Source organism: Dendrobates tinctorius, unplaced genomic scaffold (assembly GCF_039654945.1).
Source record: "Dendrobates tinctorius isolate UK_male_01 unplaced genomic scaffold, ASM3965494v1 ptg000351l, whole genome shotgun sequence".
Classification (NCBI taxonomy): domain Eukaryota; kingdom Metazoa; phylum Chordata; class Amphibia; order Anura; family Dendrobatidae; genus Dendrobates; species Dendrobates tinctorius.
The window spans coordinates 1,166,658-1,238,746 of NW_027362017.1; the positions used below are offsets into that span (position 1 = coordinate 1,166,658).

General features: G+C 46.6%; 1 protein-coding gene across 1 annotated transcript; it reads right to left on the minus strand.

Moving 5' to 3' along the window:
• Nucleotides 1–2,972: 2,972 nt before the first annotated feature.
• On the minus strand, nucleotides 2,973–27,946 carry LOC141075412 (uncharacterized). Its single transcript, XM_073562445.1, has 5 exons — nucleotides 27,741–27,946; nucleotides 10,900–11,038; nucleotides 9,035–9,114; nucleotides 8,573–8,830; nucleotides 2,973–8,400 (listed from the first exon to the last, which is right to left on the minus strand). Exons 1-5 carry the CDS (start codon nucleotides 27,799–27,801, stop codon nucleotides 8,105–8,107), a joined length of 834 nt encoding a protein of 277 aa, XP_073418546.1. The 5' UTR covers nucleotides 27,802–27,946; the 3' UTR covers nucleotides 2,973–8,104.
• Nucleotides 27,947–72,089: the final 44,143 nt, after the last annotated feature.

Genomic DNA, 72,089 nt, shown 5'->3' on the forward strand with positions numbered 1-72,089 from the left:
CAACCAGGGATCAGGAAACATCATTTAGAATATTCAGACTGCTGAACCACCATGATTCAGGCCCATTGCCTGGAATATTCAGACTACTAGGAACTGGAAAACATCACCTGACCCTGAAATATTTATACCACTGAGTTACCAGGGATCAGGAAACGTCACCTGAAATATTCAAACTACTAGACAACCAGGGATTGGAAAATATTACCTGGAATATTCAGACCACTGGACCACCAGGAATAAGGAAACATTATCAAGAATATTCAGATCACTGGACCACCAGGGTTCAGGAAACATCACGTGGAATATTCAGATCACTGGACCACCAGGAATAAGGAAACATTACCAAGAATATTCAGATCACTGGACCACCAGGGTTCAGGAAACATCACGTGGAATATTCAGATCACTGGACCACCAGGGACCTGGAATATTCAGACTTCTGGACCACCAGAAATTAGGAAACATTACCAAGAATATTCAGAACACTGGACAACCAGGGATCAGGAAACATCATTTAGAATATTCAGACTGCTGAACCACCACCATTCAGGACCATTGCCTGGAATATTCAGACTACTAGGAACTGGAAAACATCACCTGACCCTGAAATATTTATACCACTGAGTTACCAGGGATCAGGAAACGTCACCTGAAATATTCAAACTACTAGACAACCAGGGATTGGAAAATATTACCTGGTATATTCAGACCACTGGACCACCAGGAATAAGGAAACATTACCAAGAATATTCAGACCACTGGACAACCAGGGATCAGGAAATGTCACCTTGAATATTCAGACTAATAGACAAGAAGGGATTGGAAAACAGCACCTGCAATATTCAGACCACTTGGCCACTAGGGACCTGGAATATTCAGACTTTTGGACAACCAGGAATAAGGAAACATGACCTGAAATATTCAGACCACTGGACCACCGGAGTTCAGGAAACAGCCTGAGAAATAATCTCACAACTCTTGACCACAAAGAGTTTAGTAAACCTGACCAGGAATATTTTCCAACCACTGGACCACCAGAGACCACATCTTATATCTTCTGGGGCATTTAGACCACTAGACCGCCAAGGATCAGAAGCAATCACCAATTACCGGACCATTAGAGATAGAGAAACATCACAAAAAGTGTTCTTAAACTACTGGAGATTAGTAAATGTCACCAGGAATATTCTCAGATCCCTGGACCACCAGGGATAAGTAGATATCGCCATGAATAATCTACAACCACTGGGCGAACTTGGATCAAAAAACATCCTTAGAAATATTATCCGACCACCAGATCACTAAGGGATCAAGAAACATTGCTTGAATTTACGGGCCCACCAGGGATAAGTAAACATCACCAGAAATATTCTACAACCACTGGGCCTGCTGAGATCAGGGAATATCACTTGGAAATATGTTTCGAACCAATAGATCACAGCAAAAACATCACCAGGAATATTTTCCATCACTGGGCCATAAGCGGTCACTTAATTTACTACTTGGGGCATTCAGACCACTGGACCAACAGGAACGATAACCAGAAATAATATTAGACCATTGGCCCATCAGGGATCAGTATACACCACCAGAAATAGTCTTCAACCACTGGACCTCATGGGATTGTGTCATATCACCTGGAACATTTCGACCACTAGACCACCAGGGACAAGGAAACACAAACCATTAGATCACAATATATATTTATCTTTATGGGTTAGACATAACTAAACAGTATTAAAAAGATTAATCACACAAAACTTGATTCCAGGGAGAGGAGGATGGAGAATATGGATAAACGCCCAAAGTGTAGAACATGTGATAAAAATAAAGCCGTACCTTTGGGACACTTTTACATAAATGCATTTATTTGGGGCTAGAAATCATTTTTTCAGATGCGTTGCATTCAACATTTTGCATGGTTTGCCTCCTACAGTCTCCGTTTTGAACTGTTTATTCTTTGTTTTAAAATGAGTTAACTGAAAATCTGTCAGTGAGCCCGCTATATCTTTCCAACTTGAAGTTTCTAACTCTTATTTGTCTTTTTCTGAGCTCCTCTCAGGTGATTTATAACTGCAGACCACATCAATGTGCAGGAAAACAAAGAGCCTGGAAAAAAAATCAAAAGGTTGTAAAACCTTTAACCTCTTCCACGACCTATAACGTATATGTAAGTTCTTGGTTTGTGTCCCGGCGTCGGCGTCCCTGTCACATGATCGTGGGGCGCCGATGGGTTGGCATCACAGCCGGGGGGCTGCCAGGAAGGCCAGCTTTCATAGCAGCCCTGCTCTGTGTAGCACAGTTGATCGGATGATCGCAGCTTCTAGACTCCTAAGGGGACTATGGAAGAAAAAAAAAAAAGTTTTTTAAAAATATTTTTTAAAAAAATATAGAAGTTCACATTGTCCCCTTTTGGCTCATTCAACATAAAAACAAAAAATAAAAAAAAACACATTTGGTATCCCCGCGCTCAGTATCGCCAGATTTATCAATGTATAAAAATAATTAATCCGATCGGCAAATGACGTAGCGAGAAAAAAAATCAAAATGCCAGAATTAAATTTTTTTTTTGTTGGTCGCCGCAGTGCTGCAATAACGGGTGATAAAAAGATCATATCTGGAATATTAAGACCACTAGACCACCAGGGATCATAAAACCTCACCGAGGATATTCAGACTACTAAACTAAATGATGGAATTATATAGGATGAAGCCCTTATACTTGGTGGCGAGACAGAATCCTACATACGTGGGGAACAGATCCAACAGCTCAAAGCCACGATCCCCCCCACGCCCATCATCACCCCATTATACTGCAGTGAAACCCATCCACAGTATTGCGAGTTGCATTTTTTTTACTCTCAATTCCACATCCTGTTTTTTTTCTTTGTGGGTCCATCTTCCCTTTTTCGTTATGTCAATGGTCTCCAATCTGTGGCTTTACGGCTATTGCGAAACTACAACTCCCAGCATTGCGAATTAGAAGTTTAAATTTTAATGTAAAACAGAAAAAAAAAAAAACAACAACAAATGACATTAGCCAAGTTTCCTGTGAATCACATTTCCTTCTTAAAACAGAAGATATGTACAATGGGGTGGAGAGTCATAGATTCCTTTCCTGCCCTTTTGGCTCCCAGACCCAACATGGTGCCGGCCCCTTCCTCCACCATAAATGTATCTGGACGCGGTCATCACAAGTATATTACACAGCATCAGAACCCCGACATGTATATTACACAGCATCAGAACCCCGACATGTATATTACACAGCATCAGAACCCCGACATGTATATTACACAGCATCAGAACCCCGACATGTATATTACACAGCATCAGAACCCCGACATGTATATTACACAGCATCAGAACCCCGACATGTATATTACACAGCATCAGAACCCCGACAAGTATATTACACAGCATCAGAACCCCGACATGTATATTACACAGCATCAGAACCCCGACATGTATATTACACAGCATCAGAACCCAGACATGTATATTACACAGCATCAGAACCCCGACATGTGTATTACACAGCATCAGAACCCCGACAAGTATATTACACAGCATCAGAACCCCGACATGTATATTACACAGCATCAGAACCCCGACATGTATATTACACAGCATCAGAACCCCGACAAGTATATTACACAGCATCAGAACCCAGACATGTATATTACACAGCATCAGAACCCAGACATGTATATTACACAGCATCAGAACCCCGACATGTATATTACACAGCATCAGAACCCCGACAAGTGTATTACACAGCATCAGAACCCCGACATGTGTATTACACAGCATCAGAACCCCGACAAGTATATTACACAGCATCAGAACCCAGACATGTATATTACACAGCATCAGAACCCAGACATGTATATTACCCAGCATCAGAACCCTGACAAGTATATTACCCAGCATCAGAACCCTGACAAGTATATTACACAGCATCAGAACCCCGACATGTATATTACACAGCATCAGAACCCTGACAAGTATATTACACAGCATCAGAACCCAGACATGTATATTACACAGCATCAGAACCCAGACATGTATATTACACAGCATCAGAACCCCGACAAGTATATTACACAGCATCAGAACCCCGACATGTATATTACACAGCATCAGAACCCCGACATGTATATTACACAGCATCAGAACCCTGACAAGTATATTACACAGCATCAGAACCCTGACAAGTATATTACACAGCATCAGAACCCTGACAAGTATATTACACAGCATCAGAACCCCGACAAGTATATTACACAGCATCAGAACCCTGACAACATATGAACAAGTAGAAAAAAATACAAATGTCTTAAGTCATTATCTACATTACCTGATGTATTACAAAATCCCAAAAATAAGAAAAATACACCATATATAAAAAAAAATCTACATGAAAACCATCAACAAGTAGGTAAACTATTGTGAAGGAGTCATTTTTCATGATAAGGTAAATAGATATGAGGCCACAATGATGAAAGCTTGGATAAGTTGAATTGTAGGGCCAGGACGATGTTTGGGTTTAGAATCAGGACTATAGGGACGCAGCAAATTTTTTATTTTTTTGCGCCTTTGTTTTTCCCTCTCTTTAAACTTTTTTTTTTTTTTCTGGTTTTGAATGACGCCATTTTATCATTTAATGCCCTGAAAAAACAAAACAAAAAAAAAAAACTAAAAATGTGGTGAAAAAAAATGCAATTCCCACCATTCTTTTTTGCATTTTTTGGGGAGGATGGAGGATGCGTGATTAGTTTTTGCGGCGTTTTTTCTGATTTAAAAAAAAAAGAAATCTACCTAGTAATTGGATTCGGCAGGTCAGAGCAATTATGCCGATACAAAACTTTTTTTTTAAATTTTCTTTATTTTTTATGGTTAAAAAAAATGCCATTTGTTTTGCGTTTACCTTAAGGGTTAAATAATTTTATATTTTGATAGATTGGACATTAATCGCAATACAATATTTATTTCTTTGCTGTTTGGAAAGGGGGATTCAAATTTTTTCATTTTTTTAATATTCAATTTTTTATTTTTCAGTCTTACTAGGGGATTTCCTTTGGACATCAGTATTGCAGTATATGGTGAAAATCACGTTCTCCTATGAAGCCCTGCCTTTCTGTAGACTTCATGGGAGTACCAAGATGGCAGCCATAGGGGGTCACCAGTACACCCCCAGCTGCCCATATAACCATTGTGGCCTATGAGCACGGAACAGAAGGACCACAAGATTTCATCACTTAAATGCCTGGTTAAACAGCAGTGATCAGCTCTAGCTCTGGTCGCTGCAGCTGGAGACAGATGTCAGCTGCATAACACAGCCGGCGCTCGCCCGGTATGGAGCAGGATCCGCTCCAGAGCCCGCTCCATACACCTGCATGACATAATAGTACTTTATGGAAGAAGAAGGGGTAAAGGGACAGAACCCGCACACGGACAGGTCACCACGGGGCAACATTAGGATCACAAAGTACTAATTTACAAAAAGAAAAGATCCATCAACAGCAACTTGATGATGGTTTCCATGTAGAAAAATCTCAAACAGTGCAGGAGACAAAATATAAAATAAGTTACAACAGTTAAAAAAGTGACTGCGAGATATCAAAGTCCCGTATGTAATAATTACTGACCACGGTAGTCGGGAGTTTCACTTTAACACTTAAAATACTATAAAAAAAAAAAAGCTGATCCCATAATTTTTGCAGCCGACCGCGCTCAGATGATCATAAAGTGACATTCGTCGGCTGAAAATCCTTTCAGAAACTGAGAAGTTCATTCTTTATTTTTTCGAGAAGTGACTGTTTCGTTCTGACAGCGACTAAGATGTCATCATCATGACACAAGACCAGTCCTATGTGACCAAATATCCCCACGATAGGAGAAGAACAGTCAGTGACATGGTCCAATGTTCAGCTCCTTCATGTCCACACTGAGATGTTGGAAACCATCACAAACTTCACTGAGAAAAGAATGGGTCATCCTATGACCTGGACTGGTCCATCTCTGCACAAGGTGACCATCCAGCTTCTCGGGACTGTAGGGGACACCTTGGACTTTATGGCTTAAGGTAGAACTTTTATTCTTCTAGACTTGAACATGAGGTCAAAACTTGGCATGGCATCCTCCATGACCAAAAGTCTTTAACACCTAGATTACTGGACAATCGGCCATCTTCTTTGGGCAATCTCTAAAAGTTCCAGCTATGAAGAATTCTACTGTCACAAAATGGGTGGTAGACACCAAATCAACGATGCATGTGGGGTTTCCGCATTTTTCTACCTGGAAGTAGGACGTCCTAAATTAGTAACCACAGCTGCAGTTCCTGAGTAGAGTTGTGTTTGTTGATGCCATTTTTAGAGGTTTTTCAAATGTTAATTTGTCTGAAAGAGAACAGAATTGGGTCTATGAAGCTTACTGGCAAGCAGAAATTGTGTCGATTTTGGTTTCCTTGAGATTGTGCTGAGAATTACAGCTGTGGTAGAGGCAGAGAGAGCTGCTTCCTTATGTGTCTGGATGAAGAGCCGATCATGTGGCTGATGTAGGAACCTCACTGACCGTCAAAACTTTGTTTTACAACCCCTCCTAAGATTCCTATTAATAAAGTTGAAAATAACTTGACTAGATGTCATGGTGCCCATGCCTGGTTTTCTTTATGTCTTGTAGACATTTCCCACCATGATATAGACAGGGAGAGCTGCTTCACTGGGTGTCTGCACACAGTTCTTCATATAGCTTCTGTAGAAACCTTGCACTGCAAAATGCTTGTCATGGTTTTGTATCTACAACTCCTCATCCCTGACCCATCCTATGAAGAAAGATACAAATTGTTGGCCGGAAGAACTTGAGCTCAAGTTTGGTTTACTTAAAATTGTGCTGAGACTTGCTGCTATGGTAGAGGGAAATATCATAGCTTCACTGAGTGTCTAGACAGAGTTGTTCATGTGGCCTTATGGTGCTTGGCAAGATTTTATTTCCACATCCTCTCCTAACTGACCCATGATGGCAAATGAAAGATCGAAAGCAATTGAGCTCAAGTTTGGTTTGCTAAAACTTCCTGCTGTGGTAGAGGCTGAGAGAGCTTATTTATTGAATATCTGGACTGTTGGATCAACGTCAAAGTGCTGGTCAAGATTTGGTGTCTACTGCTCCTCTTATTTTTCCCAGCCCTGCCTTTCCTATGAATAAATGTATAATTCATTGGCTGGAAGTAATGGAGAGCTCAAGTTGTGTTTGCTGAGATTTCCTGCTGTGGTAGAGGTTGAAAGAGCTTCTTTATGGAATATCTGAATGGCTTCAAGGTCCTGGTCAAGATAGGTTGTCTACCACCCCTTTTATTTGTTCCATTCTTATTCTATGAATAGAGTTGCAATTGACAGGCCGGAATCAACTAGTGCTCAAATTTTGTTTGCCGAGAATTCTTGCTGTAGTAGAGGCAGTAAGAGCTTCTTCACTGAATACCTGGATTGCTGTAGAAGCCTCACAGTGCTGGTCAAGATTTGGTGTCTATCATCCTTCCTAACTTTCATGTGAATAGAATTGAAATCGATTGGCCAGAATGTAATGGAGTTCAAGCTTGGTTTGCTGAGACTTCCTTCCATGGTAGAGGCAGAAAGTACTTCATTGATTATTTAGACTGCTGTGGAAAACTCAACAAGTCAAGTTTTGGTGTTCATCATCCCTCCTAACTTCCTTATGAAATGAGGTGCAATTGAGTGTCCAGGAGAAATGGAGGTCAAGTTTTGTTTGCGGAGCATCCCTGCTGTGGTAGAGGCAGAAAGAGCTGAATATCTGGACTCCTGTAGAAACCTCAAAGTGCTGGTCAAGATTTTGTATCCACAACCCCTCCTAATTGACCCAAGAATAAAGTTGCAATTGATTGGCTGAAAATCATGAAGCTCAAGTTTGGCGTGCTGAGAACTCCTGCTGCGGTAGAGGCAGAAACTGCTTCTTTAATTGAATATCTGGACTGCTGTAGAAATCTCACAGTGCTGGTCAAGATTGGACGATTCCTAAGTTCCCGAAGGAAAAAAAATTGCAAAAACCACAAACGCAAGCAACTTTGAATAAGATAAAGTCAGCGCATTCAGTTCTGGACCTCATAAGAAATACTGTCTTGTAGACAAATCTTCTCTTCTAGGACACAAGATGCCTGAATAATTTCACCTCCTGGTTCCTGCTCTTCTACGAGTGGTTGCCGGTACACCATGTTTAAATCTGTGTTATGTGTTGTTGTACATTTGGTAACCTTCCCCTTCCGGCAAACAAAGTATGTCGCGATGGCCGTCATCACCAGGACTATCAATATCAATGAGATAATGGCTATTGTCATTTGTTTCGTTTTGCTCTTCTCGTCTTCTTTTTCTGCTGACTGTTTAATACCTGTGAGGGAAGAGGAGGAAATATGAACATGGTGCATTGGATGGAGACAGGATTATATCCAAAGAAAAAAAAGTTGGCCAAGTTTTGAGAACCTGAAGAAACACCACCTATCAACCCTTGCCAAGACAATACTTTTCCCTCACTCTACCCCCTATCAATGTCCGCTCCGTACCATGTTGTGAGTCATTATTCTGATCCGAGTCTGGTGAGGCGGAGGTGGGATCTATGATGGTCTCTAGGGTTTTCTGCGTGGTATCAGGATTTTTATTAGCAGATTCTGAAGACATCTCTGTTCCTCCTTTCCAAGTCTGTGTGGACTGTCCTGGAAACAGAGCTCCTTTGGTTGTAGATGTGGTTTTTTGGGTGGTTGAGGGCAACTTTTCGTTTGAGCCTTTGGGAATTTCTGGCTTGTTTAGACAAGGTTGTCTACCTGCAAAGAGGAGAACAAGATCATTAGGAGAGACCAAACCTTTATCGATCTATGATCACACAACTGAAAGTAATAAAGTTCTAGACTGGACAAGTAATTATATCCTTGGAGGTGACAGAACTTCCTCAGGGACAATCTTGGCCCAACAGTGATGATTCGCTCCTCTACATCCATAGTCTTATTGCAGCAGATGAAGAATCTCACCCTGGTTAATGCACTTGGTGACATTATCCACCCATGATTGTCCTTTTTCTCCACAGAAGATTGCTTTTGGTAGCACAAATCTGAAATGTGAGAAAAATAGACAAGAAAGCGATGAGAAGACAAAGATAGAGCCAAGAATGAGGCAGAGACTCGAGGTGTACCCCGCTCACTGGCAGAATACAGTTGTGTGAAAAGTGTTTGCCCCCTTCCTGATTTCCTTTTATTTTGCATGTTTCTCAGACTTAGATGTTTCAGATCACAAAACAATATGTAAATATTAGACAACGATAACTGAATTAATCACAATATGCAGTTTTCATATGAAGGTCTTTATTATTATGGTAAAAAGAGATCCAAACCTACAGGGCCCCGTGTGAAAAAGTTATTGCCCCCTAAACCTAATAGCTGGTTTGGCCACACTTAGCAGCAACAACTGCAATCAAGCGTTTGCAATAACTGGCAATGAGTCTTTTACAACGCTTTGGAGGAATCTTGGCCACTCATCTTTGCAGAATTGTTGTAGTTCAGCCACGTTAGAGGGTTTCCGAGCATGTACCACCTTTTTAAGGTCATGTCGCATCATCTCAATCGTATTTAGGTCAGGAACTTGACTAGGCCACTCCAGAGTCTTAATTTTGTTTTTTAAAGCCAGAGTTGGATTTTCTGGTGTGTTTTGGACCATAGTCCTGCTGCATAACCCAAGTGCAGTTCAGCTTGAGGTCACAAACAAAGGGCCGAACATTCTCCTTCAGGTTTTTTTTTTTGGTAGACAGCAGAATTCATGGTTCCATTTACCACAGCAAGCCTTCAAAGTCCTAAAGCAGCAAAATAGTCCCAGAACATCACACTACCACCACCATATTTTACAGTTTGTATTGTGTTCTTTTCTGAAATGTTGTGCTACTTTAATACCAGGTGTAACGGAACATATACCTAACAAAAAGTTAAACTTTTGTCTCGTCAGTCCACAGAGTATTCTCACAAAAGTCTTGGGGACCATAAAGATGTTTTCTGCAAAACTGAGACGAGCCTTTATTTTATTATTGCTCAAAAGTGGTTTTCGTCTTGAATTCTGCCATCCAGTCCATTTTTGCCCAGTCTCTTTCTTATGATGGAGTCATGAACATTGACCTAAACTGAAGCAATTGAGGCCTTCAGTTTTTGAATGTTGCTGTGGGGTCTTTTGTGACCTCTTGGATGAGTAGATGCTGCGCTCTTGGAGTTGTTTTTGTTGGCCGGCCCCTGCTGGGAAGGTTTGCCACTGTTTCATGTTTTCGCCATTTGTGGATACTGGCTCTCACTGTGGTTTGCTGGAGTCCCAAAGCCTGAGAAATGGCTTGATAACCTTTTCCAGATTGATAGATCTCAACTACTTTATTTCTCATTTGTTCCCTAATTTCTTTGGATCGCGGCATGATGTCTAGCTTTTGAGGATCTTTTGGTCTACATCACTTTGTCAGGCAGGTTCTATTTAAGTGATTTCTTGATTCAGAACTGGTGTGGCAGTAATCAGGCCTGTGTGTGGCTAGAGAATTTGAACTCAGATTCAAAACGATGTGATAAACCACAGTTAATTTATATTTTAAGAAGGAGGGGGCAATCACTTTTTTACACAGTGCTCTGTAGGTTTGGATTTCTTTTTCCCTGTATAATAAAGACCTTCATTTAAAAACTGCATTTTGTGGTTACTTGTCTGATATTTAAAAAATGTTTCAGATCACCAAACAAATGTGTGTGACAAACATGCAAAAGAATAGGAAATCAGGAAGGGGGCAAACAGTTTTTCACACAACCATATATAGGATGACTATCACATCGGAGGTTCCTGAGGATGGAGCCCCTGTATACATAGACCTCTCTCTTACCTGACGATATTGTTAGGACAGGATTCATATTTGGCATTTTCAACCAGATTTTGGTAAAATCGATCATTCATATTGGCATCCTTGAGAAATCTTTTACAGTCTTGACAATATTTGAAGGTATTGCCTACTTGTGAGACCCCTAAGAGATGAAAGACAATCGATCAGAATGATGAAGTCAATCCGAGCGTCCTGCTCTCTACATTCTCCCCAGGTACAGATCAGCCACAAAGTCCTGATTTTGGACCACAAGTCTTATACGTGTGGTCAAAATGGTTGGCACCCCTCGTTTAATAGAAAAACCCACAGTGGTCACAGAAATAAGTTGAATCTGACAAAAGAAATAATAAATCAAAAAATCTATGAAAATGAACAAATAGAAGTCAGACATTGCTTTTCAGCCATGCTTCCATAGAATGGAAAACTGTATGAAAAATATGGTCACTTTTTGTAAAAATCGCCGCCTCGTGTTAGGGAATGTCTGCCGTTCCCCATCTGTCGCTCTTAGGGATAATTTAAGGCGCGGTGTCGGTGCACACATTCCTCCACATGATAACACATTGCAAAGTCCAGACCTTTACGTTCTCCCTTTCGGATGGCTAATGATTAATCCATCGCTCCACCAGTTGGATAACAATACGTCCCTGCAGAATTCTCTATGAGTCACGGAAATTCCCAATGAGACAATAATAATCGGACACACGCCTTCACAAAGAAAATCGGACCTTTCTAAAGGCATGTTCCACTTTTCGCAATTAGTTGGGGTCTGTAAATTTGGCCAATCCACCCAAATGTCATCCCGCCTCTCCTGAATATTCGTAAAGAGGCCCCGTCTGCAGGATATTTCACCCCTAGGTTGGAGCGGTTTTTTTTAGTTTAGGGATGGTGGTCTCTGAGAAAGCCAATGGTTTGCTAAAATGAATGAATCCTACAAAAAGAGGAACAGGTAAAAAAGAAAAGCATTCTGTAGTAGACATATGTTGCGAGGTTACATAGAATACACCTCCCTCGAGGACCTGTCCTACCCTGGAGTATGAAGAAGGCTTATTGATGTGAATGTACAGAGTGCAATGCTTCATTTCTCCTGTGGTAGGGTCGGTGGGCCGGGCTGGGGGGTGGTCCCTCTGTGTACCGCGCAGTGACGTACAGACACAAGATAGAGGCACGTTTCGGGTGCAACAGGTCCAAGTTTATTCTCTCGCCGTCCGCCAGACGGCCTCACAGCACACCGCACTTCTCTTCACAGCTCTCCGGTTATAGAACACATTTTCTTGTGCATATCATACATCAGAACAACTCTATAATATCACACGTACCCCATTTTCTTACATTTTCTTTCTATTGCTTGTTAAAACCAACATATAATAAACATAAACATAACAGATTTTCTCCTCCCCCTTCCTTTAACATGGACACTTCCTCTCTCCTTACATCCCCGCTTTGCCAGGCTTAACCCCTACACTACCAAGGGTGGTTTGCACGTTAACTCCCGGGCCAATTTTTACAATTCTGACCACTGTCCCTTTATGAGGTTATAACTCTGAAACGCTTCCATGGATCCCGGTGATTCTGACATTGTTTTCTTGTGACATATTGTACTTCATGTTAGTGGTAAAATTTCATTCATATAACTTGCATTTATTTGTGAGAAAAACAGAAATTTGGCGAAAATTTTGAAAATTCCGCAATTTTCCAACTTTGAATTTTATGCGCTTAAATCACAGAGATATGGCACACAAAAAAGTTAATAAGTAACATTTCCCACATGTTTACTTTACATCAGCACAATTTTGGAACCAAAATTTTTATTTGTTAGTAAGATATAAGGGTTAAAAGTTGACCAGCGATCTCTCATTTTTGCAACACCATTTTATTTTTAGGACCACATCACATTTGAAGTCACTTTGAGGGGTCTATATGATAGAAAATACCCAAAAGTGACACCATTCTAAAGACTGCACTCCTCAAGGTGCACAAAACCACATTCAAGGAGTTTATTAACCCTTCAGGTGCGTCACAGGAATTTTTTGAATATTTAAAAAAAATTAACATTTAACTTTTTTTCACAAAAAAAATTACTTCAGGTTCAATTTTTTTTATTTTACCAAGTGTAACAGGAGAAATTGGGCAGCAAAAGTTATTGTGCAATTTGTCCTGAGCACACTGATACCTGATATCTGGGGGGGAACCACTGTTTTGGCGCATGGCAGAGCTCAGAAGGGAAGGAGCGCCGTTTGACTTTTTCAATGCAAAATTGGCTGGAATTCTGATCGGACGCCATGTCGCGTTTGGAGAGCCCCTGATGTACCTAAACAGTGGAAACCCCCCACAAGTGACCCCATTTTTGAAACTAGACCCCCTAAGGAACTTATCAAGATATGTGGTGAGAACTTTCAACCCACAAGGGCTTCACAGAAGTTTATAATGTACAGCGGTACAATTAAAAAATCATATTTTTTCCACAAAATGATCTTTTCACCCCCAATTTTTATTTTCCCAAGGGTAACAGGACCCTAAAAGTTATTGTGCAATTTGTCCTGAGTACGCTGATACCCCATATGTGGGTGTAAATGACTATTTGGGCACATGGCAGAGCTCGGAAGGCAAGCAGCGCCATTTGACTTTTTTGGCTGGAATTGAGATCGGACACCATGTCGCGTTTGGAAAGCCCCTGATGTACCAAAACAGTGGAAACCCCCCACAAATGACACCATTTTGGAAACTAGACCCCCCAAGGAACTTATCTAGATGTGTGGTGAGAACTTTGAACCCCCAAGTGCCCAGGCGTGAAAATAACAAAAATTTTTTTTTCCACAAAAATGATATTTTTGCCCCAAAATTTTAATTTTCCTAAGGGCAACAGGAGAAATAGGACCCCAAAAGTTGTTTTGCAAATTGTCCTGAGTAGGCTGATACCCCATATGAGGGGGTAAAACACTGTTTGGGCGCATGGCAGAGCTTGGAAGGGAAGGAGCACCATTTGACTTTTTCAACGCAGAATTGGCTGGAATTGAGATCAGACGCCATGTTGCGTTTGGAGAGCACCTGATGTGCCCAAACAGTGGAAACCCCCAATTCTAACCCCCACACACCCCTAAACCTAACCCTAGCCCTAACCCTAACCCTAATGGGAAAATGGAAATAAATACATTTTTTAATTATATTATTTTTCCCTAACTAAGGGGGTGATAACGGGGGGTTTGATTTACTATTTATGGCGGTTTTTATGTTTGGCAGCTGTCGCACGCTAAAAGACGCTTTTTATTGTAAAAATAGTTTTTGCATCACCACATATTGAGAGCTATAATTTTTCCATATTTTGACCCACCGAGTCATGTGAGGTCTTATTTTTTGCGGGACGAGTTGATGCTTTTATTGGTACCATTTTCGGGCACGTGACATTTTTTGATCGCTTTTTATTTCGTTTTTTGGGACGCAGAATGAACATAAACCAGCGTTTGATGAATTTCTTTTGGGTCAGTACGCTTACAGCGATACCTCATTTAGGTCGTTTTTTTATGTTTTGTCGGTTTTATGCAATGAAAACAATTTTATATAAAAAATAATTATTTTTGCATCACTTATTCTGCGAGCTATAACTTTTTTATTTTTTCGCTGCTGATGCTGTATGGTGGCTCGTTTTTTTGCGGGACAAGATGACGTTTTCAGCGGTACCATGGATATTTATATGCGTCTTTTTGATCGCGCGTTATTGCACTTTTTGTTCGGCGGTAGGATAATAAATCATTATTTTTTGCTTCGTTTTTTATTTTTATTTTTTAAGGGGTTCGCTTAAGGGGTTAACTATTGAGACAGTTTTATAGGGCGGGTCGTTACGGACGCGGCGATACCAAATATGTGTACTTTTATTGTTTTTTTTTTTTTATTTCCAAAAAATGAATTTATTGGGGAATATTTTTTTTTTTTTTTGAATTTATTTAGCGATTTTTTTTTTAAATTATTTTTACACTTTTTTTTATTTTTTTTTTACTTTATTACATAGTCCCAGGGGGGACATAACTGTCCTGTGACAGATCGCTGATCTGTCACATCACAGATCACTGTGACAGATCAGCGATCTGTCACAGGCAGTGTGCAGGTTTCCTCCTTGCTTTGCAGGCACTTAGGCTGGTTTCACATTAGCGCTTTTTAAGCGCACGCACGGCCGGGGGTAGCTCCGCCCCCGAGCCGGCTCTCTGCCCGGCGTGCCCGCCCCTTGCTTGTAGCGCCGCCTCCTAGCGCACAGCGGCGCCTGCGATCGGCGCACCCTATCTTTAGCATAGGGTGCGCAGATCGTGCGCAGGCCGTGCGCTAGTTGCGCTTTGACCTGCGCTGCGCACTTTTGATGGTGCGCCGTGCGCGCCAAAATCAAACTTTTCGGATTTCGGCGTGCTCGGCGCACCGTCAAAAGTGCGCAGCGCAGGTCAAAGCGCAACTAGCGCACGGCCTGCGCACGATCTGCGCACCCTATGCTAAAGATAGGGTGCGCCGATCGCAGGCGCCGCTGTGCGCTAGGAGGCGGCGCTACAAGCAAGGGGCGGGCACGCCGGGCAGAGAGCCGGCTCGGGGGCGGAGCTACCCCCGGCCGTGCGTGCGCTTAAAAAGCGCTAATGTGAAACCAGCCTAAGGAAGCCAGCTTCCTGCAGGCCCCCGGAGGTCCCCGTCGCCATATTGGATCCGGGGACCTGCAGGAAAGGAGCCCCCGGCAGCAGCTCTGCACATTGCGCTGCCGTGGGGGGCTCAGGGAAGCACGGAGGGATCCCCCTCCCTGCCGATGCTTCCCTTTAACCTCCGGTACACCGCGATCGTGTTTGATCGCGGTGTGCAAGGGGTTAACGTGTCGGGGGCGGTCCGTGACCTCCCCTGACACATTGTGCCGGGTGTCAGCTATGATAATTAGCTGACACTCGGCCGCGATCAGCGGCGCTCACCACGTGGGCGCCGCTGATCGCGATGATGTAATATTCCGTCCATGGTAATTAGGTCCATGGTCACATGGACGGAATATTACGTCAATTGTAGGTAAGGGGTTAATACAAACAAAACTTCAACTTTTATATTAAACTTTTTTTTTTTTTTTCCATTAACTTGGACGCAAACTGTCCTTGTGATTTGCACAACGGTGCAACGAAATTTCGAAAATTCAAGCCACCTCCTAGTGGCCGGCAGCGAGGGGCCCCACAGCCGTGGAGCTCCCGGGATGTAAGGAGTGTCCTGTGAGTTCTTTCTACGCGGGCTCGTGACCTTCGGATTCAGCAATCACAGCTACCGCGTAGTAGCCGCGGGGACAGTACTCTTTGTAGTACGTCCCCCTCGTGTAGAGCCCGGCCGTGACGAACAGAGGCCACTTTACGATAATTCTTCTGGCCGGTTGCCAGATCGCGTATGAACCCATACCCCCTGGGTATATTCGTATACACGGGCCGTCCCAAAGATCGCGTCGCCGCCATGCCAGCCTCCCCCTTTGCATGAAGCAGGTTCCATACTTCTTGCTCCCTGGCTTTCTTCTTTTTTACTTCTGCGACCCAAACGGAGGGTCCGGTGTGAGCCCGGAAGTCCGGTGGGCGGGACTTAGCCGGGGACGAAAACAGGGCAGAGGCGGCTGGTGATGTCTGCGGCCCAGCAGCTGCTGGGGCCGGGTGGCGGATAGGGCAGACAGGTTTTCTGGATGTTGGGCCACAGGGCCTGACAAACAGGCCGCAGCCAGTTCCAATGCCGGCATAACCGCGGCCGCAGGGTGGACTGCATCCGGAGCTTCAGCCGGAGCCAGCATAACCGGAGTAACAGCTGGTTTCAGGGAGGATGTCATCACTTGCAGGGGGGACGCAACAGCGTCTTCGGGAAACAGGCTCCGCACCGGCGACACCGGCGTGGCGGCTCGGGGCGGGGTGGCTCGGGGCTGGGAGTGGAGGCCCCACTCAGCTCCACATAGAGAGTGGGATCTTCCTTGGCCAGACTTTCGGGATCACAGGAGGCCGCGCGCTGCGGCTGAGTGGTGGGGGCCACTTGCGGAGCCACTGGCAAAGCCGGTGGAACTCTCACATTCCCCGGCGCCGCGGTCTCCGTCACATCTTCCCATGGCTGCTCCCGCAGTCTCCGCTCTTCACTCCACCAACCAGTGAGGCTGGCCTCCAGGCCCAGAGGTTCCGCGGAGGGCCTCTCTGCTGGTATCTTGGGCGGCCGCTCCCGTGGGATCCGCCATGGCTCCGCTCCTCCACCCGAGACCGGACTGGCTGTTCGTGACTCCGAGGTATAGATCTTCTGGCAGAGCTCGACCTCCCGCCGCCATCGCCACTCCAGGCGGCCGATGCCTCTACAACTGCAGCGTCGCATCCCGTCCAGTGGGCAGCAATCGAATGGCGCCAAACAGCCGCAGACAATCTTTTCCTCTGTGCCACTCCCTCTGCTGGGTGGGGCGACGGCAGGCCTTTCCACCCACTTGTCAGGGTCCAGTATGTGGGAGCGTCGGCCTCCTGGTACATATCGCCGTCCCCAAGGGTACGTAGGAGGGGAGCCCAGTCCATTGGGGACAACGGCAAACACCTGGATCTCTCCTCTGTGCTGAAGCAGCACCGCCATCTTGCTCCGGACCTGGTACCGCCCCGGATCCTCTGCTGGCAACGCAGATACGCCACAGTGCTCCCAATTTGTAATCCACAGGTTGGTCATTTATAATCCACAGGTGTTTATAATCCACACAGTGCAGTCCAAGTCCGTTCCCATTCCTCAGAAGCAGGCCTGCCACAGAAGATATTGTATTAGCGGCGTTGATCCTGCCGACTATGCGAAGTGTAGGGTTGCTGGGCCGGGCTGGGGGGTGGTCCCTCTGTATACCGCGCAGTGACGTACAGACACAAGCTGGAGGCAAGTTTCGGATGCAACAGGTCCAAGTTTATTCTCTCTCTCGCCGTCCGCCAGACGGCCTCACAGCACACCGCACTTCTCTTCACAGCTCTCCGGTTATAGAACACATTGCGACACCGTACTTTCTCCGGGGACGTATATGTACGTACCTTCCCCTTTTACACTCTGCGACGCTTCTGACAGCTCCGTCATTGTGGCCGCCGTAGGCCTGTGCACCAACAGTAATTTTACTGGTCAAACGTCATTCCAAATACGGTGTCCTACACCCGAAGCCTCGTCTATACTGCGGTACTTTGTGTCAGGACCACCCCCCTGACTTCCTTTCTCCTCAGTCCCCCTGGTTGGGTTTTCCTCACAGTGCAGCAATTGTCACAGTCTCTTCTTCACTTGAGCTCCCCCTGGGGACTGGAACTTTCTGGAACCCTCCTGTCAAATTTATAGCTTTCCCGGTTCCCTATAACTCCGCCCCCCATGACCAACGGTTTCTTAGCCCTAAGCTGATGTCAAGTCCTATGCTCACACTCCTCCCTGCCCTCTAATGTCAGTTCAAGGTACTGCACGTCACCTACACTTTCCTAGCTGTTTTCCCTTTTTAAATCTGACCAGTCCGTCCGTCCGTCAGGTCACCTTCCCTACAGTGGCACTGCAGGGAAACTGAACACTTACTGTTAGCGTTACTCGCTGATCGCTTGACGTCTCAGAACGGAAAACACTATATGACCAACTTATTGTCATGGGACTGGTCTATCAAGTAGGGTTTGTAGATGCTGCAGATGGTTCCGAGTCCCAGTTGTGCACAGCTGCCTGGTGTCGTAAGTCCAGGAGCAGATGTCTCATGTAACAAGCCGCTAAGACTCAGGATGTCAACACAGAGGAAGCTTTCGGATTATTAATGGCGCCATCCTTCAGCTTAACCCCGTGTCTTGTAGGACGTCTGTAAATTTATACATGTATCACATTCCGGATCTCAACTATGAGCAGATGTCGTCCATCTCTGAACATCCCAATGGGCACAAGACTTCTCAGCTGGAATCTTTCATGAGCTGAGTAGAGAGAGACCCCCACACCGGTTGTTTTTGGAAAGTATAGAAAGTCCACACGAGAAGGAGTCGGGACGCTGACTGTGTGGATCGTCATTGAAGTCAGACCCGGCTACCCAATGAGCTGCCATAGTGCAAACTGTTACCTGTCCTGGCTCCAGGGCCGGGCCACGCATCGGCCTTCACCAGCGTCCGGCTTCCTTTGTCAGGTTACCATTTTGACCAGCACGTTCCTCAGATGATACTTTCCAAAGCCTTTTAAGGTAGTTGGTCATCCTCCCTGATACCTAGTTCCTGGACTTCTCCATCCCTAGTTTAATTAAAAAAACAGAGCTCTGCTGTTCCAAGGTGCTAACCACACCCTTGGCTCTGCTGTAACAAGGTGCCCGTCTGCATACCCAACTCTGCTCTTTCATGGTGATGTGCACACATTTAGCTGTGCTGTAAAAATTTCTCTATCTGCATACCCGGGCCTGCTATTCCAATGTGCTCTCAGCTCCCCTGTAGAGCTGCTGTACTAAGGTGCCCATCTGCATACCCAGCTCTGCTGTTCCAAGCTGCTGTGTGCACACCACTCGGTTAGACTGTAAGCGATTGCTTGTCTACTTCAATCTCTCTGCTGTTACAAGGTACCAGATCACACACTTGTCTCTGCTGTTCCAATGTGCAGTCCGCATTTTCAGCTCTGCAGAATTATGGTGCCTGTCTGCATGCATGGCTCTGCTGTTCCACGGTTCTATCTACAGACTCAGATTTGTTATATGAAGGTGCCTGTCTGCATATCCAGCTCTGCTGTTCCAAGCTGCTGTCTGCACACTTGGCTCTGCTGTAACAAAGTGCCTGTCTGCATTCAAAGCAACACACCACATACTCGGCTCAACTGTATCAAAGTGCCATCCTGCATTTCCAACTTCACTACTCCACTCTGCTATATGTGCCGACCTGCTAATTCAGCTCTGCTGTATCTCTCATCACACCAAAGACTCTGCTCCGTGCTGCTCATCCACGAAGAAAGCCAGAACACAAACCAGATGTAAGGCATTAATGGAGGGCAATAGAGAATCCATGGAATAGCTCAAACAAGAATTGCACAATTCAGAGGAATTATCTAACCACTTCAATGGCATCCTCCTTGTAAAGCATGAGATGATGGCGGTATTCCTCTTGGCTAATCAGGACGCATGTTCTTCATTCCCCTAGCGCCCATATACCCATGGAGAATGTCAGTTATTAGACCAACATTGACGTCCCACTTACTCTACGATAGGTCTACACAAGATCTTACCCTGATGAGGGCTAATAAGTCAGGAACAGATGTCTTCAAAATTCAAGACATCGATGACTCTTTAAAGGGGGGGTCTTCTGAAATTTCCTTTATCAAACTGTTGGGATTCTAGATGTTGAGACCAAGACAGAGATCTTATCTGTGCTTGTTTAACATTCTCTATATGTATCAACTATGATAGGTCTCAATGTCTAACATACTGCCCTCAACTGTGCCACCAGAGGGCCTCAAAGGTGTCATTAGTGCCCTCCACAGTGCCACCAGAGGGCCTCAAAGGTGTCATTAGTGCCCTCCACAGTGCCACCAGAGGGCCTCAAAGGTGTCATTAGTGCCCTCCACAGTGCCAACAGAGGGCCTCAAAGGTGTCATTAGTGCCTTCCACAGTGCCACCAGAGGGCCTCAAAGGTGTCATTAGTGCCTTCCACAGTGCCACCAGAGGGCCTAAAAGGTGTCATTAGTGCCCTCCACAGTGCCACCAGAGGGCCTCAAAGGTGTCATTAGTGCCCTCCACAGTGCCACCAGAGGGCCTCAAAGGTGTCATTAGTGCCCTCCACAGTGCCAACAGAGGGCCTCAAAGGTGTCATTAGTGCCTTCCACAGTGCCACCAGAGGGCCTCAAAGGTGTCATTAGTGCCCTCCACAGTGCCACCAGAAGGCCTAAAAGGTGTCATTAGTGCCCTCCACAGTGCCACCAGAGGGCCTCAAAGGTGTCATTAGTGCCCTCCACAGTGCCACCATAGGGCCTCAAAGGTGTCATTAGTGCCCTCCACAGTGCCACCAGAGGGCCTCAAAGGTGTCATTAGTGCCCTCCACAGTGCCACCAGAGGGCCTCAAAGGTGTCATTAGTGCCCTCCACAGTGCCACCAGAGGGCCTCAAAGGTGTCATTAGTGCCCTCCACAGTGCCACCAGAGGGCCTCAAAGGTGTCATTAGTGCCCTCCACAGTGCCACCAGAGGGCCTCAAAGGTGTCATTAGTGCCCTCCACAGTGCCACCAGAGGGCCTCAAAGGTGTCATTAGTGCCCTCCACAGTGCCACCAGAGGGCCTCAAAGGTGTCATTAGTGCCCTCCACAGTGCCACCAGAGGGCCTCAAAGGTGTCATTAGTGCCCTCCACAGTGCCACCAGAGGGCCTCAAAGGTGTCATTAGTGCCCTCCACAGTGCCACCAGAGGGCCTCAAAGGTGTCATTAGTGCCCTCCACAGTGCCACCAGAGGGCCTCAAAGGTGTCATTAGTGCCCTCCACAGTGTCTTTTATAATGTCATTATGGCGCCCTGTAAGGCTATGTGCACACGTAGATTTTCGTCCTGCAGATTTTTCTGCACAGATTTTAAGAAATCCGCAGGTCAAATGACCTGCATTTTTCCTGCGGATTTCTTCCTTTTTTATTGCGGTTTTCCAGCGGTTTTTGTGCGGTTTTCCCCCTGCGGATTTGGAGAATGGAGCAGGTGGAAAACCGCACAAAAGAAGTGACATGCTGCTTTTTTTGGACCGCACAAAAACCGCAGCGTGTTCACAGCGTTTTTTTTTTTTCTCATTGATTTACATTGTACTGTAAATCACAGTGCGGATCTGCAGGAAATCTGCATCGTGTGCACACAGCATAAGGGGTCATCAGAGTCTCCTGTACTGTCAATCACATGCCATCAACAGCGTCATCAGAGAGGCCCGAATACTGTCCATAGTGAGAACTCCACAGGGCCATTAAAGAGCCATTAGGATGCCCTCAGCAGCATCACCAGATTACCCTCCACTCTGCCAAGAGAGTTTCTCCTCATCGTCCTGACAGTGCTCCCATAGTGCCGGCAGTGATATGACGGCGCCCCCATAGTGCCGGCAGTGATATGACGGCGCCCCCATAGTGCAGGCAGTGATATGACGGCGCCCCCATAGTGCAGGCAGTGATATGACGACGCCCCCATAGTACAGGCAGTGATATGACGACACCCCCAAAATACCGGCAGGAATATGACAGCGCCCCCATAGTGCCAGCAGTAATATGACGGCGCCCCCATAGTACCAGCAGTAATATGACAGCGCCTCCCATAGTACCGGCAGTAATATGACGGCGCCTCCCATAGTACCAGCAGTAATATGACAGCGCCTCCCATAGTACCAGCAGTAATATGACAGCGCCTCCCATAGTACCAGCAGTAATATGACAGCGCCTCCCATAGTGCCAGCAGTAATATGACAGCGCCTCCCATAGTACCAGCAGTAATATGACAGCGCCTCCCATAGTACCAGCAGTAATATGACAGCGCCTCCCATAGTACCAGCAGTAATATGACAGCGCCTCCCATAGTGCCAGCAGTAATATGACAGCGCCTCCCATAGTACCAGCAGTAATATGACGGCGCCCCCATAGTACCAGCAGTAATATGACAGCGCCTCCCATAGTGCCAGCAGTAATATGACAGCGCCTCCCATAGTACCAGCAGTAATATGACAGCGCCTCCCATAGTACCAGCAGTAATATGACAGCGCCTCCCATAGTACCAGCAGTAATATGACAGCGCCTCCCATAGTACCAGCAGTAATATGACAGCGCCTCCCATAGTACCAGCAGTAATATGACAGCGCCTCCCATAGTACCAGCAGTAATATGACAGCGCCTCCCATAGTGCCAGCAGTAATATGACAGCGCCTCCCATAGTACCAGCAGTAATATGACAGCGCCTCCCATAGTACCAGCAGTAATATGACAGCGCCTCCCATAGTACCAGCAGTAATATGACAGCGCCTCCCATAGTACCAGCAGTAATATGACAGCGCCTCCCATAGTACCAGCAGTAATATGACAGCGCCTCCCATAGTACCAGCAGTAATATGACAGCGCCTCCCATAGTACCAGCAGTAATATGACAGCGCCTCCCATAGTACCAGCAGTAATATGACAGCGCCTCCCATAGTACCAGCAGTAATATGACAGCGCCTCCCATAGTACCAGCAGTAATATGACAGCGCCTCCCATAGTGCCAGCAGTAATATGACAGCGCCTCCCATAGTACCAGCAGTAATATGACGGCGCCCCCATAGTACCAGCAGTAATATGACAGCGCCTCCCATAGTGCCAGCAGTAATATGATAGCGCCTCCCAGAGTGCCAGCAGTAATATGACAGCGCCTCCCATAGTACCAGCAGTAATATGACAGCGCCTCCCATAGTACCAGCAGTAATATGACAGCGCCTCCCATAGTACCAGCAGTAATATGACAGCGCCTCCCATAGTACCAGCAGTAATATGACAGCGCCTCCCATAGTGCCAGCAGTAATATGATAGCGCCTCCCAGAGTGCCAGCAGTAATATGACAGCGCCTCCCATAGTACCAGCAGTAATATGACAGCGCCTCCTATAGTGCCAGCAGTAATATGACAGCGCCTCCCATAGTACCAGCAGGAACATGACGGCGCCCCCATATCACAACCTGAGATCCCCCAACCCCGGATCCTCACAGGACGCTTTGTCAGGAGCTTTTTGTTTTCACTCCTGGATCGCATCACAGTCGGCGTTTTGGAGAAAATCATAGAGTCAGGATATAAAACATCATTTTCTCGTCTATGTTCCGAGCAGAAGAAGCCCCCGGAGATTATTAACCCCTCACCGGCCTGCAGGGGTGAAACCTCCGCCAGACATCTGCTCCGGGATCATTCGGCCTCCGCTCACACTCAGACTATCATTCCCGCAGGGACAGTTTTTTTTTTCGCCTATGACAACACTTCCCGTCCTGAACTCTCACATTTCCACCACAGACACATCCAATGGCCGATATTCCTGGCATTCATGGCTGTACAAGCTTCTGATCATCTGCGAGGAAAACGGACGAGTGCAGTCAGATAAAGCTGCGCTCTGATGTTATTCTATGAGCGCCGGCTCATCTGCGATTTTTTTTCTCATCTGAAATCGGACTGAAAGAAAAATTGAAGCAATTGTCTTTGCATATCGGACGAGACGCGCCAGTGCAAGTCAATGGGTGCAAGAAAAAAAACGGTCAGGGACAGCAGGTAGAGCGGGTTACACCGGCCGCCATGGAGACACATTCCTCACATCGTGAGGTATCGGCAGACATTGCTCAGGCATGAACCTTCTCACATTACAGATCCTATCTGCTGGATTCGTCCTCTCCCCGCAGCGCCAAGATGGCATTTACCAGCAACAGGGGCCCATAAGATACTCCGTTTCTGATAACTCCCAAAATGTAGCCCTCAGAAATGTCCCTCACACCGGGGGCGCTGTTCTGTCAGCGTCTATGGGAATTATTGCCAGGAGAAAAGGTGAGAAGTGGTACTGCAAGTGAGGGAAAAAAGCTACAACCCTCCTGTATGATCTGTCTGGGCTCCCTGAGGTAATAAGACCCCCAAGGGATGAAACCTCTGAAACGTTATCAGGTTTTTTCACAGAGCGGCTCCTCCTCTAACTGCAGATTGTATCCTATTCACACACGGCGTTCTGTATCGGACCCTCCAACTCCGGGCAATGTGCCCCCCTATACAACAAGCCGATCCGTCCTGGTCTCAGGTCACAGGGGGTCCAACGTCTGATTAACAAGAAAGATGCAAATTACCACAAATGTCAGGAAAAGCAGGGAAAATACAGAACAGTCATCATAACCGTGCCAATGAATGTTGTAGCCCAAACCCACCAATCACAGCTCACCTCCTCCTCCTCCTGTACAATGGCTGATAACACTTCTATATACAGTAAATAACACAGGATCCACCATTACAATAGGTGATATCACAGCTCACCTCCTCCTGTATAATGACTGATAACCCCTCTATATACAGTAAATAATACAGGAGTCACTATAGGTGATATCACAGCTCACCACCTCCTCCTGTATAATGACTGATAACACCTCTATATACAGTAAATAACACAGGATCCACCATTCACAATAGGTGATGTCACAGCTCACCTCCTCCTCCTCCTGTATAATGACTGATAACATCTCTATATACAGTAAATAACACAGGATCCACCATTCACAATAGGTGATGTCACAGCTCACCTCCTCCTCCTGTACAATGACTGATCACAGACCACAGCTCAGGCTATAGTCGGTGATCAGGGTGTGGAATGTTTTGTGGAAAAACTGGTCCTGTGTGAAATCTATAAATAAGCAAAAACCTGGCACAACCAACGAGAAGAGCCGGAGCAGCGGCACAACCAACGAGAAGAGCAGGAGCAGCGGCATCATCAGTTATCAGGAGAACGCACCGCAGACAGGTCATCAGTGCCAGCTCCTCGGCTCTCCGAGTTTTTTTACAACCTTTATTTAGAGGGACGCTCCACTATTGGAAACTTGGAATCCCGCGCCCGTACCGTCACCCAGAGACGCTCCGGTCCCACGCCATCATTGTACCCGGCTGCAGCTTCCACAACAGAATACTGACCACCAGTCATAGTGAGAGAAGGGAAAGAGCAGCACAGAGGATTCCAGGAGAGGAGCGGCTGCCAGCTCTGCAGGATGGATGCCAGAGAAATAACTGACACTGGATGGACGGCTGCGTCCTGCTGGAAGCCAAGAATAATTCTGTGCGTTGCTCCTCCCATGAGGAGCCGCTCCCCATGAAGTGCACAGCGGAGGTGGACACAATGCCCCCCGTAATAATACAGCACAGGGGGTGGCTCGTACATGACGTCCCCCGCAATAAGGAGGGAAACGTCTCATCAGTGTATGATGGCGGCTGTGGAGCCACTCCTGAGAGCCGAAGAAAGGCAGATCACCCCCACACGGAGCCCACATATCACCGCCACACAGTGCCCACATATCACCGCCACACAGTGCCCACATATCACCGCCACACAGTGCCCACATATCACCGCCACACAGTGCCCACATATCACCGCCACACAGTGCCCACATATCACCCCCAAACAGAGCCCACATATCACCCCCACACAGAGCCCACATATCACCCCCACACAGAGCCCACATATCACCCCCACACAGAGCCCACATATCACCCCCACACAGTGCCCACATATCACCCCCACACAGAGCCCACATATCACCCCCACACAGTGCCCACATATCACCCCCACACAGTGCCCACATATCACCCCCACACAGTGCCCACATATCACCCCCACACAGAGCCCACATATCACCCCCACACAGTGCCCACATATCACCCCCACACAGTGCCCACATATCACCCCCACACAGTGCCCACATATCACCGCCACACAGAGCCCACATATCACCCCCACACAGAGCCCACATATCACCCCCACACAGTGCCCACATATCACCCCCATACAGAGCCCACATATCACCCCCACACAGAGCCCACATATCACCCCCATACAGAGCCCACATATCACCCCCATACAGAGCCCACATATCACCGCCACACAGTGCCCACATATCACCCCCATACAGAGCCCACATATCACCCCCATACAGAGCCCACATATCACCCCCACACAGAGCCCACATATCACCCCCACACAGTGCCCACATATCACCCCCACACAGAGCCCACATATCACCCCCATACAGAGCCCACATATCACCGCCACACAGTGCCCACATATCACCCCCACACAGAGCCCACATATCACCGCCACACAGTGCCCACATATCACCCCCACACAGTGCCCACATATCACCCCACACAGTGCCCACATATCACCCCCACACAGTGCCCACATATCACCGCCACACAGTGCCCACATATCACCGCCACACAGTGCCCACATATCACCGCCACACAGTGCCCACATATCACCGCCACACAGTGCCCACATATCACCCCCATACGGAGCCCACATATCACCGCCACACGGAGCCCACATATCACCCCCACACAGAGCCCACATATCACCCCCATACAGAGCCCACATATCACCCCCACACAGTGCCCACATATCACCGCCACACAGTGCCCACATATCACCCCCACACAGTGCCCACATATCACCCCACACAGTGCCCACATATCACCCCACACAGTGCCCACATATCACCCCCACACAGTGCCCACATATCACCCCCACACAGTGCCCACATATCACCGCCACACAGTGCCCACATATCACCGCCACACAGTGCCCACATATCACCGCCACACAGTGCCCACATATCACCGCCACACAGTGCCCACATATCACCCCCATACGGAGCCCACATATCACCGCCACACGGAGCCCACATATCACCCCCACACGGTGCCCACATATCACCCCCATACAGAGCCCACATATCACCCCCACACAGTGCCCACATATCACCGCCACACAGTGCCCACATATCACCCCCACACAGTGCCCACATATCACCCCCACACAGTGCCCACATATCACCCCCACACAGTGCCCACATATCACCGCCATACAGAGCCCACATATCACCGCCATACAGAGCCCACATATCACCGCCATACATTATACTATGACAGTAACACTATAGTATAGCAGTATATGAGAACTGCCAGATGGGTCAGTTGAATGCTCCCCTTCTCGGCCAACAGAGCACCAGTGATCTCCATGCAGCAGAGCTGAGAGGTCAGAGGCAGCAGAGCTGTTTCCACTCCGGGCCTCCCAGTCCTTCACTATTCCCTTCTCCATAGATCTGCTGTACAGTATCGCCTGAAAGCCGCAGTGCGCTCCGCTCCATGTGCCCGGCGTCCTGTCCGGGTGCGGCACTTACCTGGCTGCGGGATCAGCTCCAAAATCAGGAGGAGGAGCAGAGGATTCCCCGGAGGCCGCATGTCGGGACGTGTCCGGTGCAGAGCGCAGATGTCTCCGAGTCCCTCACTCCTTCACTGTGTCCCGGGTCTGTCTCCTCTCCTCCTCCTCCTTTCTCCTCCTCCCTCCTCTTCTCTCCAGTTTCACTTTCCTTTGGCTCCGGATTTTCCCTGATGACTGGCCTCCCGTCACTGGTGATTCCAGCTCTGACTCATCTGATAGGAGGCAATAGACGATGTCTGCGCTGAGCTGATACATTGTAACAAACCTTCAGAATAGGGTCAGACCCGAGCAGCGACCTGGACATCAGTCCGGGACGTTACTGCCCAGACGGGAGACCCTTGTAACAAGCCTCAAGCTGTAATCTATGTATAAGGCGGTGTTCACATGTTGCGGTTTTACTTTTTTTTTTGTGCGTTTTTTTTTCAAAAATGAAACAAACACCAAAAAAGCAAAGATGCAAGAATAAAAAAAACACACCTGAAAAGTAGTAAAAACGCACCAAGCAAAAACTCAAGAAAAAACCATGAATGGAATAAAAAATTCACCAAAAAAAGGAAAAACTCATCAAAAAAGCATAAATGGAACGAAAATAATGCACCAAGAACGCAACAATAAAAAGCAAAAACGCACCTGAAAAGCAGCAAAAACGCACCAAGCAAAAACACAACAAAAAAGCATGAATAGAGGAAAAAAGGCAACAATAAAAAAAAAACAAAAACACATCAATGGTTTTTTTTTTGTATTTTTGCTTGGTGTGTTTTTGCTACTTTGCAGGTGCGCCTTTTCTTTTAATTGTAACATTTTTGCTTTTTTTGGTGCTTTCTTTTCATTCCATTTATGATTTTTTGGTGTGGTTTAACTGCTTTTTTATGTTTTTTGTTCCACTCATGCTTTTTCTTGCATTTTTGCTTGGTGCTTTTTTGCCACTTTTCAGGTGCGTTTTTTTATTTTTTCATTTTTGCTTTATTTTGGTGCAATTTTTTTGTTCTATTTATGCTTTCTTGGTGTGTCTTTGCTTGGTGCTTTTTTTTTGCTGCTTTTTTGTTGCATTTTTACTTTTTTGTGTGTTTTTCATAGTTTGTTTTTTGTGTGTTTTTTCGTTCTATTTATGTTTTTGATGTGTTTTTGCTTGGTGCTTTTTTTGCTGGTTTTTTTTTGCATTTTAACTTTTTTTCCGCTTTTGATTTTTTGTTGTATTGTTTTTTGCTTTTTTTGTTGTATTTTGTGCTTTTTGGTGGATTTTTGCTACTTTTTTTGTGCAGATTATATGTGTCCTTTGTCTACACTACATGTTTGATGACAATTTTTTTTTAGTCACCAAAAATGCAGCAAAAACTCTGTTGCATTTTTTTCAACCTTTTTTGTACTTTCTAATTGCTTTCTATGGTGATAAAACGTGGCAAAATGGAGACATCCTGCTTCCATCCTGAGGCTGAAAACCCAACTAGCCCTCATCCTCCTCATCCACATCGGGGGTTTCCACAATTGTATCCAGTCTGCTAAGTTTACACCATTTACCTGTACTGATACAGCGTAACAAACCCTCAGCTGTGTGGACAGGACTGTGGAAGAGGTGGCGTCTGCAAACAAGAAAGTCTCCATTCACTGACACGACGCAGGAAAGATCCCAGTAACCGGTCTGTGAGCGCCCTCCGGTGGTCAGTGCTATAGGGGACTATACGCCTCTGTGAGCGCCCTCCGGTGGTCAGTGCTATAGGGGAGTATATGCCTCTGTGAGCACCCTCCGGTGGTCAGTGCTATAGGGGACTATACGCCTCTGTGAGCGCCCTCTGGTGGTCAGTGCTATAGGGGAGTATACGCCTCTGTGAGCGCCCTCTGGTGGTCAGTGCTATAGGGGAGTATACGCCGTATACCGTGGGAGCCACAATCACAGGGAGACGAAAAAAGTCATCAACGAGGAGGAATAATCCAGGAATCTACTGACGAGGATTCTGATGGGGAAAGTCATCACACCATGAAAAGTCCTTCACTGGGGTGAAAAAGTCTAAGCACCTTTTTAAAAATATGAAAAAAAAATGTCCCTAAAAAAAAATAAAATAATTTTCACCAAATCTGTAAAAAGTCTAAACCATTTATTTATCTTGATCGAATAAAGAAAAACATATAAAATTTGCCATTTTTTGCCCTTATTTGTCACCTCACCTCTCCCAAAATAATATGTTATAAAAAAAGACCGAACGCAGTTCCAGCATCCAAAAAAATAAAGCTGCACACAAAATATTTTTACTTTTTAAAAGTAGCAAAATATATATATTTATAAAATGTCCGCAAATTTGGTATCGACCGCCACAATTAATTTAATCTCGTTTTTTTCCCCATTGTAAATGCTGTAAAGACAACTCCCCAAATAAAAATGGCCAAAGATGGCGCCCTTCCCCCTCCACCCTGGATATAACCACGTCAGCGTTTCTCACAAGTGATTTCCCTTCGTTTTCTTGGCTTCTGATAGGATGTATATAAGGAATGAGACCTTATGGACGCACCAAAGGACAATGAATAAGAGGCAGCAGAGACCCCTGCAGCCATGGTTAAAGGGGTTGTCCCATGAACCAAAGTTAATTTTAATCAATAGATCTTGGAATAATAATAATTTCCACAATTGGATGTTTGTAAATAAAATCTTCCTGTGCTGAGATAATCTTATAAATGAGCCCCTGCTGTTTAATGGTCGTGTTCGACCATACAGGGACATGTCTGATCATACCACAGCTCCTGAAGGACACCAGGAGGGCACACCAAAAGATGAAAGAGATAGAACGAAAGTTTTAACCAAAAGTTGGAATTTTGAAAAAACGCCAATGAGAACATGGATGGAATAGATGGAGCTCCTCTACAGGAACGGCTCAGTGATACGGGAAGAAACTGGGGCTGGAAATGATAGAGAGACGAAAGTCATTGCTAAAATAAAGCTTCTGCCAAACAACAAAGCGGCTGGACAATATTCCACTAGAGCTAATAAAGTCTTCTGAAGCTGCAGTAGATGCCATCACACGCCTGTGTCAACAGATATGGACAACTGGTAAATGGCCAAAGGAGAGGACAAAATCGGTGTAAGGGGGATGCTACTGACTTTGGAGACTAATGGACTATTGCGCAACTACCTCATGCCAACAAAGTACTACTGAAGATCCTCCACAGACGATGGTTACAGCTTTTCTATGACAGATCAGCCGTAGGAACAAGCAGGATTCATGGAAGGCAGAGGCAGAAGATCTGTGACTGCTAATATAAGATGGATAATAGAAAAGGCCAAAAAATACAACATCTATTATTGCTTCATGGGCTACAGCAGAGCCTCCGACTGTGTAGATCACCAGAGACATTGGGAAACCATGAAGGACATGGTGTGCCGATCCACCTGATCAGCCTCATTCGGAACCTTTACATCGACCAAGAAGCAACAGTCCAAACAGAACATGGTGACACGCATTGGGGCAAAGTAGAGCGATGGGTCAGACAAGGCGGCATCCTGTCACCATTTCTCTTCAAATCGTCTGCAGACGCTATTTTCAGGAAGGCTGGACTTGCCAAATCAAAGTTGCTGGACGAATTATCAACCACCTTAAATACGGAGATGATACAACATTGGTAACAACAGATGGAATAAAGGACGTATTCCGGAGTGTCAAGATGGAAAGCTCTAGCATGGGGCTGCTGCTCAATGCAAGGAAGACAAAGATATTGACTGCTGCCAGGTACGACCGGGTTCTATTTGAGGTGGATGGCGATGAAATGAAAGTTGTAAAGGACTTCAACCTACGCGGATCAATGATCACTCAAAATGGGTGCGAGACCGGAAGTCAATAGGAGAATAGATATGGGTAAATCAGCAATGAAGTGGCAGGACAAGGTCATCAAATCGAGGAACATTTCACTGGTGAAGACACGGCTCGTACATAGTTTGGTCTTTTCTGTGGTAACATACGAATGCGAAACCTGGATGATGAAGAAACAAAACAGAAGAATCAAAGCTTTTGACATGTGGTGCTGGTGAGGGATGTTATCAATACCATGGATGGAAAGAAGAGCACACAAACCGATCTTGGAACAAATCAAGTCAGACATGTCACTTGAAGCAAGAATCACCCAAGCTACGACTTGCCTATTTTGGACCCGTGATTCAAACAGAGCAATCACTGAAGAAGGGGTCAGAAGAATAAAAGGAACAGGGCGAAGAGGAAGACCAGCAACCCGGTGGCTTGATACTATCAAGATAACAGCGGAGAAGACCCTGATGGACCTATCTAGGCTTACACAAGCTCAATCTTTTCACAGAGCGTTCATCCAGCAAGTCGCCATGGCTGGAGATAGAATCAAAAGCCATTTAATAAAGAACAAAATCTGGAAAATCACGAGTCTCCAGATCAATCAGGATTTCTTCTTGTCATAGGAACACTTCAGATAAAAGTCAGGCAGGATGAAAAACAAAGAGGAGAGTGCTGCTGAGGACGTTGCCAGCGACAATTGACGGTGAATTATCCACAATTATCAACCTCTACCTCTCGTAAAATTCTGTAACCACCAAGCTTGCTGTCTCTACGTGTCACAGTTCAATTCTTGGATCTGTGTCAGATTCTGGATTCCCTCATTTAAACCTTTTATTTTTCCTTTCAGGCCTTTGGGGCCTTATATGGGTTTTTGCCCCCAGTGGCCACAGGTGTTATTACATGTCTGATAGTTTTCTTTGCTTTACCTTTTGCCCCCGGTGGTCACTGTGGTTATTACATGTCTTTGGTTTCTCTGCTGATGGTGACCACTCCTTTGCTATATAAGGTCACCTGGAGTATCAGCTGGCATTGGTTATAGCAGGTCCTTGGTGGATTCCAACCACGGTGAAGTTAGCAGCTGGTTCTGAGGTGTTTAGCCACTGCTGAAGGCTGATCTGGTGCTGAACTCTGCTGCCCGGTGTTTGCAGCAGAGAAAGATGGTGAAAGTAGCAGCTGGCTCTGAGGTGTCGAGCCACTGCTGAAGATGGTGAAGGTAGCAGCTAGCTCTGAGGTGTCGAGCCACTGCTGAAGATGGTGAAGGTAGCAGCTAGCTCTGAGGTGTCGAGCCACTGCTGAAGATGGTGAAGGTAGCAGCTGACACTTAGGTGTTGAGTCACTGCTGAAAACTAATCCGGCAAAGAACTCTGCTGCCCGGTGACTGCAGCAGAGAAAGATAAGTGTTTTGTTGTTTTCCCCCGTTTGGTGTATTTTCCTTCGTGTGTATTAGTACAGCGGTGGGACCAGTGTCCGCACTACCCAGTTCCCTAGTAATGGATAGGTGCAGGGCTAGTGAGGGAATCAGGTAACTTGTTCGGCGACAGGTGAAGAGCCTGTATAGGGAACGTTAGGAGTGTTCAGGGACACTGCCTCAGGGGAGTGCAGGAGGTCTCCACGTCCCCACGTCCCCACGGGCCCACCGTTGTAACTGTTTCCCAGTGTTCCCCTTTTGTCTTGTTGTTTAAGTTACCGACCTGCAGGTCGTGTCACACAGGACAGGTACACGTGACAGTCTTGTTGTTTTAGTTACCGACCTGCGGGTCGTGTCACACAGGACAGGTACACATGACACTACGTGGGCAATTGTTTCACTGAGTACAGTTGCGTCTTTCTATCATCCCTGAGTTGGGAACCACTCTGTCAGGAAAGACCTATGTATCCATATTTTTAAAGGGGCATCCTGCCTTTCATCACACCCTTAAACATGCAGGTCCTATGAGGGAGCACGACACCGTAGAGCAGAGGTCTCAAACACGCGGCCTGTGGGCCGCATGCATCCCCTGAGGCAGGCATCTGCGGCCCGCGGTGCACCACATGTCTCACTCCGAGGCAGGTAGATGTGTACGGCGCGCATTCTGGAGCGCGCGATGGCTGTTCTGCGCGCAAAGGACCTGGGATGAGGTCACAGGAATGGAGGAGTCAGGGGTCACATGATCTGCTGGTTGCCATGGTGCTGGAAGAGGGTAAGTTTATGTGTGGGGTCAGGAGTGGTTTACAGGGTGGATGTAGCAGTGCTGTGTGTGTACGAGGTGTACAGAGCCACGTGTGTACGAGGGGTGCGGAGCGGAGATGTGCGTGTATTGGGGGGCCCCATTTGAAAGTTCGCACCAAGGCCCATAACTTCGTAGTTACGCCACTGCTCACACTAGAAGAGAGGAGGAGTGCGCCGCTCCTTAGTGGCTGTGGCTCTGCGTGATGACATCCCTCTGGCGCTATGTAATGACATCGCGCCAGCGCACAGAGAGCGGAAATGTGACTTTCCCCTCATTGCTGGATTTTGCAGGTGATTGTTGACTGTGGCTGTGCGTGTACAGCGAGATGATAGCGCCAGCTCACATGCAGAGCCAACACTATCAACCTACTTGAACGGCCACGATCGGTATTAGCACCGATCGCGACCGTTTAATCCCTTAGATACCGCTATCAATTGTGACTGTATTAAGTTCGAAAGGAATGCGGCCCGCCAGCTTAAATTTTTTTTTTTATGTGTGGCCCATTTACTCTGCCGAGTTTGAGACCCCTGTCGTAGAGAATCTCCTATGTACAAGTCGTCTCCGTGCTTTCCTACAATCCAGACTTTCCAACCAGAAATGACAGGAGTCAGGAGCGGGATGTAGAGCCGTGAAACCAGGAGAGTCTGCTGTTCAGAAGCGTCGGGAATCTGGGTGACATTTCCTCCATGTTGCTTTAGTGGCCGTAGTTTCTGACCCCCAGCTGTGCCCAGAACTGTTGTGATTAAAGGGGAGTTTTTGTTTTTGGAAATCCCCTGTCCCCCAGCTGCAATTTGTTTAAAAAAAAAAAAGCAAGCTTTTCTTTACTTCCCCTCCCCAGGTCCAGCACTGAGTCTCCGCTGCTGCTATGTGACATCATGATGACAGCGCTGCCACCAGTCACTGAGCTCAGCGGCTCTGCCCAAGTGGTCAGCACAATCCGCTCAGACCTGCTGAGATCACCGAGTAGTTGCAGCGCTGTCAATGTGATGTCAGAGATGCAGTCGATAACTGACACTAGGGCAGCGGTGGAGACTCAGCCCCGGACCAGGGGAGTGGGGAGTGAAGTGCAGTTAGTTTTTTTTAAACAAAATTCTGATAAGGGATTCCCAAAATCAGAAATCCACTTCAGAGAAGACTGAATGGAACGGATTCACAGCTTGTGCCCACTCATGACCACCCTGACCTCCGGCACCCCACTCCTACCAGCCATGTGAAGGTCACATGTTATCGGACGGGGGAGGGGGGAGCGGAGTACAACAATGAGAAGTTACTGGTTTTCTTCCTCTCTCTGTTGTGCTGGGGATTTCTTTTTTAAAGTGACAGTACAGCTGGAACGCGTCATCCTGTTACAAGTGCGAAAATTATATGGTTTGGAGGAATTAAAGGGATTGATTTCATAAGTTAGCCATGCGTTTATAGAATTAAAGGGGTTGTCTGCCAGATAGTTGATAACTTACTGATCGACTGCCGTCATACGTGCGCACTGCTTTTCCATTCTTACGGGTATAAAAGTCAGCAGATCAGTGCCCATCAGGGTCTTAGGAGTCTAACGTGCTACTCATCAGGAGCGAGGGTTGCGTTGTGCCCTTAAAGTCAATGTCCAGGTTTTGTGATGAAAGTTATCAGTCACTCCATGATTGAAGACTCTTGAGTCCTCACAGCACAACTATGCAATTTCCCCACAAACCTAGTCAACCAGATTGGGAGTATTCATCAGCCGGCGCCTGTACCCATTTTGACAACCAGCCTAGCTAAAGCAGACAGCTGGGGGCTGGTATTCTCAGGTTGGTAAGGGGGTCATGAATATTGCCCCCCAGCCTAAAAATAGCAGCCCGCAGGCACCCAGAAAAGGCACATCTAGTAGATGTTCCAATTCTGGCACTTTGCCCGGCTCTTTCCACTTGCCCTGTAGCGGTGGCAAGTGGGGTTCATATTTGTGGCATTAATGTTACCTTTGTATTGTCTGGTGACATCAAGCCCACGGCTTAGTAATGGAGAAGCGTCTATAATGTATCTAACCCTATCATGTGTGATATCACACTGGCAATGCCCCCTGTCATTTACAATAATCTCTAGCGGCAGATTCTCGGGGAGATCTATGTCTGGCCCATAGATCTTAACAGCTCATTTACATATTTTAAAAAAAGAGATTATCTCTGTTATAACAGGTCGAATCACAGATATCAAGGTAACCTTTTATCTAGCTTCCTATGACTTACATGTCCATTTAGACAGCTTAGGAGGGTTGATCACACTGACAGCTTCCCATTAGGCTAGGGTCACACCACCATATTTGCTTTTATCTGAGAAAATTGGACCGATTATGCTAATCACACTCTGATCAGAGTGTGCTCATTATTCTCGAATAAGGAGAAGATGGAGAAAAATAATTTCTCCATCTTCTCCATGGTGTCAGTCCAGGGAAATTGAGCTACAGTCAGGTGTCATCCGAGTGCAGTCCGATTTTTTCCATGCACTCATTGACTTGCATGGCCGAGTACGAACCCAGTATCGGATCAAACTTGGACAGGCAGTGATTTTTTTCCTTGGACCGGCTCGGTTGGATTTGAAAATCTGACTTGTGCACAATTGGTATCGCCGCGTTCAGAATCGCCCAATCTATTGAAATACAGAAACAATCCGATCGGCAAGCTGCATGACAAAAAAATTAAAAACGACAAAATTACGGATTCTTGGGCGTCGCAACATTGCAATAAAATGCAATAACAGGCGATTAAAACATCATATCTACCCCAATGTGGTATCAATAAAAAGTCATCTCAGGGTACATAAAATAAGCCATGTCCCAACCCCATATCCCGAAAAATGACGCTATAGATCTTGGGAAATGGCGCCATTTTTAAAAAATTTTTTTTACAAACTTTGAATTTTTTTCACCAATTATATAAGAAAGAACCTAAACATGTTTGGTGTCTGCATAATCAATATGACCCGGAGAATCATAATGGCAGGTCAGGTTTTCACAATCAGTAAACATGGTAAATAAAAAAAACAAACAAAAACAATTGTGGATTTTTTTTGCAACTTTACCGCACTTAGAATTTTTATTTCCTGTTTTTCTAGTACATGATATGGTAAAATCAAGAGCGTTGTTCAAAAATACAACTTTACCTGCAAAAAAAAGCGCTTACCAGGTCATATTGATGAAAAATAGAAAAGTTATGGCTCTGGGAAGAAGGGGAGCAAAAAACGACAATGCAAAAATGGAAAATCCCAAGGTTGGGAAGGGGTTAAGGGTAAAAGGATCAGAGCAAAGGCTAAACCATGAGATAAGATAGTGCTGTAAGGAGATGGAGATATTGCCCACGCTCCATCTTGAAGCAAAACTATAATGTTATTGTGATGCTGAGTCACTTTACACAGGCAAGCAGTGGGTCAGGATAGTTGAGGAGTCAGAGGTCAAAAGCCAGGAGGGTACGTCATAGAGAAGAGACAAAGGTGTAGTCAGGTTGGTAGGCCACGGGTTACGACCTCTGCACAGGAGGAATCCCGAGCCTTGCCTTCTGTGGTCTCCCATTCAGTCCCAACCACAGAGGAGGCTGCTCAGCAAAGGAATCGTTCCCGGCGTCTTGCTCAAGCTAGTGCTATCAGGTTGCTTGCTGCTGCTACCTCTGGGTCAGCTTTAGCAATCCGCACTAGCCAGCAGCGAGCAGCTCCAGAGGCTAAGTCCTTTTTGCAGCCTACTGAGCATGCCCGTGAGACAACTTGTCATTGGAGGTCGGAGGTCACATACTCAGGTCCTCAAGTAGCTCGGATTGGACCATCAGGAAGGTCTCCGCCATTACCAAGCAGCAGTTTATCATCTCTGCATGGTGGACCCCGGGTTGCGATCGCACCTCCTTATATTTTATATCTAGTGTGATCTGAAACCCTAACAAAGGTAATGGTCCAAGGTCAAAATACTAGGAAGATAGCAGATCAGAGCAAAGGGGTAAAACAGAGATGTCAGAACGAGGTCCATGGTCTGGCAACCAGAGATCATCCAGCAAAACACAAGGCATAGAGTAAACCAACCACACTTAGCTAAAGGTACAATTGGCACTATAGATAGCCATGTAATTATCTGAACAGGAGACACATGGATGAAGCTCAGGCACCCTGAAACGGATTGGATCATTCAAGACACTGACAGCTCAGCACGTCACAGTATCTGATTGGGCAGCTGAGGTGTCCATCAAATATTTGGACCCACGAGAGGATGAAAGTGCAGATAATGGAGAAACAACTGGGTTAATTCTTGGATGCTATATAGTAAAGACAAAAGATGCCAATCCGAGTATAAGCGGTTTATTTGTCAACGCGTTTCGAAGTATACAAACGTCTTCTTCAGGACAACCACGATCGTTATTTTAACCCATTTTTTCTCCATTAGCTGAACTTTCGTCCATGAATTACTAACAGCTCAGCCCTGCTCTAGATTTTACGGCAGACAGTAATTCAATGCACCAAGACACAGAGAAGGGTGGAATTGTGACAGTTATCTTGTGTAATGCGAACTGTGATGTGCGATAAAGATGTTCCTTGATCTCAATAAATTTGTTCGGAAATAAACGTTTTTTTCTGAGGAGTTTGAAATTCATATTACAGCAAAATCTGTTTTCCTTTCAGGAAGATCTTTATATACAGCAGTTCGGCACTGCGATGGGGTCTCGGGTCACCCCAAGTTTTGCAAATGTATACATGGGGCGATTTGAGTCCCTATCGCCCTTGTCATCTCTAAAGTTTAATAGACGTATCCATTATTATCGCCGCTACATAGATGACCTCCATCATATGGAGGGGCGATATGTAAGAGGCGGTTTCATTTGTACAAGAACTATACCAAAGTACGGGGGTAATCTCCTTCACTTCAAATATCTCGAAGGAAAATATAGCGTTTCTAGATTTAGAGCTATCAATCAGACCGCGATCAGTAAAGCCCATTTTAAACCGGTGGATACGAATGGATATCTGGATTTTTATAGTGCTCTATACCTCAAATGGACGTGTAACATCCCCTCCAGTCAATTTCGACGCATAAGATGAAACTGCACATCTCCGTCTGATTATATGGAAAAATCAAAGATTTTCGTTTCCAGATTTAGAGATAAAAGATATCCCGATTGTCTGATAGAAACAGCCTATCAGAAAATCTGGCCTTTTCACAAAATGATTGTCTCAAAAAGTCTATGACTAAAAATCAGACAACAGATGAGACAAATAAGTGGAAATTTAACGGGGTCATTCAAACAATTCTAGGGTAAAAAAAAAGACTCAATTCTTAAAAATGTTGTTCTCCCTAAACCTGTGATTGTTTTCCGAAGAGGTAAAACAATCAAAAACAATTTAGCACCAAGTTTGTGCAAACTACAGGGGAAAAGATCAAAGACAAAGAGAAGAAAAAACAAGGAGGAACTAATAAAGTAGGTGTCTTTAGGTGTGGTAGCAAACGATGTTAATGTTGCAAGATCATAAACTGTGGGATTAAACAAACAATTTCACAAAATTCCAAAGCCATGTTCACACAAATTGTCACGCACAGTGTAGGACAGACTAAGTGCAAAACATATTGGGTATAAGGTGAAGCGGGGGCCCAACACTAGGGAAACGGGGAGTGGAGACTCCTAGGCAGTTCTAACGTCACCCTGTCTGCCCTATCATCCCTATATAGGTTCCGCACCTATCGCTGAGCAGGATACCTAATCCCTGCCTGACCCTAGTGATACGCCCTGCAGCAGGAAGGACAGGATGACCGCTAGTCAAACTCCACTACCGCTAAAGGCAGATAGGATAAACAAAACAATGGGGACACTTAGCTTGAGTAGACTCAGAGAGAAACACCAGCGCCCTCCAAACTCCAAAGAGGATGCTAGCAGACTGCTACAGCTCCAAGCCTTAAAAGGGAAGTTCAAATAGAAAATAACACCTGCAACTCCCAACAGGAAGTTGGAAGTTATATGACACCCAGATCCAGGTGTGACCATTAGAGTTGGGGGAGGTGGCCACTGGGTCCTAGTGTCAGAAGGTCGAGGCAGAAGTCTGCAAAGCAATCTGTTGAGTGCAACGGTCTGCAGCCTCTGACACATCTGTGACACATAAACAAGAATTATCTTGCGACTCCGATTTCGTTGTGTATGTGGTTACCTGTATATGCGGACTTCAATATGTCGGTCGTATGACCCAGACATTGTGAAACCGCATGAATGGTCACAAACACAAAGTTAAAAAAAGGTTTTCTTAAGCAAATTTTATCTAAACATCTCACTATTGTACATAACAAAGAATATAATGTGATCAAAGTCACAAATACCTATCACAACGAGAAATAGAAAATCCATTCCCAATGGTAAAGAGTCATATTGGATTCATAAACTGGGGACACTTTATCCAGATGGTTTAAATGAAACACTAGAACCCGTGTGAGTTGGGTGCTATAAAAAGAAGAAAAGGAAAAAAAAAAATAATTTATATCTTTTTTCCCCAATTCGCTAATGAAGGCCCACAACAAGCCTAGATATACAGTTATTTGAATTAATTCTAAAAATGCAAAATAGAATTAAAAAGTCAACATTTAATTTTAAGAGGATCCCAATACAATATGATGGTTTTTAGGCTTAAGATACACAGAAGGGAGGAGGAAGTGTTCTCTCTTGGCCAGGTGAAATGATATACATTTTGGAAAAGGACTAGATATCCTTTCCAAGAGTTCCAGACAGAACGTATGGCTCCATTTGAACACACATAATTTTGTTCCAAGAAAGGAGAAACATATACAATTGTGACCAAAAGTATTGACACCCCTGCAATTCTGTCAGATAATACTCAGTTTCTTCCTGAAAATGATTGCAAACACAAATTCTTTGGTATTATTATCTTCATTTAATTTGTCTTAAATGAAAAAACACAAAAAGAATTGTCCTAAAGCCAAATTGGATATAATTCCACACCAAACATAAAAAAGAGGGTGGACAAAAGTATTGGCACTGTTCAAAAAATCATGTGATGCTTCTCTAATTTGTGTAATTAACAGCACCTGTAACCTACCTGTGGCACCTAACAGGTGTTGGCAATAACTGAATCACACTTGCAGCCAGTTGACATGGATGAAAGTTGACTCAACCTCTGTCCTGTGTCCTTGTGTGTACCACATTGAGCATGGAGAAAAGAAAGAAGACCAAAGAACTGTCTGAGGACTTGAGAAACCATCTTGTGAGGAAGCATGAGCAATCTCAAGGCTACAAGTCCATCTCCAAAGACCTGAATGTTCCTGTGTCTACCGTGCGCAGTGTCATCAAGAAATTTAAAGCCCATGGCACTGTGGCTAACCTCCCTAGATGTGGACGGAAAAGAAAAATTGACAAGAGATTTCAACGCAAGATTGTGCGGATGTTGGATAAAGAACCTTGACTAACATCCAAACAAGTTCAAGCTGCCCTGCAGTCCGAGGGTACAACAGTGTCAACCCGTACTATCCGTCGGCGTCTGAATAAAAAGGGACTGTATGGTAGGAGACCCAGGAAGACCACACTTCTTACCCCGAGACATAAAAAAGCCAGGCTGGAGTTTGCCAAAACTTACCTGAAAAAGCCTATAACGTTTTGGAAGAATGTTCTCTGGTCAGATGAGACAAAAGTAGAGCTTTTTGGGCAAAGGAATCAACATAGAGTTTACAGGAGAAAAAAGAGGCATTCAAAGAAAAGAACATAGTCCCTACAGTCAAACATGGTGGAGGTTCCCTGATGTTTTGGGGTTGCTTTGCTGCCTCTGGCACTGGACTGCTTGACCATGTGCATGGCATTATGAAGTCAGAAGACTACCAACAAATTTTGCAGCATAAGGTAGAGCTCAGTGTGAGAAAGCTGGGTCTCCCTCAGAGGTCATGGGTCTTCCAGCAGGACAATGACCCAAAACACACTTCAAAAAGCACTAGAAAATGGTTTGAGAGAAAGCACTGGAGACTTCTAAGGTGGCCAGCAATGAGTCCAGACCTGAATCCCATAGAACACCTGTGGAGAGATCTAAAAATGGCAGTTTGGAGAAGGCACCCTTCAAATATCAGGGACCTGGAGCAGTTTGCCAAAGAAGAATGGTCTAAAATTCCAGCAGAGCATTGTAAGAAACTCATTGATGGTTACCGGAAGCGGTTGGTCGCAGTTATTTTGGCTAAAGGTTGTGCAACCAAGTATTAGGCTGAGGGTGCCAATACTTTTGTCTGGCCCATTTTTGGAGTTTTGTGTGAAATGATCAATGTTTTGCTTTTTGCTTCTTTCTCTTTTGTGTTTTTTTCATTTAAGACAAATTAAATGAAGATAATAATACCAAAGAATTTGTGTTTGCAATCATTTTCAGGAAGAAACTGAGTATTATCTGACAGAATTGCAGGGGTGTCAATACTTTTGGCCACAACTGTAAAAGCTTTCACAGTTGAAACCGCACCCACATTCGATGGGGGGGGGTATATAAAACTCCCCACATTTTGTTGTAATTTTGTTTTATACACCTGAGGAAGGCTGTTTTAGAGCAGAAACGCATTGTGATTTTAATTACCGTACCTTTTAAGTTTTTCTTGCTATTTTAATGCTACCAGCATGTAAAAATCGTCATTACCTATGAATTTTAAATAAATTTAATCTGACAAGCACAAAAGTGTCTTCACCGATCTGGACATTGCCCGGAGGTGTGTTCTACATCTGACGGTCATTTGGGATTCCTTCCACAAAAAGGAAGCGCCTGCAATTTCTTTTCTCTAACAATAAAGGGCAAGGACAGTGATTAAAAAACTCAAGGCCCATTTTGCCAGGTATGACATTCCAGATGTCGTTTTCTCGGACAATGCGGCGCAGTTTACTTCAGAAAAGTTCAAAACCTTCAGCAAGAAGTGGGAATTTGAACACCAGACGTCTTCTCCCAGATATCCTCAGAGTAATGGGAAAGCAGAGTCAGCAGTAAAAACAGCCAAAAGACTCATGCAGAACGCAAAACAGGAGGGTACGGATGTATATCTGTCTATACTGGATCATAGAAACGCACCCACCCAAGGCCTAGACAGCAGTCCGGCACAGAGGCTCATGAGTAGGCGTACAAAGACACTCTTACCAACTGCTAGTCATCTGTTAAAGCCAAAGTTGCTGGGAAACATCAAAGCTAAATTACAGAAGAATCAAGATAGGCAAGCTTTCTATTACAATAAATCTGAAAAGGATCTGCCTGAGCTCCAGAGAAATGACAACATCCGGCTGCAGCCAAGCAGCACGTTTGACAAACCCTGGCAAAAGGCAAAAGTTGTCCATAAACTAGAACCTCAGTTCTACGAAATTCTAACAGAGGAAGTTAGAAGACTAAGGAGAAATCGGAGATATCTGAGGAAATCGCAAGAAAGAGATGGTTCATGGCCTTGTGAGCAGTATCCTGGCACCCAAGACAGCGAGGCAGCAAGTACAAGTCAAGTACCAGCAGTGACAGCTGACCATCAGGGTGAGGATTCTGGCCAGAGACAGATAATATCAGAGGGCATAGTACCAGGATCAGAAGAACTACCAGATATAGGCAGTGGCACATCATATCTAACTGGACTTATTTTTATAGCTCTAACTTGGTCATGGTATACAATGTTTTATTAATTTTATTGTTCCTCCAGTTAAAAGAGAAAGGATGTAGCAATATGTTATATGATGATGTGGCCTCTAGGGGTCTCACTTTGTTTTTGTGTGTACTATAGTCATGTTTGAAAGTTGTTGGTTGTTGTCAGTGGCGTATCTAGGGGGGGGGCAGCCGGGGCAGTTGCCCCGGACGCAGCCAGCAGGGGGGAGCAGTAGGGCCGCCTAATGCAGCGGTCCGCAGTGTCCTCCCTGGCGGCTGCGTTCTTCCGCCCCCCCTGGCCTGGGAGTCGGCGGTTCTCTGTGTCAGCTGTCAAGCTGACAGCCGGCGCAGAGAAGGAGAGCGTGCCGGCTCCCACGGAGCAATTGTACTAGCGTCTATACAGACGCCAGTGAAATTGCAGCTCTGACCGCCGGGTCAGAGCGACGTTAGCAGCGTGATCAGGTCATGTGATCACACTGCTGACGTCACTCCCCGGCGCTCAGAGAGAACCCTGGTAGTAAGTGTGCTCCTCTGTGGAGCTGAAGAACCACCAAAGATGGGAGATGGGGGGGATTTGTAGAGGGGATGGGGATTAATGTGTGGGGGGATTTGTAGACGGCATGGGGGTTAATGAATGGGGATGGGGGTTAATATGTGGGGGGGTTAATGAATGGGGATGGAGGTTAATGAGTGGGGACAAGGGTTAATGTGTGGGGGCATTAATGAGTGGGGGGTTAATGAGTGGGGATGGGGGTTAATGAATTGGGATGGGGTTAATGTGTGTGGGGTTAATGAGTGGGGATGGGGGTTAATGTGTGGGGGGTTAATGTGTGGGGGGGCTAATGAATGGGGATGGGGGTTAATGTGTGGGGGCGTTAATGAGTGGGGATAAGGGATAATGTGTGGGGGGATTAATGAATGGGGATGGGGGTTAATGTGTGGGGGTTAATGAGTGGGAATGGGGGTTAATGTGTGTGGGGGTTAATGAGTGGGAATGGGGGTTAATGTGTCTGGGGGTTAATGAGTGGGGATGGGGTTAATGTGTGAGGGTATTTGGAGTGGGGATGGGGGTTATTTAATGTGTGGGGGGATTTTGAGTGGTGATGGGGGTTGATGAGTGGGGATTGGGTTAATGTGTGGGGGGATTTGGAGGGGGGGGGGCGCCAAACCGAATTCTTGCCCCGGGTGCTAGAAAGCCTAGATATGCCTCTGGTTGTTGTGAAAGAGAACTCTTGTAATGGAGGATTGAACATCATGAAATAAACAGCCTGGAGATACCCACAAAGTGTGATCCAAGACAGGAAACAACTAACAGAACAGTTAGTATTGTGAGTTGCTTGACAGTAGTGATAGCAAGAGTTAATTTTGGGGACTAGCCCAGAATGAGAGCGTCTAAGGTGAAGGGCAAGAGGCAGTTTCCTGTTGAGACATCTGATAGGGCCCAGAGTGCATAGAGAAGAGAATTAAGGTCTGATATGAGCTGTGCCACAATTCTTGGGTGTCCCTAGTAGTGAGAGGAGACCGGCAAAAAGATAGCATGATCCGGAGAAGAAATGAAGAAGAGTAACTGAGAGACAGAGTGATTTACCAGACACCAGTCCTGTGAGAGGACACCTGGCAGTACGGTCCAGAGTTTATATCTCCTAAAGGTGACGGGACGGATCATGCGAGACGAAGAGTGCCTCAGGCCGGAGTTGAGTAAAGAGCTCTTTCTAAACTGAACTGTAGCATCGGGCTACGTTGTGGTGAAGTAGCAAGGAACAGTGAAGACATAGAACAAATAAAGACAGAGAAGAGAAAAGGATTTAATTTGTGTGAGGAAAATGTTGCACATTATCAAGTAAATGTTTGATAAGATATGTACACCCTACCTTCTGTATATAATCTTCCCCAAACTAAGGTTCAGTAAAAATGTTAAAATAAACTGGTGGTCTCCGACCTTGAACTGTACAAGGTTTGGTCCTGGCCAACCAGCACCACTGGTTAGTTGCAGTCTGCCTAAGCATAGCGCCCTCACAGCACAAGTCCACACGCCCAGCCAGGACCTTCACCTTCAACTATCGTGTCAGGGTGTAAGAGATAAGTACCCTGCCCACGGCTACTTCCCTAAGCTGCATCCAATTGTTTTTTGATGGAATTATTGTGTTGGAAGATCCATCTCTCAGATTGTGAGAAGTTGTACATATCGCTATGAAGATTACACCCAAGGTCATGCAGGTAATACTTCTCATGATGAAGATGCCTGGGCCATGTACCTTGCCTTGTCTTCTGAATTCACCCTCGGTTTGTACCCTTCCCCCACCCAGAGAAGAGAAGAGTAGTACTGCGCCGTAATACACCAAACAGACTACCAAGGTAATACAAACAGGGATAATGGAAACTACCAAACATACAAATATGCACACACAGACAACTGAGGTATGCATCGGGGAGTGGAGGATGGGGATAAACCAAAGCAATAGAAGAAAGAGAATTATCACACACACTCAAAACCTAGCAGCAGTCACAGATAAATCCACCAAACGCCTTCTCCAATAGCAACCAACAACCACCTCCAGCCATGCAACATAAGCTATTTCTGACAATGAGTGCTATTCAGGACCCAGATTATATAGGAGATGGGAGTGACAATCAGTGAACAGCTGAGAGCCTTAATGCAGGAAAGTTTATAGGAGCGCTCAACTGAGCAGATTAACCCCTGCACTGCTAAAAGAAACTTGCACCATTTAATATGAAGGTGAAGTGCTCCTTATCAGTGCAGGAGTAGAAGAAATCAGAGGCTGCGGTCTTCTGGCTCCTCTCTGTCGTGGTAAACCTGTGACAATAAGGTTTTGAAACTGTTTCATAGTGGCATGATCTTACAGGCTTTACACTGCCCACATTTATGGGAATCGGGTGCTTTGTTTTGTAAGTAGAAATCATCTTGCGCTAGTTTGTTTCTGATGGCGCGCTGCCAAAATGTTCTTCAAATTACGACGCCTACGGTTTGTTATCATTGGGTAATCAGCAATTCTATCCTTTATATCTACTGCTGATTGAAAACACCAATATCCTCATACGCCTCAACATGTTGGGCATTTTCACAATTGTGACCAATTTAATAGGTTAGTACAATTTACCTGCACTGTTACATTGTAACAAACTACTAGTATTAGCTACTGACTGCAAATAAGAATGTCTCCATTCAATGACACAACGTCGAAAAGATCCAGGTAATTGATCTGTGAGCGTCCTCCATCCCGTACTGGTCAGTCCTCACTATCAATAAAGGTGAATGAGGAATCCAAGAAAATGACAGCGCACGGTCATACAGAGGAGAGATGGTGAATCGATCACGCCACGATACGCTTTCCAATAGGGCAATATAACTGTAAGTAAATTTAAAAAAAAAAGTGTAAAAATCTTCCCCTTCCCTTGACACACTTAAAAAAAAATAAAAAAAATAATACCATATCGGTAAAATCGATAAAACTTATGTATGATGTAGAAAAAAAAGTCCTGACACGGCTCCAACATTCGAAAAATAAAGTTGAACACAATATAACGTACAAATAGCATTTTTTTTGTTTACGATGTTTACTTTTTAAAAGAAGTAAAGAAAAAATTTATATATAAAAAACACAAAATAATAAAAATGTTGTACGATCACAATCATAACGACCCCAACAATTAATTTAATGTATTTTTTTCTCTCACAGTGAATGCTTTAAAAACGACTCTCCTTCCTCTCTTATTGCCCACACAAACAAATGTCAAAAGATTGCGCTCTTCCTCCTCCATCCTGAAGATAACCATGACTGTGTTGCTCACAAGTGTAATGTCACAATGATTAGTAAACTCCTCTCATTGTCTTCACTTCCCTAAGAAATGATAAGGAGGATAATCACAAGTCCCCAGATCATTGGGGATTTCTTGTTAAATTAACATTAAGGACAAATATCAGGCAAGATGAAAAACAAGAGGAGAGTGCTGCTGAGGAGATCGCCAGCGAGTGCTGCTGAGGAGATTGCCAGCGGACTGCTGCAAATGACAGGAAAGCGTCACAAGTTTCAGCCCTTTGTTACAGGACAATTATGCACCTTTGTTCAAGCCAATTACTTGTTGCCTCTATGTGAGCAAAGTTGGTGAACTGTCTACTGGGTAAAAAGGAATCTTTCTCTCATCCATGAGTTGGGAACCGCATTGTCAGAAAGGTCAATGTGTGACTATGTCCATATGTCACGACACAGCTGTCGGGAAGCTCAGGACCAGGGGCTCCTTCCCTGTCCATAACACTAGGGGGCGCCCTAACTTACCCTGCTCCCGGGATACTTCAGATTGCGAAGATGCCGGGGCCTCCGCCCTTGCCTTATCTCCTAAGTTAGCCCTCCGTCTGTTCTCTTCCCCACCCAGGGAAGAGGGGGCGCTACTGTGCACCATAGTACACCAACCCGACAAACAAGGCAACACAGACAAGGGTTAACAGAAACCTCTAGGCATTCAAAATATTCAAACAAAAAAGGAGAGAAGCCAGCACTGCCTATGGTCAGAATGTAATATATAAAGTGCATATGCACATATTGATTTCTAACTATACTAAAATGAGACATTTAGCAAACAATTGATCAGTTTTTTGAGCCACCCCGCCACGTCAAGGCATTCTCATATGGGGCAGTCCTACTCTACGTTTTTTATATTCGCTGTGCCATTACGGCCTCCTAAATGTATTAAAAGCAAGACCATATTAAATGCAAACTGTACCTGAAGCATTTCTGAATCACTCCCATGGTGCCAGAAATGGCGAGCGCAGATAAAGGCTGACCAGGTCCGGACATGGACATTTCAGATCTAACCTCCACACTGCCAAACCAGCAACCACAGATGAAGGGTGAGACAGGCCCAGACACAGTTGCATAATTAAATAGAGCCTGGAGCAGGGCAGGGCTGCTGTATGTGTGTACAGCAGCCTAGATCAATCACAATAAACACAGAAAGAATGGCGTGCATAACCAAGTGCGCACGGCAAACAGTGGTGGTCAGCCACAAACCAATATCAAATAAAAAAGAGGGAGAAGCCAGCGCTGCCTATGGTCAGAACGCAATACATAAAGTGCATATGCACATATTGATTTCTAACTGTACTTTAAAATGGGACACTTAGCAAACAATTGATCAATTTTATGAGCCATGCCAAGGCATTCTCATATGGGGCAGTCCTACTCTACTTTTTTTTATATTCACTGTGCCATTACGGCCTCCTATATTCACTCACATATAACAGAGGAATGCACCGGGGCGTGAAGGGAGAGGAATAAACCAAAAATAGGGAAGGATAAGGAATTACCACACATACAAACCAAATAACAGTCGCCGATAACTCCACCAACTCTCCTTCTCATATGCAGGGTCGGACTCGGGTGTCTGGGGCCCACCAGGGGAATGGACTCTAGGGGCCCACTGTTGTGAATTCATTTTCTGGTCTGCCAGTCGTGAGTTCTCTTTCCGGGCTCCCTCTGGTGGTGGCAGGAGGTAGTGAAGCTGATTTAATTAGCAGAGACCTGCCACCTGATGATGAGGACGAGGATTGGACATCTGGAGTCTCAGACTGGATTTAAGACAGCCGACTCCCTATTCCCATGCTGGTGATTTTTTCTGCCTCTTGAGGTCTTGGTTTCCAGGTCAGTTCCTGTCATCTCAAGCTAAGTTATTTCTGCTCATGTCCACATTTGATTTGGTTTTGTCTATTCAGTTTTTGTGTGGTCAGCCAGACCTGGCTGGGGCTGTGCTGAATTTCCACTCTTATGTTACTGTATGTGCCAGTTTGCTTTTTGTCCCTTATTAGATTGGCCTCTTTTTGCTCTGTTCTCAGAATATGCCAGAGTGCTGATATAGTGGGTGAAATCTAGTGACTTCAGGGTTTTTTTTGCTATCAGAAGTGTTGGACATTTTTTGCAGGGTTTTTTTGGCATGATTGCAGACAGTGTCTTTCCTTTCCTGTCCTTTCTAGTTAGTGCGGGCCCCATCGTTTGCTCAGCCTATTTTCCTACCTGTGTTTGTGCTTTCATCTTGATTCACCGTCAATACATGTGTGGGGGCTGTCTATTCCTTTGGGGTCTGCTCTGGGGCAGTTTAATTTTCCCCTTTTCTTGCTTTAGGCTTATTTAGTCCTCCGGCTGTGATGAGGTGTCTAGAATCATTGTAGGTACGCGCAACGGCTGCTGTTAGTTGTGTGGGTAGGATCAGGGGTCTGCAATCCGCATAGTTACCAACCGCTCTGGTTTTCTTGGTTTTGTTTTCCTCCACGGTGACTCAATCATAACAGCCCACCCTACAGCTATATGCAAATATCTGTCAGTCGTTATCCCCATTATAGTGGAGCTTCAGCTGTAAAACACAGGCGGCTCCTGCACATCTACTGTGTGCCCCCCATAACTGGATGTATAATTACGGTAGTTTACATTAATGGGGTTCTTTGGTTAAAACAAGTTATCACCGATCCATGGGCTTCACAGGATAGGGGATCGCTTAGGTCCGACCATTAGAAACTGCACCGATCGGAAGAATGAGGAAGTTTTATCGTTGATAGGACACTTATCCCCATTTTAAAATGGAACGGCAGGTGGGATGTCTGACCGAAGCTCCATTCATTCTCTTTGGGGCTTCCAAATAAAAAAACAAGTGCAGCCACAGAGGGAATGAATGGATCAGTGATCAAGTTGTACATGCCACTCCAGTCTAATGGGGATAAAAAGTTCCACATTTTGCTGAATGGATGCAAGTAGTCAGACTCCCACCAATCAATACGTTGTCACTTATCCTGTGGAGAGGTGATTACTTTTTTCACAGGAAAACCCCTGTAAAGCCCCGTCACACATAGGGACGCACCAGCGATCCCGACAACGATATGACCTTGTCAGGATCGCTGGTGTGTCACTACATGATCACTGGTGAGCTGTCAAACAGGCAGATCTCAGCAGCGATCAGGACCAGCGACAACGCGGGTAACAAGCGTGCGCCGCTTAGTTACCCGCAGTGTACCTTAGATACCAGCGGGCTGGTGCAGGGAGCTGGTATCCAAGGTAAACAGTGGGTTTCTATGTGACGCGCGCGCTTAGTTACTCACGCTTTACCTTGGATACCAGCTCCAGCTCGCTGATCGCTGGTCTCCCACCTGCCACATGCAGCGATGCGTGCTGGCCAGCGGGAGACCAACGATCAAAAAAGTCCAGGGCTTTCGAGCACAATCAGCGATACCCGGCAGGGGGGGCGGTCGCTGATAGGTGTCACACACAGCGAGATCGCTGCTGAGATCGCTGTTGTGTCACAAAACTTGTGACTCAGCAGCGATCTCGCTAGCGATCTCGCTGTGTGTGACGGGGGCTTAAGTGCATCTCTACCGCTGTGTGCCAAGTATTTAATTATTAGAGAGAACAAATGACCACCATACACAACACAATCCACTATACCAAGACCAATAATGCCACATACAGGGAGGAAATTCCACCACACCATGACCAGACCACATAGTGACCAAATATTACCAGCATAGAGCGACCAAATAATACCACATGCAAGGAGAAATGCCACCACACCATAACTAGACTACATATTCCACCACATGGTGACCGAATAATACCACATACAGAAAAGAAATACTGCCACACCATGACCAGACCATATAGTGACTCAATAATATGACATATTACCAGCATATAAGGACCAAATAATACCACATACAAGGAGAAATACTGCCACGCCGACATCAGACCACAAATTACCACCACATAATGACCAAATACTGCAATACTGATCATGAATACAACCCACAATACTAACACTGTTATTACCAGCAGTGACATTATACACAGGTGCTCTGTATATAGTGTATAGTGTACAGGTAATACAGGGATCACCAGTGACATTATACACAGGAGATCTGTATATAGTGTACAGGTAATACAGTGATCACCAGTGACATTATACACAGGAGATCTGTATATAGTGTACAGGTAATACAGTGATCACCAGTGACGTCACATAGCAGCAACATAGTCCTCCATATAGTATTATGGGCACCACATAGTCCTCCATATAGCATTATGGGCACGACATAGTCCTCCATACAGTATTATGGGCACCACATAGTCCTCCATACAGTATTATGGGCACCACATAGTCCTCCATACAATATTATGGGCACCACATAGTTCTCCATACAGTATTATGGGCACCACATAGTTCTCCATACAGTATTATGGGCACCACATAGTCCTCCATACAGTATTATGGGCACCACATAGTCCTCCATACAGTATTATGGGCAACACATAGTCCTCCATACAGTATTATGGGCACCACATAGTCCTCCATACAGTATTATGGGCCCCATATAATGCTCATTCATACAGTATATCACAGGCTACATATACTGCTCATCCATATAGCACATCATGGGCCCCATGCAATGCTCAATCATGCAGTATATCACGGGCTGCATATACTGCTCCTCCATACAGCATTATGGGCCCCCTGGTCCTCCATACAGAATTATGGGCACCCTGCTCCTTCATACAGCATTATGGGCCGCCCTGCTCCTCCATACAGTATTATGGGTCCCTGCTCCTCCATACAGTATTATGGGTCCCTGCTCCTCCATACAGTATATTATGGGCCCCTGCTCCTCCATACAGTATATTATAGGCCCCTGCTCCTCCATACAGTATATTATGGGCCCCTGCTCCTCCATGCAGTATATTATGGGCGCCCTGCTCCTCCATACAGTATATTATGGGACCCTGCTCCTCCATACAGTATTATGGGCCCCTGCTCCTCCATACAGTATATTATAGGCCCCTGCTCCTCCATACAGTATAATATGGGCCCCTGCTCCTCCATGTAGTATATTATGGGCGCCCTGCTCCTCCATACAGTATATTATGGGACCCTGCTCCTCCATACAGTATTATGGGCCCCTGCTCCTCCATTCAGTATATTATGGGCCCCTGCTCCTCCATACAGTATATTATGGGCCCCTGCTCCTCCATACAGTATATTATGGGCCCCTGCTCCTCCATGCAGTATATTATGGGCGCCCTGCTCCTCCATACAGTATATTATGGGACCCTGCTCCTCCATACATTATTATGGGCCCCTGCTCCTCCATACAGTATATTATAGGCCCCTGCTCCTCCATACAGTATATTATGGGCCCCTGCTCCTCCATGTAGTATATTATGGGCGCCCTGCTCCTCCATACAGTATATTATGGGACCCTGCTCCTCCATACAGTATTATGGGCCCCTGCTCCTCCATTCAGTATATTATGGGCCCCTGCTCCTCCATTCAGTATATTATGGGCCCCTGCTCCTCCATACAGTATATTATGGGCCCCGCTCCTCCATACAGTATCATGGGCCCCCATGCTCCTCTTTACAGTATTATGGGCCCCCTGCTCTTCCATACAGCATTATGGGCCCCATGTAATGCTGCATAAATAAAAAAAAAATAAAATCCTCACCTCTCCCGTTCCACCGCAGGTACACTCAGCATCTCTCTCAGCTCTGCAGCGCTCAGGACAGAGAGGCTGAGCACACAGTGATGACATCATCACACTCTCTGCCCTGAGATGCCACAGAGTCAGAGAGCGCTGAACACCCTGCAGCTGCCGGAGCGAGGAGAGGTGAGTATTAGAGGGAGCCCCGATGCCAGTGCTGGTGCCGGGGGGCCCCGACTCACAGACCCTATGCTGTGTCCTGCGTGTCCCACCCCCAGTTTGCCCAGGGCCCCCAGCACTTACCTGGGTTCACTGGGGCGGGTGGTGCCGCCAGCCCTGGTTGGGACGGGACTGCGTGCACGGGACAGCATGCATCTCGTGCATGCACGCGCCTGGGTCTCCTTCAGTATTAAAGGGCCTGCGTCCCTTTTTTTTTTTTTTCTTCCGCCTCATTTTTTTTCTTCTTTCGCCTCTCTGGGGCGGGGCCCACCGGGCATTTCCCTGGTTTCCCAGTCGGCCAGTCTGACCCTGCTCATATGTACTCCTCTCCCTCCGTTAGCCATGCAGCAAATGCTAGCTAGCTCTGACAAGGATTTGTAACAGAGCCCAGATTATAAAGGGGAAAGGAGTGGCTGACCGAGCTCAGATGTGAGCACAGGGATTTCCAACTTGGCCGATTAACCCCTGTTCTGCCAGAAGAAATAAGCGCATTGAAAATGAAGGAGAAGAGCTTCTTCTCAGCGCCGCAGTAGGAGCAATGAAACGCTGCGGTCTTCTGGCTCTATACTATTGTGGTAAACTCATGACACCATATTTTTATAGGGGCATCCTGCCTTTCACCATACCCTCTTACATGTACGTTCTGAGAGGTAGCATGACCCCGTAAAGAATCTCCTATGTAAAGTTGTCACTGCCCTTCCTACAGTCCTGAATGTCCAACCAGACATGACAGAAGTCGGGTGGAGGATGTAGAGCCTTAAAACCAGGAGAGTCTGCTGTTCAGAAGTGTCAGAAATCTGGGGGACATTTCCTCCATGTTGCATTAGTGGCTGTAGTTATTGACACCCAGCTGTGCCCAGAACTGTTGTGATTAAAGGGGATTTTTTATTTAAACTTTTCTTTACTACCCCTCCCAGGTCCAACGCTGTGTTTCTGCCACTTTTCCCGGTGTCTGCTACTGTCTGCAGTGCTGTCATCACGTTGATAGCGCTGCAGCCAGTCACTGAGCTCAGTGGCTCTGTCTAAGTTTTCAGCATGACCTTCTCGGAGCTGCTGTGATCACTGATTGGATGCAGAGCTGTTGATGTGATGTCAGAGTTGCAGATGATAACACTAGGGGCAGCAATGGAGACTCAGCGCTGGACCAGGGGAGGGGGAGTAAAGTTAGGGTTTTTTTAAAACAAACTTCAGACTGGGGACAGGGGATTCCCAAAATCGGAAAACCCCTCTAGAAAAGGCTGAATAGAACAGATTCACAGCTTGTGCCCACTCATCACCTCCCTGACCCCATACACCGCAGTGTATAACCATGAGAAGTTACTGGTTTGTTCCTCTTCTCTATGTTGTACTGGTGGTGTGCGACACAGCGGGGACACATAGCTGAGAGACCGAGTAACCAACAGCAGTGACACATACAGGAGCTTCTCACAAAATTAGAATATCATCAAAAAGTGAATTTATTTCGGTTCTTCAATACAAAAAGTGAAACTCCTCTATTCTATAGAGTCATTACACACAGAGTGATCTATTTCACGTGTTTATTTTTGTTAGTGTTGATGATTATGGCTTACAGCCAATGACAACCCAAAAGTCATTATCTCAGGAAATTAGAATAATTAACAAAAATCACCTGGAAAGGCTGCTAAGCATTAATAAAGGTCCCTTAGTCTGTTTCAGTAGCTCCACAATCATGGGGAAGACTGCTGACAGATGTCCAGAAGGCAATCACTGACACACTCCACAAGGGGGGTAAGCCACAAAAGGTCATTGCTAATGAAGCCGTTCACAGAGTGCTGTATCCAAGGATATTAATGGGAAGTGGAGTGGAAGGAAAAAGTGTGGTAGAAAAAGGTGCACAAGTAACCGGCATAACCGCAGCCTGGAAAGGATTGTTAAGAAAAGGGGGAGATTCAGAAGGAGTGGACTGCTGCTGGAGTCATTGCTTCACACCACACACAGACGTCTCCAGGTCATGGGCTACAAGTGTCACATTCCTTGTGTCAGCCACTCATAACCAATAGACAACGCCAGAAGCGTCTTACCTGGGCCAAGGAGATAAAGAGCAGGACTGTTTGTGCTGCTCCTTCTAAAGTTATTCTTATAGGGTTTGTATAATTGTCTTGCATTTGCTCTGCTGCCACCTGCTGGTCTTTCTCTGTATGGCAGCCTGCAGCTAATTAATTCTTGTGCATGCCTTTCACATCTGGGACAAGATTCAGGGCTTCTCTTCCTGCTAGCAGCCATTAGTTTCACCTTCACCTGGGAGAGACATGCCTGTACCGAGCTGTGAAAGGCATCAGTTTTTTGACCAATTTGCTGCACACTTTGCTCACACTTCGTTGCTCACATCTTGTTGTTAACATTCTGCACGTCTGGAGAATCTGCTGCATTACCAGTCATACGCTGTATGTCCAGATTTCCAAATAAACAAGTCTGGACTTCACAATCCCTGGTGTGTATCATCTCTCCGGACGCTGAACAGCAACAATGGTCCTGTCTGCTCTGCATTGAGGAAACGGAAGGTAGGAATCTCTCCCAACCCCAATCAACTACACGTCCATTCAGCTCATGTGGGGATAGAACAGTCGAAAAACTGCCTTGAAGCCCTGCAAAAAATCACCCTTATATCCTAACCCGCCTGCCCGCTCACATACTGCAGCCCTGCTCTGCTGAAAAACTCTGCAGTGTCACCCCAGACCGCATTGTGCATAGAGACTGTTTGTGTATTATACAACATTGCTGCAGAATGTCGGACTGCAAAACCCCACAATTCTCTAAAAACACATTGGGGATCTTATCAGGACGTCTTAACTAAGCTGCAATGCGATTTCCAGCCCCCAATTCAAAAGTTCAGAGTCTTAAAGAGACAGTGCATCTTAAATCAAAATGGCCGAAAAAGACCCTGCACAGTCTCCCACTGCCGAAACAGAGCAAATACTACCCGATACTGTCCATTATGAAGAGGGGGAAACAGAACCAGCTTCAGAAACAGACCAAGACTCATGACCAAAACGCTCTGTCAAACCAACCATATAGGTTGTCGAAAACTATCACAGTACAAAGGATGAGTTCAATGACAACCTAGACGACCTATGGGAACGAGTCACCTCCCTCATGTCAAGCATCCAATGCCACAAAAATGATGCAGCGAGTGTACAGGGCACTATAAAACGGCTAGACACGGCCCACGGAAGATACAAGTGACTGTCCGCAAGGTACGTTGCCTTCCTAAAAGACTCTAATATTGATGAAGCCTCATCAGAATTAAGCAAAGTAGATTCCACAGACAGAGAAAGGGATACCGACGTGAAAGACGCCAAAGATAAAGCGGAGCTCCCTATCGCTTATCTGCAAGAAGCTGGATCTCACAGGTCAGGCTCATCCAGACACTCTGCTCGGTCATACAAATCATCCTGCTCAAGAACTTCAGCCCTCAGCGACAGAATCCTAGAGGCCCGTTTAAACGCAGAATGATCCAAACTAAGACGTTCCTACACAGAAAAGAAAGTGGAGGCAGAAGCCAAGAAAGCTGAAGCGGGGGCAGAAGCCAAGAAAGCTGAAGCGGAGGCAGAAGCCAAGAAAACAAAAGCAGAGGCAGAAACCAAGAAAGCGAAAGCAGAGGTCCATGCAAATATCCTTCAAACAGAAGAAGAGGCTCGGGCAAAGATTCTTCAAATAGAAATGGAAGAAAAAAATCGCACTAGCTGAAGTGAAAATACTTGAGCAAGCAATGAATCAAAACCTCGACCCGATTTGCCTACCACCACTGGAAGAAGAGGACCCAGCTGTCCGTACCAGTGATTATGTGCAGAAATAGATATCTGCAGCACACACCTTCTCCATAGACATTCAACCCAACAATGTGGAAACGTCCAAGTCAGCCCAACTTACGGTGCCAGTGTTACCCACAGCATCTGCAGAGACCCAAGACCAACACCATAATGTGTCTCCTCAGGTGCAGCAATCATCACAAGACAACCACAAAACGCACTCCAGTCCATCTCCACAGTTCAAGCCGCAGTCATCGAAATCTCCAGAGGTTAAACCACAGCTCAACCCTGCAGCCACATCATTCTACCCGGGAACAATTCACCCTTCCACGCCACACAGCTTATATGCTCGAGGGGCAACACAAGCTAACATGGTAAAAAGGAGTGAAGGATCGGATATGCCCGAGTTACCCAGGTTTATGGTGAGCAAAGATCTAATCAGCACCAGCCTCTCAAAATTTGAAGACTGTGCAGAGAACTACAGAGCCTGGAAAGCAACCTTCAAGGCCACCATTGCTGACCTCAACCTATCCGCAGAACAGGAGCTTGACCTCATGATTGAATGGTTGGGTCCTGACTCCACAAACTGTATCAAGAGTCTTCAGACCGTCTACGTGGGGCAAGCTGAAGCAGGTCTCGCTGCTGCCTGGCTGAGACTCGAAAAAACCTATGGCAGCGCTGAAGCCATAGAAAAGTCCCTGTTAAAGAGACTGCAGAACGTTCCAAGGATCAACCTTAAGGAAGCCCACAAGCTTCTGGACTTAAGTGATCTGCTTATGGAGCTGGAACTCGCAAAAAGAGACCCTCGTCTGTCTGGATTGTGCTACCTGGACACTGCCCATGGGGTGAACCCTATCGTCTCAAAGCTTACAGGGGTTTACAGGGTGGATGTAGTTGTGTTTGTGTACGAGGTGTATGGAGCAGAGCCGCGTGTGTGTACGAGGTGTACGGAGCGGAGCCGCGTGTGTACGAGGTGTACGGAGCAGAGCCGCGTGTGTACGAGGTGTACGGAGCGGAGTCGTATGTGTACAGAGCAAAGCCATATGCGTACGAGGTGTACGGAGCAGAGCTGTATGTGTATGGAGCGGAGCCGTATGTGTACGAGGTGTACGGCGTGGAGCCGCGCGTTTACGAGGTGTACGGAGTGGAGCCGGGTGTGTGTACGAGGTGTACAGAGCGGAGCTGTGTGTGTACGGAGCTGAGCCGTGTGTTTACGGAGTGGAGCGAAGCTGCGTGTGTACGAGGTGTATGGAGCAAAGCCACATGTGTACAAGATTTACAGAGCGTGGCCGCGTGTGTACAAGGTGTATGGATCAGAGCTGCATGTGTACGAGGTTTACGGAGCAGAGCCATGTGTGTACTGAGTGGAGCCGTGTGTACGAGGTGTATGGAGCGAAGCCGCTCGTGTGCGAGGTGTACGGAGCAGAGCCATGTGTGTACTGAGTGGAGCCATGTGTGTACGAGGCATACAAAGCGGAACCGTGTGTGTATGAAGTGTGCGGAGCCATGCATGTACAAGGTGTATGATGGGGAGCATTCATACCTCCCAACCGTTCCAGATTTAGAGAGTCTGTGCCACTGCCCCGAGCGGGAGCTGACTTTTCCAGCGGACACAGGAGTACACGGCGGAGCTCCGAGGAGCACTTGAAAACTCGCACGTGACGTTCCATCAGAAGTGCCGTGCTGGAAGCTGACCGTAAATGAGGTAATTTTGGGAGGAGATTGTGACGGAACCATGGAGGCACTTCAGGGAATGCTTCAGATCCATCACCGTGTCCTCCTCCGACAGCGCGGACAGCGGGATCGCCTTGGACTCGGGGATGTCGGCCATGTGAGTGGATCATGATATGTTCTGCACCAGGAGGCTCAGGTGGGCGCTACAATGTGAGCCAGACTGGTATGGTATCTTTATAGAATTTTTCTTTCTCTCTCTCTGTTGTTTCTTTCTCTCTCTCTCTGTTCTTTCTTTCTCTTTCTCTCTGTTCTTTCTTTCGCTCTGTTCTTTTTCTCTTTCCCCTCTTTCTTTCTCTCTCTAATCTTTCTTTCTCTCTCTGTTCTTCCCTTCTTTCGCTCTGTTCTTTCTTTCCCCTCCTTCTCTCTGTTCTTTCTTTCTTTCTCTCTATTCTTTCTTTCCCCCTCTTTCTTTCTCTCTCCCTCTCTGTTCTTCCCCCTTTCTTTTTCTCTCTCTCTTTGTTCTTTTTTTCTGTCCCCTCTTTCCCCCTCTGTTCTTTCTTCTTTCTCTGTTCTTTCTTTTTTTCCTCTCTCTTTCTCTCTGTTCTTTCGTTTTCTCTCTCTGTTTCTCTTTTTCTTTCTTTCTTCCTTCTTTCTCTCTCTCCTTTTTTTCTTTCTCCTTTCTTTCTCTCTCTCTGTTTTCTTTTTTCTCTCTCTGTTCTTTCTTTTCCTCAGTACCAGCCACTGTGCCCACAGTACCAGCCACTGTGCCAATAATGCCAGCCACTGTGCCCATAATGCCAGCCACTGTTCCCTCAGTACCAGTCAGTGTGTTCAGCAGTGCTAAATGGGTGTGGTTGTGGTATGGACATGGGTATGACTAGTTGTGAAATGGGTGTGGTCGGGCGGTCGGTAACCAATCATAGTGGAAGTCGTCTGTTTCCATCAACTTTGTTATATGTGGGCAGTGGGCACCTATAGTAAGGTGGGCACGAGGTGGCGGGTCTTGTCACCTCTGCCTCACACATAAGTTACTATGAGGTGTACTTTATTCCTGCCACATTTCTTTCTTGGCCTACTGAGAGAAATGTTTTGACCAGTTGAAAGTTATACAACCTGAGGATTGTGCATGCGTGCACTGCCTGCATGTAGTAATATGTGTGTGTATGTGTATATATATATATTTACTTACTCCGACCCCTATATAAACACTGCCACTCCGACCGCCGTCCACTTTCCCATGCTCCTGTTCCAATCTTGGGGTCTTTTTTGTCCCCCCTTGGTCCTCCACATTCTGAACATCTGGGACACGACTAACATTGTGCAATGTGCGCTTGTTCGTCGCCAGATGCAGCGTCGTGTCTAGTGTGTGAGGAGACGGCGACTTGTCTGTGGCGTTAACCCCTCTGCTGCCATGTTAGGCACAGCCTATGACAAGGAGCATCTCTTCCTGTGTATCCGGCCACAGGCTGCACACCGGAGGCTGCTTCTTCTATCTGGGGAAGTTCATGAAGCAGAAGCCTCTGTGTGACTCATGTGAAGTAACTTGTCTGACAGGTCATGGGTCCAGGTGATTGCAGACTATTAGCTGGTTTCGATGTTAGGTACAGGTGAGTCAGGACTAGATGTTGGGTGGAAGCCTTCCAGTATTTGTAAGGCCTCGTGCACACGCTGAGTATTTGGTGAGTTTTTACCTCAGTATTTATAAGGCCTCGTGCCCACGCTGAGTATTTGGTGAGTTTTTACCTCAGTATTTATAAGGCCTCGTGCACACACTAAGTATTTGGTGAGTTATTCACTCAGTATTTGTAAGACCTCATGGACAGGCTGAGTATTTGGTGTTTTTTACCTCAGTATTTGTGAGGCCTTATGGACACGCTGAGTATTTGGTGTTTTTTACCTCAGTATTTGTGAGGCCTCATGGACACGCTGAGTATTTGGTGTTTTTTACCTCAGTATTTGTGAGGCCTCATGGACACGCTGAGTATTTGGTGTTTTTTACCTCAGTATTTGTGAGGCCTCGTGCACACGTGTATTTTCTGAGTTTTTTACCTCAGTATTTAACCCCTTCCCGCTCCTTGACGCACAGTATGTGTCATGAAAACTAGTGACTTCCTGACCCCGTCACATGACCCCGTCACATGACCGGGGGGCCCACACAGTCTGAACAGCCCGGGCCCTGGCTACCCTTAATCCACCCCTGAAAAGGTCACATGATGTTGGCTCCCCCCCCAGGGCCGTGGGGTACTCGGTACCGGGCCGGGATCAGCGGGACGTGTCACAGCAGTGGTGGCCCGGACCATGGCCCTGGGCGCCCAATCAATGGGGGAGATGTTGTTGTAATTGATGGAAAGTCGTTAGATGAATAGTTCGTGATGCCACCTGTGTTGTTCGGCAAGGGAGGTGTTAAGCCGACGCTGCAGACAGATCCTCTGGGACAGATGGTGTGGTGCAGCAATGATGTTATAGCCCTCCACAGGCAGGGCTGTTGTCCCAGGGCAGTGTAGATGTGGAGACACTTAGATGGTGTAGTGTCCGGCGCAGGGGATGTAGCAGTTCCAGGCGGACAGACGCAGGAAGGAATGGTGGACACCAGGGCATGTAGTTCCAAAGCTTTACTCACAGTCTGTAGTGCCCGCTTCTGTGCCGTGCTCTCCGGGTCAGGGACTCAGTCAACCTCCAGGCAAGATGGAATGCTCCCTTCCAGGCTCCGCCAACTTATGTGCCTTTTCTAAACGTCTCCTCTATAGCGCCTTTAAGTGTGAAGATCTCCTAGTACTGACTTACACTGGAGTTCCTCCTGACAGATGTTCCCAAGAACTCTACTTGCATGGCAGATAGCTGTAGCCTGCTACGGGGACTCTCTACTCCTAAGTCCCCGGCTCTCTATCCGTGTTGCTGTTGTGCCCTCAAGTCTTAGATGGGGGTAGTGCATTTACAGCCCACTACTCCACCGGTGTCTGTTGCAGATGCAGAACCATTAGTGTCCATACAACCTCGGGGACCGGGCCCCGGCCTTGCGCTTAGAACTTCTAGGCAGGGTTCTTCCTCTAACCCACGTCCTCTGTGTTCCCTTTTTCTCCTACGTTCCATACTTGTCTTTCTCTCCGATGGAAGCTCAGGCTTAAGCTCAACGTCTTTCTCCTTCTTTCCTTTCCCGTGCCAGCTGGCTCAGATCACTGAGGCAGCTGCAGCACTCCTCCCTCCATCCCTCTTCCAGGGATCCCCACTCCTCTCCGAGTGGCTTCCTCTCTCAGACTCCCCATCTGACTGACTTCTCTGACTGACCTGTAATCCTAAACCATCCCGCTCTTTTATGTATTCTAAACTCCACCCACCTCCCAGCACGTTTAGTGTTCCAAGCAGGGAACCACCAAAGGTGCTCTGCCTCTCTCTAGGCAAAGAGCCGCAATGTGGTTTTGCTGAACTACTATATTGTGTGGGGTGCGAGTGTTGGAGCGTGGTCAGGAGCCCCCAACTTACCTGGATGGTGGGGCACCACACCTTAGGAGAAGGTGCAGTACCTCTGTGGCGACTGAGCCTCAGGGGCGCCACATAGTCACCTTTCCTCCGTTCAATCAGTTCTGCAAGTTTGTTGATGAACAGGCCCAAATGAGGAATGACCCTAGCCTAGACTTCCTGGAGTCTAAGGCCGGGGTCACACTAGAGAGGAATACAGACAAGTGAGAGGCGTTAAAAGCACCCATTACACACGGACAAATGATTCTCTATGGGGCAGCTCCCAATAGCCGTATAATTCTCGTCCGTATTCTATGGTTGGGTGCCAATCGCAGCATGCTGCGATTGTCAGCATACTATGCCCGTAGTACGCCAATGCAAATCTATGGGTGCGCAAAAAATACAGATTACACACGGACCAAACGTGTGACTTGCGAGAAATACGCAGGTCTTTTGGCAGGTGACAGGAAATGGGCCAATCCATCATCAGGGAGCTAATTAGGACATGCTAATTAGCTCAAAAAGCGCTCCAGACATCCAGGAAGTCAGCCTCCACGGAGTACAGCAGCATCATGGCGCCATATTTTCTCAATGTGGAGATGTTCATTGTATTAATGCAGGAACGGCCAGAAATCTGGGACCAAAGTGATGCCCATTACACCAACCGGGCAAGAAAGGAGGCGTCATGGAGGCGCATATGTTGCCAGATGTTCCATGATTTTGCTGATCGGGCACGTGAGGAGCAGCAGCAACTGAGTAAGTACAACCCAAAAACTGTTTAAAATTACCTCACATCAAAAAAGGCATTTAGAATCAGCCCCCCCCTTCCTGTGCTTGGACTTTTTGCCTCATGAGGCCGGTAGATTTTGATGTGACCCATGGTTTTACACTGCCATAATTTGGCCCAGGCCACAAGCTCCTCATCCTCCTAGCCAACCAAGTTATTAAGTGTAGTTACTTGATACATGAACTATTGTGACCCTGTGTATCTGGCCTAGATGCCACAATTATATATGCCTCCCTGGGTAGAAAGCACACCCCAGAAGGTCACATGCCTAGGCTACTGGTAGCAAATTTGACCTATCAAATATGTGAAATTGAGAATATTTCCTGTCACATTGCAGTGGAAGATGTGATGAGACGCTGGCGCAGCATCCGCGACCAATACAGGTGGGAACGTCAGCAGCGGTCCAGGAGTGGTGATGCGGGCCACACAAAGCGAAAATATATTTTTATTATGACCGCCTCTCCTTCCTCGCTCCAATTCTGGATCTTAGACCGTAAGTAGATACCTCACACCACATTACACAGATACTTTACAGGGCAAAAAAAATTGATTTATTTTTGGCTCTGTTCTATTTCATAACAGAACTCAGTCCAACCTTACTTAGAGAGGAACTGGCTCAGATACCGAGCCCATCATAGATCCTAGGTCTGTAGGGGATGAGGTGGCTGGCCCATCTTCTCCCCCTCCAAGAAGCATGGGTGAAGATTCCTCTCAGGAAAACCCAGTGCCTGCGCCACAAACCCCACCACCAGGACCACATCCACAAGCAGGACCATCTGCTGCTGCACCATCAGTCATACAGGAGGAGCAGGGCAACATGAGCAGCAGCCCAACTGCCCAGATCCGGGGCTACCCACAGCCTGCTGGACCATCCCGGCGAGAAGAAGAAGAAGGCACCATATCCCTGCCCAAGATACCCGTACCAATGTTGACACAGGGGTACTGAACTATCTTGCTAGTGTCAATAATGATGATGGCGAGGAGGCATACTCACGCAGCCTGGCCCTTTATCTTCGTGCCCTTTCCCGTGAGGTGAGGCTACGTATTCGAGGATGTTTTCAGATCCTGCTTGATGCAAGCACACACCCCAATACCCCATATGAGTTATTTGAATATCTGGAGAGGTGGCAGCTTTCACCCAGAAATCTGATGCGCCTTAGACACCCCACACACATGCTTGCTCAAGCAGGCTCTGAGGATTCTCAAATACGTTGTCCTACACCTCACCCCCTTCCTCCCCCTACCCAACCTTTCCAACAGCAGCCACATATGTCTGGCTCTAGCTAACCTCACCAATATGGCCACTTGTTCCCACCCAGTGTTGGAGGCTGGTCCCAACCTGGTTGGGGACGACATGGCTATATTGGTGGGTATGAGACACGGGCCTACCAGCCCCAACAAGAGGCCCCTCTCCAGTATCACTCTGGCCAGTACCAACCACAATCCCAGGAGGCAGTACACTACCCACATCATGGGCAACAGTATGCCCCCACACGGGGCGATGGCCAAGTTGGGTAAAGTAGCCAGTAGCAGACACAGGCTGGACTTCCGCCTTCTCCTCCCCCGACCTACCAAAATTTATAATGTTGCCATTTTGGTATTGCTTAATAGTTTTGTTTTGTGGTTGTTATGTATGTCAGAAAATGTTATTTGTACCCAATTTTCACATCTGCACAAAGGTCAATTTGGCCCATTGCCACATTTATCATATGGCAATAATGTGTTTTGCTTAAAAAAAGGCAAAAGTAAACATTTGTCTACTACATTTTACGTCTCTGTCTCAATTCTAAAATAAGGTGTCAGCATACTGACATACGCTTACCAATGCAATTAAACAGTCATAGAATCATAAGGGGTTTAAATATATATATTTAGACAGACATAAACCAAAAAATTATAACATAGACACAGCATGCTCTTACCAAGAAGATTCCCCCTCAGGTGACATAGTAATTTGTGAAAATATCATGCACTTTGAGCCCAGAGAGCGGTCTACGTGGAGGGTTGATAGGTGGTCTCGCCCTACGCACATTGTCCGACCCACGCACAACACCATCAGAGGAGGAACAATCATGTCTCCTGGTGAAGTTATGAAGAACCACACAGGCTTTAACAACTTCATTAACATTTTGTTCACTCAGCTGAATGGCAGACTGGAGTACCCGATATTTGGCACAAAGAATGCCAAAGCCACACTCCACCAGTCGCCGAGCACGTGATAGGCGCAAGTTAAAAATTCTGCACTGGTGGTCCAGGTTGCGCCGGGGATATGGCCTCATGACATTGCGCGTTAACTGAAACGCTTCATCTGCCACAAGGACATAAGGGACTGATTGTTGAGTGGAGCCTGGTAGCTGGTGTGGTGGGGGTAGATCCAACTGGTTGGTGCGTAGCCGCCGACCCATAATGGAAGTATTGAAGACTCTAGAGTCTCCCGTCCTTCCATAGGCCCCAATGTCAACAATTATAAACTTGTATTGAGGGTCGGCCAGAGCCAACAATACAACAGAAAAGTATTGTTTATAATTGAAGAATTGGGAGCCAGAGTTCGGCAGCTTACGCACCCGGATATGTTTGCCATTAAGGGCCCAAATACAATTAGGAAACTCCTCCTCAAAGTCCCTTGATATCCTCAACCAGTCTTCCATCCTGGGCTCGGGCATGACGAGTTAATGTAGTCTTGACCAGATTTCACTACATGTCGACCTGACTATGCCAGAAATGGTAGATCTTCCAATGAGAAACTCATGGTGGAGGGCGGCATAAGACAGGCCAGTGGACAGGAAGCTGAAGAACAACAGAAATGGAACATTTTAAAATGCACAAATTAACAAAAAACCAGGTACATACATACCAAACTTGTTAGTAATTCAGATCTACTAACACACTGTGGCAGGGCTAAGGGTCGTGTAATCGATGGGCGATATGTGCCTCATAAATGGCTTGTCTCTATAATGTAAAGCCTACCAGATATTATTACTGTTGTTGTTTGAAGGACCTGTGGTGAGGTCACAGTCATGTGACCAGTCAGCTGCTGGGTTCGTGGGTGTGGCTACAGCCTTATAATGTGGCCTGCTCCTGAACCAGGGAGCTGTATGTGGGGAGGACTACACCTCCCAGCATGTGCTGAGACTCGCGGTCTGAGTCTGCAACCACGAACGGTTATGTTTTTTTGCCTAAGCTAGAGGCTATTTTTGGTGACACGCTGTTTTATGGTTTATGACAGAAATAAACCTTATGAACTTTGGAAGAACCTGTCTCCTGATTGTCTCCCGCTGCACCTGAGTGAGTCACATCCCTACAATTGGTGGTACACGTGTGGGCAGCGGTCCCAGCAGAGACTTGAGACAGTTGCTGCATGTCCTGGGTGAAGTTTGCAACGGGGTAACAAGCACTGCCGGGAATCATGGAGGACCTGCTGAAACACCTGGTCCAGTCCCAGGCACTGCAGCAGGAAACCAACAAGCTGTTGTTACAGCAGATCCAGCAAGGCCAGCAGGAGCAGCGGCAGCAGTTCCAGCAGAACCAGCAGGAACAACGGCAGCAGATGCAGCTTCTGGCAACCGCCATCCAGGAGGGCAGGATGAGCGCCCCAACCCCAGGTCGGACTGATGCCACCGACGTCGAGAAGGCGGTAAGACGCGCATTACAAAAAATGACCCCTGAGGATGATGAGGCCTTCCTGACGGTGTTTGAAAGGGTGGCTGAGAGGGAAAAATTTCAGCCAGAGCGGTGGGCGGAGGTACTGGCCCCATACCTAACGGGGGAGCCCCAGAAGGCGTACTTTGACCTGACGGTACAAGATGCCAGAGAGTATCCCAAATTAAAAGCGGAAATTCTCGCCCGCTTGGGGGTAACAATGACTACCAGGGCACAGAGAGTGCATCGTTGGGCCTATCACCGGGACAAACCCCCGCGCTCCCAAATGTTTGACCTGTTGCACCTGGTCCAGAAATGGCTGCAGCCAGAGTCGGCTTCCCCGGCACAGATGGTAGAGCGAGTTGTGATGGATCGGTTTGTGCATTCTCTGCCGAGACCTCTACAGACTTGGGTTGTCCAGGGTGATCCCCAAAATGCTGATGAACTGGTTGAGCTGGTCGAGAGATACCAGGGGATGGAAGGTTCCTTGGGGAAGCAGCCCATTCTGTATTGGGGGTCCCAGCAGGGGGCGGAGTCACAAAAAGGCGTGGTGCGTCCAAGGTCAAAAGGGGTGGGGGAGGCGGTGCCCAAGGTCCCCTCGGGTGTTATTTGCTGGAAGTGTCATGAGCCAGGACATATAGCGGCCCGTTGTTCCCAGACCACCGAGCAGATGGACTGCAGCATGGGACGCCGTAGTTTATACTACGCATATCCAGCCTGCAGTGTGAACTCGCTACCTAACAAGGGGCCACAAGCGTGTCCCGTGAAGGTGAACGGTCGAGCAGCAATGGCGCTTCTGGACTCCGGGAGCTTGGTGACCCTTGTGAGGGCCAGTTTTCCTCTAAACATACTCCCGGGTAAAAAGATTGGTGTTCGGTGCATACATGGCGATGCAAAGGACTACCCTATGGCTAGGGTGAATATTGAAACGGCGCATGGCACCGAGTCGCATGAAGTTGGCGTTGTTCGAGACCTGTTGCATCCTATAATTATTGGCTGGGATTTCTGTCTGTTTTGGGATCTGTGGGGGGTGGGTTCTGAGTGTGCTAGCCAGAGCAAGGAACCAATCCACCCCACTGAGGTATTGCCACCACCAGACGCAGACGAGTTTCCTTTATATGTCCTTGTTGGGGATGAAGAGGAAGGGTCCCCTGTACCTGACATCCCGGAGTTAGGGGTGGCCAGGGAGAATTTTGGGACTGCCCAACATAGGGACCCCACACTAAGGGAAGCCTTTAACAATGTCACCGTCATTAATGGGGTAGCACAAGAGCCGGGAGCAGACACAAGGTTTCCCCATTTTATGTTGAGTGGGGAATTGTTGTACCGGGTCACGAAAATAAGGGAGGAGGTGGCAGAACAGTTAATAGTACCAACCCCCATAGACGAAAAGTGTTGGACATGGCCCATTCACACATCTTGGGGGGGACACCTGGGGGTGGAAAAAACCCAGGAACGGATTGTACAGAGGTTCTATTGGCCTGGGTGTCACCGGGAAATAGTAAACTATTGTAGGTCCTGCCCGACATGTCAGTTAACTGCCCCCACATCTCATTTTCGGAACCCTCTTGTGCCACTGCCCATTATTGAGGTGCCATTTGAGAGAATTGCCATGGACTTGGTCGGTCCCTTAGTTAAATCAGCTCAGGGCCATCAGTATATATTAGTCATCCTGGACTATACCACACGCTATCCTGAGGCCATTCCCCTGAGAAACTCCTCCGCGAAGAGTATAGCCCGCAAGTTGGTCCATGTGTTTTCCCGGACGGGTTTGCCGAAGGAGATCCTGACCGACCAGGGGACACCTTTTATGAGCAAGGTGATGAGAGAATTGTGCAGAGTCTTGCAAATTTCCCAGTTAAGGACTTCAGTGTACCATCCGCAGTCAGATGGCCTTGTTGAGAGGTTTAACAAGACACTGAAGAGCATGCTGAGAAAAGTCATAGAGGAAGATGGTAGAGACTGGGATTGTCTCTTACCGTATTTACTGTTTTCTATCCGTGAAGTTCCCCAGGCCTCCACGGGGTTCTCCCCCTTCGAGCTTCTGTACGGCCGGCATCCGCGAGGTCTCCTAGATATAGCCAAGGAAACCTGGGAAGCCGAAGTCACGCCCCACAGAAGCGTCATTGAGCATGTGGCACTGATGCAGCAGAGGGTTGCGAAGGTGATGCCCATTGTTAAAGAACATCTCCGCCAGGCACAAGAGGCTCAGGCCAGGGTCTACAACCGGACAGCCAGAGTGAGGCAGTTCAATCCGGGAGACAGAGTTCTCGTGCTAATCCCGATGGTGGAAAGTATGCTCTTGGCCAAGTGGCAAGGGCCATATGAGGTGGTGGAGAAGCTGGGAGACGTAAACTACAAGATCCACCAACCCGGAAGACGGAAGCCATACCAGGTTTACCATGTTAACCTTATCAAGCCATGGCAAGATAGAGAGCCAGCGGTAACTCCGTGCTTGCTGGGCAACCTAGAAGGGGAGGTTGGAGCCGTTACCATAGCGGAGACTCTGTCGAAGGCCCAGAAACAGCAGTGCCGGGAGTTACTCCAGAAAAACCGCGACCTGTTCTCAGAGTTGCCGGGGTGCACGAAGGTGGTGGAGCACGAAATTCTGACCGAGCCACATGTGCGGGTGAACGTGAAACCCTATCGTATTCCTGAGGCCCGGCGAGAGGTATTCTCCAAGGAGGTGCAGCGTATGTTGAAGCTCGGGGTCATTGAGGAATCCAAGAGCAGCTGGTCGAGCCCGATTTTCCTGGTCCCAAAACCTGATGGTGAATGGAGGTTCTGCAACGATTACCGAAAGCTGCATGAGGTCTCCAAGTTCGACGCTTATCCCATGCCACGCGTTGATGAGCTCATCGAGTGACTTGGACCGGCCAGATACATAACCACTTTGGATCTGACAAAGGGATATTGGCAGATTCCCATGGCACAGGAAGCCAAGGAGAAGACGGCATTCTCCACACCAGACGGGTGCTTCCAGTATGTCCGGATGCCGTTTGGCCTACAGGGAGGTCCAGCAACCTTCCAGAGGGCGATGGATAGAATCCTTGCGCCTCATAAGCTATATGCTGCCGCATATCTAGATATCGTCATCTTTACCCCGGACTGGGAGACTCACCTGGAGAAGGTCCAAGCAGTGTTTGATGCTCTAAGAGAGGTGGGGTTTACAATAAACCCGAAGAAGTGTGCCTTGGGGAGAGAAGAAGCCAAGTACCTCGGATATGTAGTGGGGCGTGGCGAGATCAAACCCCAAATCAATAAAGTGGAAGCAATTCAGACATGGCCGAGACCTCTGTCAAAGAAGCAAGTTAAAGCTTTCCTGGGGATTGTGGGATATTACAGGAGGTTCATCCCAAACTTCGCCACAATGGCTGCACCTCTAACTGATCTGCTTAAGGGGACGAAGTCAGTAATGGTCAGCTGGTCCGAAGAAGCAGAGTCAGCCTTCCAAGAAATGAAGGGAGCTCTTTGTAAGCAACCCGTTTTGGTGGCCCCAGACTTTAAATGTGAATTTGTCCTCCAGACAGATGCCTCAGATGTCGGGGTAGGAGCAGTCCTCTCCCAAGAGATACGAGGGGAGGAGCATCCTGTTCTCTACTTGAGTAGGAAGTTGACTTCTTGTGAGAGAAATTACTCAGTTGTAGAGAAGGAGTGTTTGGCCATAAAATGGGCAGTGGACACATTACGGTACTACCTGGTGGGACGGAAGTTTAGGTTGATATCCGACCATGCCCCACTCAGGTGGATGAGGGAAACAAAGGGCAAGAATGCTAGGGTCACCCGCTGGTTCTTAGCCCTACAAGACTTCAAGTTCCATGTAGAGCATAGGGCCGGGAAGCTACATGGGAATGCCGATGCCCTCTCCAGAATCCCTTGCCTGGTAGGTGAAAGTTCGGCAGAGGGGGGAGGTATGTGGCAGGGCTAAGGGTCGTGTAATCGATGGGCGATATGTGCCTCATAAATGGCTTGTCTCTATAATGTAAAGCCTACCAGATATTATTATTGTTGTTGTTTGAAGGACCTGTGGTGAGGTCACAGTCAGGTGACCAGTCAGCTGCTGGGTTCGTGGGTGTGGCTACAGCCTTATAATGTGGCCTGCTCCTGAACCAGGGAGCTGTATGTGGGGAGGACTACACCTCCCAGCATGTGCTGAGACTCACGGTCTGAGTCTGCAACCACGAACGGTTATGTTTTTTTGCCTAAGCTAGAGGCTATTTTTGGTGACACGCTGTTTTATGGTTTATGACAGAAATAAACCTTATGAACTTTGGAAGAACCTGTCTCCTGATTGTCTCCCGCTGCACCTGAGTGAGTCACATCCCTACAACACATATATTTGGTCGCACAATGACTACGTGATATTCAGGACATATTACACATAACATTCTGGTCTGTAAGCTTAAACATATCTGGAATAAGATGAGGGCAATAAACTTAGTCCAAGAAGCAAAAAATGCATACTTTGGGCAACACGTCATGATCATAGAGAATGTGGTCGTTTAGTACATACGGTAATGTGAGTAGAAGTCGCTCCTCTGCAGATATAGCTTTGCGCATCCTTTTGTCCTGAAAGGTCATCCCAAGGCGCACTGTCTCCAAGAGTAGATCAAATGTTGCAAGGCTCATGCGACAGTATTGGTGAAATTTTTCTGGATGCTCCCGCATAGAAGAATAGAGGCGGTGAAAATGACCTCTTGTGAGTCGTTGCCTCAAAAGTGGATGGACCCACATGCGTCTCCTCCTCCGCGGATCCACTATCACTGGGTATGGTTGACCAAAGCGGCGTGACAAAAGCCATTTGAAGAGAACCTGCTCAGTTGTGTTGAAACTCAGACTGTATGCCATGTTGCACATACAACACCAACACACCTAGTCAAGGCAAGGTCACAAATGGACAGAATGGAGGCAGTCACCTGTTCCTGAGCCAATAAATAGGGTGCAGGCTAATGATTTAAATAGCAGGCCTCAAAACCGTTAAATGTCCATTTTGCAAGCCTGTGAGAAAATCTCGCCATATGGATTACATACGGATGCTGATATGCGCAAAATACGCGACCACACCTTGCTTACGTATGACATACGGAGCACTATTTAGGGGTCATTCATCCGTATTACGCATGTAAAATATGGACCGTATTTTGCATCGGTTAGTGTGACCCCGGCCTAACACTACAGCTCCAGCAACACCCTCATCAAGGTATGAAAGCGTCACACATAGACGCAAGGACTTGAGAAATAGTGTAAGCGTCAGAAAGACTAACCTGCCACCACTTGCGGTACCCGCTGATAAGCAGTACACTGTTCCGTCAATGGATAAATCTTTCAATCGTGAGTGTCCCATTCACAAAAAACCACACTCATTGAACAAATGTAGAGGCTTCAGGTCCAAAACCATGCAGGAGCGCAAGAAAATCCTCAGCGAACTTGGGGTATGTTTCAAGTGCTGCGCCTCATTAGAACACATGGCCAAGGACTGCAAATCTGCCATTAAGTGTGAAGAGTGTCATAGTGACAAACACCCATCAGCCTTGCATCCAACCTCAGCCACCAGTGATCCAGCAGTCCCAGTTACCTCTAGTCCGGCTACAAGCCATGGCGAGGAGCCACAGAATGACGCCAAGTCTGCCACAGCTATCTCCTGTTCATGCTCAGAGGTATGTGGGGAGAGCCAAAGTTATAAATGCTGTTCCAGGATATGCCTAATCAGAGGT

What these genes read in the sequence shown, in the direction of transcription:
- LOC141075412 (XM_073562445.1), bottom strand. Translation starts at nt 27,801, where the DNA reads ATGCGGCCTCCGGGGAATCCTCTGCTCCTCCTCCTGATTTTGGAGCTG. An exon ending in TGTCCTAACAATATCGTCAG is followed by an intron (nt 9,115 to 10,899) that starts GTAAGAGAGAGG and finishes CTCACATTTCAG; the next exon opens with ATTTGTGCTACCAAAAGCAA. An exon ending in GAATAATGACTCACAACATG is followed by an intron (nt 8,401 to 8,572) that starts GTACGGAGCGGA and finishes CTTCCCTCACAG; the next exon opens with GTATTAAACAGTCAGCAGAA.